The following is a 70,920-nucleotide window of genomic DNA, read 5'->3' as shown; positions in this document are numbered from 1 at the left end:
TACTCTCTCTCCCGTGAGCTGGCAGAATGTGGAGAATTCAGAAGGCCATAGAAGATGGTGCAGTCCCCAGTTGGAAGGAATTTGGGTCCCTGAAAAAATGCACAGAGCAACAACATTCTCACCCAGTTTACATTAGGCTGCAATGTGAGCAAGAAATAACCCTCTGGGGGCACCTGAGTGGCTTACTTAGTTAATTAAGTGTCTGCCTTCGGCTCTGGTCATGATCCCAGGGTTCTGGGATCAAGCCCCACATGGGACTCGTTCAGCGAGAAGCCTTCTTCTCCCTCTCTCTTCACCTGTTGCTCCTCCTGCTTGTGCTCTCTCTTTCTCTGTCAAATAAATAAATAAAATCTTAAAAAAAACCACAATACTTTTTTTTGTGTGTAGCTTCTCAAGGTTTAAGATGCTGTAAATTACAATAGTAAATCATCCTATAAATCCTAACAAACTGTCTATTAAATCTTATGATATTCTGAGTCAGAAATAAATAAAAACTTGTTCCTTGTTTCCCTTTAGCATATTAAAAATTAGTTCCATGTAATTATTTGTCCTAAACACAGAGCAAAATCCAAGATGGCCTCCAATTATTCTCCTCTCCTGGGATTCAAGTCTTTGTGTAGTCCCCTCTCACCCTGAATCACGGCTGCCTGGTGTTACCAACAGAATACTGCAGAAGAAATAGTGTGTGATCCCAAGACTGAGTCATTAAAGACATGGCAATATCTATCTTGGTCTTTCTTAGACCACTTGCTCGGTAGGCAGCCAGCTGCCATGTTGTGAGGACGTTAAAGCAGCCTGTGAAGAAACAGACTTTGCATCAACCATTAGCACCTACTTTCCAGCCATGAATGTGCCACCTACAAAGCATATTCTCTAGCCTTAGTCAAGTCTGGAGATGACTGCATCCCTGGCTGACAGCTTGAATGAAACCTAGTCAGAGACCCTGAGCCACAAACACTCTGATAAGAAGCCCCTGAATTCCTAATGAAGTTGACATAATAAATATTTATTGTCGTTTTAACCCACAAGGTATTGGAATAATTGGCGACAGGACAGTAATGACGCAATCCATGATACTACTGTTTGGTAAAATTTCTAGATTCTTCTTAGATTTCTTTTTTTCCCCTGCAGCATTATTGAGATATAGCTAACATATAACATTGTATAAGTTTAAGGGGTGCAAAATAACAGTTTGATATAATATATACTGCAAAATGATTACTACAATAAGGTGAATAAACACATTCATCACCTCACATAGTTACAATTGTGCGTGCGTGTGTGTGTGTGTGTGTGTGTGTTAAGAATGTTTAAAATCCACTCTCTTAGTAAACTTGAAGTATACAGTACAGCATTATTGGGGTGTCTGGGTGGCTCAGTCAGTTAAGCATCTGCCTTCAGGTCAGGTCATGATCCTGGAGTCCTGGGATGGAGTCCTGCATTGGGCTCCCTGCTCAGCAGGGGAGTCTGCTTCTCCCTCTCTTTTTACCACTGCTCATGTGTGCTCTCGCTCTCTCTCTCATTCTCTCTTTCAAATAAATGAATAAAACCTTAAGATAAAATACAATATTGTTAAATATAATCACCATGTGGTACATTACAATCCTAGAAGTTACACTTCTTAAAACTGGAAGTTCATAACCTTTGACTACCTTCATCCCTGCCCCTGGGCAACCACTAATTTTCTCTTTGTTTCTGTAAGTTTGGATTTTTTAGAATCTGCATTTAAGTGAGGTCATATAATATTTGTCTCTATTTCAAATAGCATAATGCTCTCAAGTTTCATCCATGTGGTCACAAATAACAGGATTTCCTCCTTTTCTATGGATATATAATATTCGTGTGTTTCTGTGTGTGTCTGTGTGTATAATATATATCACATCTTCTTTATTCATTCCTGTCAATGAACACAAAGGTTATTTACTTGTCTTAACTATTATAAAAAATGTTGCAATGAACATGGGGTACATATATCTTAAGATATTGATTTCATTTCCCTCAGATATATACCCAGAAAAAACATTGTTGAATCATATGTTGAATCATAGTCTTTTTTTTTTTTTTTTTTTTTTTAAAGTATGCTCCATGCCCAACATGGGGCTTGAACTCATGACCCTGAGATCAGGATTTTCAATGTTTAACCACCAACTGAGCCACTCAGGAGCCCTTCTGGTAATTTTATTTTTAATTTTTTAAATGTGCTAGAATCACTTTATTTATATTTTTGAAGTGTTTGTTTATTTATCTGAGAGAGAGAACATCCAAGAGAGCACAAGCAGAGGGGAGGTGCAGAAGGAGAAGAGGCAGACGCTCTCTCTCTCTTTTTTTTTTTTTTTAATATTTTATTTATCCACTTGACACAGAGAGAGAGGTCACAAGTAGGCAGAGAGAGAGAGAGAGGGGAAGGGAAGCAGACTCCCCTCCAAGCAGACAGCCCAATGCAGGACCCTGGGATCATGACCTGAGCAGAAGGCAGAAGCTTTAACTTTCTGAGCCACCTAGGCGCCCCAGCAGACTCTCTTTTGAGCAGGGAGTCCAATGTAAGGTTCGATCCCAGGACCTTGGGATCATGACCTGAGCCAAAAGCAGATTCCCACCAACAGTGTACAATTGTTCCCTTTCTCCACAACCTCTCCAATATTTGTTATCACTTATGTTTTTGATGATAGAAATTCTAAGATGTGTGAGGTGGTATCTCATTATAGTTTTGCATTTCCCTAATGATTAGTAATGTTAAACAACTTTTCATGTAGGTGTTGGCCATTTGAATATCTTCTTTGGAAATATGTCTATTCAGGTCCTTTGCCCATTTAAAAATTGGATTGCTTAGTTCTTTTGCTCTACACTTGTATAAGTTCATTATATAGTTTGGATATTTGTCCCTTATCAGATGTGTAGTTTGCAAATATTTTCTCCTATTCCATAGGTTGCCTTTTCATTTTGTTGGTTGTTTCTTTTGTTGTGCAGAAACTTTTTAATTTGATATAGTCCCATTTTTCTATTTTTGTTTCGGTTGCTTATGCTTTTAGTGTCATAACAATAAAATCATTACCAAGACTAATGTCAAGGAGATTTTTCTCTATGTTTCCTTCTAAGAATTTTATGGTTTCAGGTCTTGCATTTAAGTCTTTAACCCATTTTGAAATAATTTCTGTGAGGAGTATAAGATAGGGATCCCATTTCATTTTTTCTTTTTTAAAGATTTTAGCATTTCTTTTTTTTTTTTTTTCGTGCAAAATCAGTTTTCCCACCACCATTTATTGAAGAGACTATCTTTTCCTCATTGAATATTCTTTGCTTCCTTGACAAATATCAGATGACCATACATGCATAGGTTTACCTCTGGGCTCGGGATTCTGCTTTATTGATCTATAAGTCCATTTTTAATGCCAGTACCATACTGTTTTGATTACGAAGCTTTGGAATATAGTTTGAAATTACAAAGTATGATGCCTCCAACTTTGATCTTGTTCCTCAGAATTGTTTTGGGTTTTCAGGGTCTTTTGTGGTTTCATATGAAATTTAGAATTTTTTTATATTTCTGTAAAAAGTCATTAGAATCTTGATAGGGATTACATTGAATTTATGGATCACTTTGGGTAGTATGGACATTTTAACAATATTAATTCTATCAACCCATGAGCATGAGATATCTTTTCATTTATTTATGTTTTTTCCTTTGTCTTTTATCAGTAACCTAGGTTTCACAGTGTACAAACTTTTCACTTCCTTAGTCAAATTTATTCCTAAGTATTTTATTATTTTTGAAACAATTGCAAACGGGATTTTTAAAAATTTATTTTTTCAGATCATTTGTTGTTGGTGTATAAAAACACAAACTGAAATTTTCTACATTCTGGTGGCACTCACTCTTCCGTGGGTCTTCAGTGTCTGCTATAGAAACAGTGTACACAAGGAACCACTCTGTTCATCTCCAAATCACAGGAAGTTGGATCAACCCTGTATCTAAAAGGATATGGGGTGGAATAATTTGGTAATGGCAATTTTGAAGAGTAAGTCTAAACAATGTAAGCTGCTTTTGATTTCTTCTTGAAATCTTTAAACAGGGAGGGAGACTCTGGAAGAAAAAAAAGTTAGAATAATATTTTTCTTCATACTATTATTACCGGAAACATTTTATTTTATTTTAAGATTTATTTATTTATTTGAGAGAGAGAAGTGTGAGCGGGAAGGGGGGAGGGGCAGAGGGAGAAAGAATTCTCAAGCAGACTCCTTGCTGAGCATGGAGCCTGATGTGGGGCTTGATCCCAGGACCCCAAGATCATGACCTGAGCCCAAATCAAGAGCTGGCCACTTAACCCACTAAGCCACCCAGGTGCCCTTACCACAAGCATTTTAAAACATTAGTCGGAAGACTACTGAACAACTTTGAAGAGAATACAAATGGGACGCCTCCATTTCTTCAATAGGATGGCACACACCAACATGGGAAAGGAGAATATGTGAAATTCTGCAGAGCCCGTGAGTGGGGTGATAATAATGATAGTAATAATAATTTCAAGTTAACGTGGAATCTACATATATCTTAGATCAGTTTATCCACTCCCTTCTCCCACTTTCTTCCGACAGAGGGATTGTTTTGTTCTCACATTTTCTTCAGATGGATCAAGTAGCTAAATATAACATAAATGTCAAAAAGATGGTGAGGAAAGTACATGTCAATTCATCAGAAAAGGCGTTTGAAGAAGGATGCTTCTTTTCGCATGAGAATCTCTGCCCCTTAGAGTAACTTACTAGAATTATGCAGTAGAGTTCCAGCTCATACAGCTTCATCCACAGCTCAGGATATCTTGGCCAGTGATCTTCTTTCCCAGGTGGGTAGTTGACAAAATTCTTCCAGCAATGATCATACTCTGAGGAAACACAAATCTTGGTTCATTTCACAAATACAGCAGAAATTTACTTCAGGGAGCCCAACTTACATACTGTCTAGAAAACCCATTAGCTTTTTTAGCACTGGAGAAGGGCCACTTTCCCCCAGAATCCCTAAAAAAGAACAAAGATGAAGATGGCTGAGAGGTCATAGTGGCAGGAATGGAGAAAGGGGTCCTCTTTTAGATACTTCCTTTGTATGAAGTTCAGACCCTGTCCTTTCTTACATGATTTTGGACTTTCATTTCTGAGACTTTCAGATAATAATAATTAATAATAATAATAATAATAATGGGATAACCACTATCCTGGCCTTGAAACATACCAGCACCATGGTCTCTCATAAACCGTGAGATTCTTTGTTGTTTTTACCTGGGGATCTCATGATCCGGACAGTCACACCACTTTTGAGGAGGTCTCGGAGTCCTTGCCGGTTTTGTGGATCCATGTGCCAGAAGAGCCGTGTTACATAAATAACCAGAGTGACACTAGGGCATTGACTCAAAAATCCTCTAATAGCCTTGGAGCATTCCCAACACGGACTCCAGGACAGGAACCAGGTGATAGAACAGTGGGTGGATGGGCAATACCGTCTTTCTGAAGTAAATTTTTCTATAAAATTAAGTTCCACATGGTTGGCAGTGTTTTTGCCTGTGTTTCGCCACATCTTATGGCTTGTGCCCCACTGGATTTCATAGAGCAGGCAGGCCTCTTTACGGAGTTCTCTGGGATCAAAGAAGACTTCAAATTCCCAGGGTTCAATTCTCCTCCTGAAACACAAGCAGCACTCCCATGTTGTCACACTATCTTTGGAGGCACCTTGAAAATCACTTCCTGCTCCCCTCTTCTGTCAGGCAGATATATAACATGACATCTCAGGAAACCTTGTTTCCTATTCTATTTCTCCAAGTTATCTAGAAAGGTCCATTTGAATTATCAGAGTTTCTCTCACAAGCATAGTGAAGAGATTTTTCCCAACCCATCTTATTTGGTTACTATTCTCTCTATACTGTCATCAACTAATTTTGAATCAGATATTAATGTATCCTTGTTTCTCTTTTAAAGGCTTCTCTTTGGGGCACCTGGGTGACTCCGTTGCTAAGCATCTGCCTTTGGCTGGGGTCATGATCACGGTCCTGGGACTGAGCCCTGTATTGGGCTCACTGATCCTGCTCGGCAGGAAGCCCATTTCTCCCTCTCCCACTCCCTCTGGTTGTGTTCCCTCTCTTGCTGTCTCTCTATCAAATAAATAAAATACTTGTTAAAAAATGAAATAAAGGCTTCTGTTTATTTTCTAATCTTTCTATCTCATCATGGAGTTGCCAGGTCCTGATCGTTAACCTTCACCATGCCTCAATAGACTCTAACTAGATTTTAGGTGTAGAAGCCTCAAATTGCCAAAAAGAGTCTATTGCCAAGTCTGAGAAGAGAAAGAGTCAGCCTCAGGATTCTTCCACATTAAATTCTGTATACTAAATTCCTCACAAGAAAAAAATTCAAACTGGTCCCAATGACATCTTTATTCATTTATTTTTTTAAGATTTTATTTTTAAGTAATCTCTACACCCAACGTGGGGCTCAAACTTATGACACTGAGATCAAGAGTCACAGGCTCTACTGACTGAGCCAACCAGGCACCCCTCCCAATGACATCTTTAGATTTAATATTTTCCATGCGTCAAAGCTGGAACTCAGGGGAGACTCAGGATTGTGCTGAGGACTCTTCTTTGCAATACGGTTGAGTCATCAGCTTACTACACCCTAATATTTCCACTCATCCCTAAAGTATTACATTTATTTATTACATAGATCAGTCCTTCCACCCATCATGAGATAATATATTCCCCCTGCTATCATGCTAAATCTGAAAAATGGGCGTATAGTATAAAACAAAAGGATGAAATCAAAGTGACAAATGAATTCTCCAGACTTTTCACTAATGGCTATACAATCATGTGATTTAAACAGAGAAGAAACAGAGGCAAGGCAAAAGTGGAACAAAGCTGGAAGGTAATTTACTTGAACAAAAACCAAAAGACATACAAGCAAAGATACAGAAAGCAGTGATCGTAGAGAACGAAGTTAGAAAAGGTAAAAACAGTGGCACCTGGGTGACTCGGTGGGTTAAGCCTCTGCTTTTGGCTCGGGTCATGATCTCAGGTTCCTGGGATCGAGACCCACATTGGGCTCTCTGCTCAGCGGAAAGCCTGCTTCCCTATCTCTCTCTGTCTGACTCTCTGCCTACTTGTGATCATTCTCTCTGTCAAATAAATAAGTAGATAAATAAATCTTTTAAAAAAAGAAAAGGCAAAAAGAAAAGAGTAGGAGCATGATAAAAGAAGAAAGGAAAAATATGGAAAGCTATAGTCCTATAGCTCTTAAATCCACTTATTCTTGGTTGTATTAAATGCTCACTCTGATAGTTTTATTCTTACCTCAAGGTGGCATCTCCTGCTGAAGGACCTGTTGACCAAGAGATGATTATGTCAGATAACACCCACATACAAATTTAGCTAAGAAAAAAATACTCTGATCTTCCAAACCTGCAAACCATATCAGAAAATGGAGTGAAAAATTTTCTCCTGTATTAACTGGATTGTACCATTAAGAAAAGCAAGTTTCTAAGGGCTTTGCCAAAACCTGTTTGTCCAATCCCAAACCAAGTAATCCTCCTTAAGGCTCCTACAAGAATGATTAAGTGCAATGAGAAAGTCATTCCTCAGAGGCTCCTATGGTAATTTCTCTATGTTTCCATAGCATCTTGTACCTCCTTCATCATAGCAATCATGCTGTATTTTTTTTTATATTTTATTTATTTATTTGACAGAAATAAATAAAATCTAAGTAAATAGATTTGTTGATAGTGAGAAAGGGAATACGAGCGAGTGGAGGTGGAGAGGTGGGAGAGGGAGAAGCAGGCTTCCCACTGAACAGGGAGCCCGATGCAGGGCTTGATCCCAGGACCCTGGGATCATGACCCAAACCAAAGGCAGACACTTGAAGACTGAGCCACCCAGGTGCCCCAATCACGCTGTATTTTGATTGTTATTTATATGTCTATAATAACACTGAATTGTAGATTATGTGAGATATGGATTATGTATATCTTGTTCCAGACCCTATCACACTGCCTGAAACATGTTGGTTAGCAATAGATACTTGTTGAGAAAATATTTGAATGAATCTCACTACTATCCATTATAGGATAGCTATAGATAGATAGATAGATAACAACATTGTGCAGAGAAAGTAGATCTCTCATATATTGCTGGTGGGAATGTAAATTGGTACAGTCTCTCTTGTAAATAGTTTGGGTGTTTCTTAATTAAAAACAACAACACAGGGGCACCTGGGTGGCTCAGTGGGTTAAAGCCTCTGCCTTTGGCTCAGGTCATGATCCCAGGGTCCTGGAATCGAACCCCACATCGGGCTCTCTGCTCCGCAGGGAGCCTGCTTCCTCCCCTCTCTCTCTGCCTGCCTCTCTGCCTACTTGTGATCTCTGTCTGTCAAATAAATAAATAAAATCTTAAAAATTTTTTTTTAAATAAATAAAGCTACCTCTTAAAAAATAAATAAATAAAATTTTTAAAAATAAAAACAACAACACCGGGGTGTCTGGCTGGCTCAGCTGGTAGAGCTGTTAATGAGGGGCTTACTAAATGTTAAGCACTCTTTGAAATACAGGAACAGGGAACAAAAAAAAATCTCTATCTTTACGCTCATGGAGTTTATATACTAAGCCACGGATTTTATTTGAAGTGTCCTGGGAAGCCATTAGCACATGTGAGGACTATCCAAGTACAAATACTAGATTTTAGAGGCCCATACTTCTCAAGACTCAGAGCTTTGAAAATGAAATGGACACTGGCTTGACCTGAATTCAGAATATTCACAGAACAGAATTCTAAAGCTCTGAGGGCAGAAATGCGAGTCATTTGTTTTATTTGGAGAAATGTGGACATTTATTTTAGCAACAAGCATTCCTGTTAAGGGTTTGCTTCCTGGTTATTTGAAATCTAAAATTTGGGGAAGCAGTCATAAATCAAAAGGTGCAATTGTTTCCATTACCAGTCTCTCTTTTCCAAGAAAGAGAAGACACAGAGCAAAAGGCTATCCTAACATGATACCCTTTCTCAGGGGACCAGAGAGATGCACAAGTCATTGCCACCTCTGAGGGTGAAGTGGCTGTGTGGCGATGCGGGCAGGACGTTCAGCCTATCCTGCTGGCAAACCTTAACTCTGAGATGGTGTTTTTAAGCCAAAAAAGAGTCACAAGACTTGGAAGACAATTCCTCCAAAATGGGAGGAATTTTGCCCAAGGCTGTGGGGGGTGGTGGTTGTGTGTGTGTGGGGGGGGGGGTCCAGAGTATGCCACTGGCATAAAAATTATTTGGATCTGAAGACATTCAAAAATAGACTGTCTTCCCCTGAAATCTCTTATTTTCCTACAAACAGAGCCTTCCAAAAGAACTCAAAAGAAATCAGTTGTCGTAAGTCCCATCCCCTGGAACAAACCAGGAGAGACTGACTCTTACCACTCAAGATACACCCACACACATGGTCACAAAAGCATATGTCCATCCAGTCTCCCAAGGGCCCATCTAGATTTCCTAAAAGTTTATTTGTTTTTCTATAAGTGCTCTTGTGCATCTCTGCTTTTCCTCTTACGGTGGTATTTAAGCCCCAAACTCTAAACACCTCTTTGAATCACATTTTTGTGAACTCTTGTATGCATGTTTGTCTTTTCTTTCGCTAATCTGTCTTTTGTTAGTTTAAATCTGAAGGCACCCAAAAACAGAATCTATGAGGGTAGAGGAAAATTTTTTCCTCCCCAGCTCTGTGTATGTTTGTGCTGGCTGCAACTGTCTGTGCATTTGTACTAGATGGTAGAGGGATAGTCCAGAGAAGATCCATGGTGCAGTTTCCTAGAGATGGAAGATGATCCTAGTTGGAGGGTGGGACCTTTTTTTGAGAGAGAGAAAGCATGTGCAGGAGCAGTGGGGAGGGGCAGAGGGAAAGAGAGAATTTTAACAGGATTTAAGCCCAGCATGGAATGCTAGAGGGGTGGTGGTGGTGGTTGATACCCTGAGATCATGACCTAAGCCAAAATTAAGAGTTGGTCACTTAACCAACTGAGCCACCCAGGTACCCCTGGAGTATGGAACCTTTAAAAAAGAAATTAGCCAGATGTTTAAAAAAAAAGCAAAAACAAAAAACAGGACTGGGTGCCTCGGTGGCTCAATGGATTGAGTGTCTGCCTTTGGCTCAGGTCATGATCTTGGGGTCCTGGGATCGAGCCCAGCATCAGGCTCTGTGCTCAGCAGGGAGCCTGCTTCCCCTCTCTCTCTGCCTGCCTCTCTGCTTACTTGTGATCTCTCTCTCTCTGTGTCAAATAAATAAATAAAATCTTAAAAAAAAAAAAAAAAAAGACAGAGTCAGGAGTCAAGAAACACTATCCTAAGTGAGACCTGAAGAATAAACCTCTTATCCTTAAGAGGATATACAGGGAATTTAAACACTGAGCTGGTGGAGGAAGAGGGTGGCTAACACCTTGAAATGGGTGCTTCTCAGACAATCCAAATTGGGGCCTTTGAACCAGCAGGTCCACACAGAGGGAACCCTGTAGAAACAGAGGCCATACCTATAGAAGAAGGTCGAATTCGTGGTGGGTGAAGCAGCAGTGAGAACTACAGAGAGAGTGAGATATATTCTTAGTATCTACCCCTTTCATGCAAGGCAATGATGCACAATGAGCCACAGGAGTTGGGACAGTCTGAGGGGTAAAATGCCCCACCTTCAGAGGAAAGTCTAGGAAAATTATTCGGATATTTCAGCTAAATAATGCCTTTAGTCTTTCCCCCAACATGCCACTCAGAAGAGAATTTTTGTAGAGGAAAAGGATAATGGAGAAAAATATATATTGTTTCTTTCTTTTTTTTTTTTTTTAAGATTTTATTTATTTATTTGACAGAGAGAGATCACAAGCAGGCAGAGAGCCAGGCAGCGGGCGCGGAGGAAGCAGGCTCCCTGCTGAGCAGAGAGCCCGGGCACGGGCTCGATCCCAGGACCCCAAGATCATGACCTAAGCCGAAGGCAGTGGCTTAACCCCAGGACCCCAAGATCATGACCTAAGCCGAAGGCAGTGGCTTAACCACTGAGCCACCCAGGCGCCTCAATATATTGTTTCTTAAAACCCAAGACTGATTTGTGTATCCTCTCCTATCATCATGCCCACATTTATGCAAAGTCTCCTCACTGATCTCTTTGCTCCCAAGTCTTTTCTGCTACCAGTCACAAAGCCACCAAGTGCCAGCTAAGTATATCTAAAGCACTATTTTAGGCACACCTGGGTGGCTCAGTTGGTTAAGCATCTGACTCTTGATTTCAGCTTAGGTCACAATCTCAGGGTTGTGAGATCAAGCCCGGTGTCGAGCCACTCTGGGTGTGGAGCCTGCTTAAGATTCTCTTTCTTTCTCTGCCTCTCTCCTGCTCTAAAAAAATTAAAATAACAGGCATCTGGGTGGCTTAGTTGGTTAAGCATCTGACTCTTGGATTCAGCACAAACCCTGATCTCATGGCTTGTGAGATTAAGCCTCACATCAGGCTCCGTGCTCAGTGAGAGTCTGCTTGGATATTCTTTCCCTCTGCTTCTTCCCCTGCTCACTTGCTCTCTCTCTAATAAAATAAAATAAAATAAAATAAAATAAAATAAAAACACTATTTTAGTCATCACTATGAGATTCACAAATTCTCCAAAGATCTTCTCTGACCAAAATCTACTTCAATTTCCTTAGCCTAGTATTCAAAGCCCTCTGTAATATCACTCCAGGATCATTCCAGGTTTGCTTTCCTTTTTTTTTTTTTTTTTTAAAGTTTTATTTATTTATTTGAGAGAGAGAGAGAGTGGTGGGGAGGAGCAGAGAGAGAATTCTCAAGCAGACTCCTGGCTGAGCCAGAGCCCAACGTGGGGCTCCAATTCATGACCTTGAGATCCAGACCCTGAGATTGTGACCTGAGCAAAACCAAGCAAGAGTCGGTGCATGACCAACTGTGCCACCCCGGTGTCCCTCAGCTTTGCTTCCTAATCTCACTGCAGAGTATTTCACCAGACTCTCCTAGAGCCTAATAGGTTTACTCTTTGTATTTCCAAATGTATTTCCATATATATTTATACTCAGTTTACTCTCTATATAGTTCCAAATATATTTATATTTGTAAATTCTCTCAAACTTTTTGTGTCAACCAAGACTCTCTTTCTCTTTGCCCATCCAAATTCTACCCTTTCAAGATCCTGCTCAAATCCCATGTCAGCTGAAAATCATTTCCTTCCACATCCTGAAGTGTTTTCCCTCTCCCATGAATTTCTACAACGTTAAGTAACTGAATCTTAAATTATCAATTAACACGCCCTTGTGCTTTCACTTTTGTTGCTATTTTAAACTATTAACAGTTGCATTTTTTTTTACTTAAATTTTTATTATGGTGAAATAAGCATTGATTTGGTATCATTTGATCAAAATCATTTGTGGATGTGAATAGTTAGTATTAGTAACAATAATAAATCCTGTTTAAGAATAATATCAATATAGTAGTAAATAGGAAAATTGAAAAATGCCTAAGGACACAAGCACAGGCAGGACACACACACACACACACACACACACACACACACAGATTTTTGCCTTTTTCAAGAACAAGGAGTTTGCCAGGCCCCCAGGTCCGGTTTACCTTTGTTAGAAGCCATGGTGCTCTGTTACTGGACTTTTCCCCTGGAACTGTATATCGTGCTGATTGCTCTTACCAACAACATGCCTGAACATGGTAGGTGTGACCACCACTACCTGGCTTGGGCAGAGGATGACTCAGTCCTGAGTCTCAGCCAATTACTGGGTATCTAGATTGTATAAGATATAGGGATTTGCATCAATATGTTGATAAGAAAACTTATGCTTCAAATCATTAATCCTTTTTTTTTTTTTTAAGATTTTATTTATTTATTTGACAGACAGAGATCACAAGCAGGCAGAGAGGCAGGCAGAGAGAGAGAGAGAGAGAGAGAGGGAAGCAGGCTTCCTGCGGAGCAGAGAGCCCGATGCGGGGCTCGATTCCAGGACCCTGAGATCATGACCCGAGCCAAAGGCAGCAGCCTAAACCACTGAGCCACCCAGGTGCCCCTCATTAATCCTTTTTTAAAAAGATTTTATGTATTGGATTGGCCAGTTAGCTCAGCTGGTTAGAGGCATGGTGCTGATAAAGATTTTATTTATTTGAGAGAGAGACCCCAAACAGGGGGAGCAGCGGAGGGAGAGGGAGAAGCAAGCTTTCTCCAAGCAGGGAGCCCCACTTGGAGCTCAATCCCAGAATAATCAGAGCCAAAGGCAGACACTTAACCAACTGAGCCATCCAGGCACCCCTGAATTTCTAAGTTCTTCCCTGATAACATCTGAATTTAGTAATTTTTCCCTTTCCTTAAATTAAGTCTGACCCATCATTCTTTTATTAGAGAGCACAAAGGAAGAACAAAGGGGAGAGAGAATTAACCTGTTTGTATAACCTGAAGACTTTCAGTGGACTGCTTTTTAGCTATTATTTACTTATTTCCAACTTCCTCCTATTTTGCTCTTTGCCCCAATCCTGTTGGAATGGGGAAGGGCACTGTTAGATGCAAAATCAGAAGAACTTTGGCCTCTGAGTTGGGTAATTATTGTACAAGTCTTAGGTGATCCCTCTTCCTTTTTGAAGCAAAGGTTAAGTGTATGGCCAAGTCCACTTCTGCTTTTTCATCCTTCGAGAAAGTGAATATTGTGCTCCAGATTACCATTGTCCCCCTGTTGCCTGACCCCTGGCTCAGGCATCTCTATGTTTCAGCACAGAATCCCAGAATTGAGGTCACTTTCAAGATCTAAGCCTCCCTCCCTCTAGCATCTCAGATCTAGAGCTTCTGAATTTGAATCTCAAGAACCATAAACCCTGTACCTGAGCCCTAAATATAAGACAGTTCTTAATCATAAAAGTCAAACAAGAGTTTCTGTAGGCAAAGCAGTTGTCCAAGTGGCAGGTGAGAGTTTTGAAGAAGAGACAGAAGTGCCACATCATAAATGAAGGCCCTTCAGAAGCCAGGTCTTTCAAATTTGTATTTGTGGTAAGTAGAAGAACAGCCCCCTCCCCCCAACCATGTCTGCCTCCTATATCTGGAACCTGTAAGTGTGGTACTTCACAATGGCATATGGGACTTTGCAGGTGTGATTAAAGTTAAGGACCTTGGGGTAAGAAGATTATCCTATCATGAGTACCCTTATCCTATTACCCTATCAAAAGTACCTTGTAAGAATGATGCAAAAGAATCGGAGTCAGAGAAAGCCCTGTGACAATGAAAGCAGAGATATGGTTGGAAGGGGCCAGGATAGAGAATGAGGACAGCCTACATGGAAAGGCATGTAAATGAATTTTTCCCTAGAGCCTCCTTAAGAAATGTTGCCCTGATGACACCTTGATTTTAGCCAGTGAGATCCTATTGCATATTTCTGACCTCCAGGCCCATATGATAATTTATGTTGTTTAATACCACTAAGTTCATAGTATTTGTTACAGCAGCAAGAAGAAACTAATATGACCACACTCATGGAAGGCACATATGCAATAGTTAAGATGGAGTGTAATTTGACTTTGTTCCTATTAGATTTTTTATTGAGTGCTTGTCATCAAGGGTATTTCTGTACCCTTGAGTACCCTAAGTGTTGGAAAACTTAGAGCTGGGGCTCCTTAGGTAGCTCAGTATGTTGAGCCTCTGACTCTTAGTTTTGGCTTAGGTCATGATCTCAGGGTCATGGGATTGAGGTCCACAAGGGGCTCTGTGCTCAGCAGGGAGTCTGCTTCTCTCCCTCTCCCTCTGCCTCTCCTCTACTTGCTATCTCTGTCTCTCTATTTCTAAAATAAGTAAATATATTCCAAAAAAGAAAAAAGAAAAAAACCCTCATGGAATATCTAATTGGCTCAGTTGGTTAAGGGTCTGCTTTGGGCTTAGGGATTGAGCCCCATGTAGGGGTCTCTGCTTGGTAGGGAGCCTGCTTCTCCCTCTCTGTGCCACTCTGCCTACTTGCGCTCTCTGTGTCAAATAAATAAATAAAATCTTAAAACACACACACAAGGAAATACCACTTCATAACCTCTAGGATGGCTTTAATAAAAAAACACGACAGTAGCAAATATTGGTGAAGATATGGAAAAACTAGAACTCTTGTGAATTGCTGTTAGTAATGTTAAATGGTGTGTACAACCACTCTGGAAAATAGCTTGACAGTCCCTCAAAATATTAAACATAAAGTAACCAAATGATCTGACAATTCCAAAAGAATTAAAAATATATCTCCACACAAAAACTTGTACATGAACTTGAATTGCAGTATTAATCATAATAACCAGGGCCCTGGGCTGGCTCAGTTGATGGAGTGTGTGACTCTTGACTTCAGGGCTATGAGTTGGAGTCCCATCTTGGGTGTAGAAATTACTTAAAAATAAAATCTTTTAAGGGCATTGGGTGGCTTGGTCAGTTAAGCATCTGACTCTTGATTTCAGTTTAGATCATGATCTCAGTGTCATGAGATCAAGCCCAGCACAGAACCTGCTTAAGATTCTTTTTCTTGGGGCACCTGGGTGGCTCAGAGAATTAAGCCTCTGCTTTTGGCTCAGGTCATGGTCCCAGGGTCCTGGGATCAAGCCCCATGCCAGGCTCCCTGCTCAGTGGGGAGCTTGCTTCTCCCTCTCTCTCTGCCTGCCTCTCTGCCTACTTGAGATCTCTCTCTCTCTCTGTCAAATAAATAAATAAATAAAATCTTAAAAAAAAAAATCTCTTTCTCTCTTTAACCTCTACCCTTCCTCCAACCCTTACATATGTGCTCCCTCCCTCTCCCTCTCTCTAAAAAAAAAGTAAGTAAATAAAATTCAAATTAAACCTTAAAAAAAAAACTCATACTAGCTAAAAGGTAGAAACAATTCAAGTGTCCGTCAACTGATGAATGGATAAATAAGTTATGGGATAACCATACAGTGAAATATTATTCAGCTATAAAAAGGAAAGAAGTAGTGATACATGCTACAACACAGATAAAGCTTGAAAACATTATCCTCAGTGAAAGAACCCAGTCACAAAAGGTCATAAGTTGAATGAGTCTGTTTGAATGAGACTTCCAGAAGAGGCAAATCCATAGAGATAAAAAGTACATTAGTGGTTTCGAGAGGATGGAGGCAAGGGGTGAAAGGACTTGGGAACTATCTGCTAATGGGAATGGGGTTTATTTTAGGGGTTAATAAAAATGTTCTGGAGTTAGATGGTGGTAATGGTTTTACACTTGTGAATATAGTTATTAAAACCACTGAATTTACTTTAAAATGATGAATTTTTTTTAATTTTAATTTTTTTTATTTCTTTTCAGTGTTCCAGAATTCATTGTGTAGGCACCACACCCAGTGCTCCATGCAATACGTGCCCTCCATAATACCCGTCACCAGGCTTACCAAACCTCCCACCCCCATCCCCTCCAAAACCTTCAGTTTGTTTCTCAGAGCCCACAGTCTCTCATGGTTCATCTCCTCCTTCAATTTCCCCTAACTCCCTTCTCCTCTCAATCTCCCCATGTCCTCTGTTTTATTCCTTATGCTCCACAAATAAGCAGAACTGTATGATAATTGACTCTCTCTGCTTGACTTATTTCACTCAGCATAATCTCCTCCAGTCCCATCCATGTTGATACAAAAGTTGGGTATTCATCCTTTCTGATGGAGGTATAATATTCCATAGTATATATAGACCACATTTTCTTTATCAAAAATGATGATTTTTTAAAAGATTTTATTTATTTGTTTGAGAGAGAAAGAGAGCAGGAGGAGGGAGAGGGAGAAGTAGACTCCTTGCTGAGCAGAAAGCCCCATGTGGGGCTTAATCCTAAGACCTTGGGATCATGACCCAAGTTGACGGCAGATGCTTAAGTGATTGAGCCATCCAGGCATCCCATTTATTTATATTTTGAAATAAGAAGTCCTACTCTGCGCTATCCCACCCAAATCAGAGCACATAACTTTACTTACAGGGCACACACCTAGTTGTAGACCAGTTTATCAGACATTTAATGTTCTAGCTGAGAAAGAAGGTAATGTGTGTCCCATAGCCATGAAGTCAGAAATGGCATGCACTTCTCTAGCCCTGGGCATAATGGCCCCAGGAGAAAACTTCATTAACTCAGGAGTGAACCAACCTGCCAACAACAGAACTGAAGAAGAAAGAAATGGCTACCCTTTTATTAATTTTAAATAACTTTTAAAAAAATAATATAGGAGTGCCTGGGTGGCTCGGTCGAGTCAGGTACGATCTCAGGGTCATGGGATGGAGCTCCGTGTCAGGCTCTGCTTTCAGCAGAGAGTCTGAAATTCTGGCTTTCCCTATTCCCCTCCCGCTCCAAAATAAATAAATCTTTAAAATAAATAATATAATATAATATAATATAATATAATATAATATAATATAATATAAATGTATTAAGCACAGAACGTAAATCAAAATCCTTAGTGGACTCAGGAAATCTAGCAGCAACAACTCCATTCAATTCAGAAGTAAATTTAGCAATGCAGCCTCAGGAATCGTGGTGTAAGGCAGAAAGAACTCAAGGTGTGAGGTGAGAAAGGTCAGGAAAGGAAGACAGATCCTTCATAGGCTGGTGGCAGGAGAGAAGGAGCACTGAAGTCGGTGTTGTACTCTGTAAGCAGGAGCCAAGTCAGGTCCCGGAAAGTCTTTATTTAAAAAAATTTTTTTTTAAGATTTTAGTCACCTGTTATCACGCTTGTGAGCGGGGGAGGGGCAGGCAGAGGAAGAAGCAGGCTCCCTGGAATCCTGAGATCTTGACCTGGGTTGAAAGCAGACGCTTAACCAACTGAGCCACCCAGGCATCTCTGAACTCTGGTTTTCTATAGGCCATTCTCCTTTGCTCTTCCCAGAGGAGGACAATGGCACACTGAAGTCAGCGCTCACTCTTCCTACATATAAAGAAGGCCCAAGCAATGGAAAGACCCCAGAGAAATGGGGACTCCAGCAGTCCTGAAAGTGATTGAAATTTTCGCCTTAAATGCGGAGGACTGTCTGCTAGATAGAAGACTACTTAGGGGTGTCTGGGTGGCTCAGTGGGTTAAAGCCTCTGCCTTCAGCTCAGGTCATGATCCCGGGGTCCTGGGATCAAGCCCCACATCGGGCTCTCTGCTCGGCAGGGAGCCTACTTCCTCCTCTCTCTCTGCTTGTCTCTCTGCCTACTTGTGATCTGTCTGTCAAATAAATAAATAAAACCTTAAAAAAAAAAGAAGACACTATTAGTTATGTGCTCCATAACCATGAATTACTATAACATAGACCAACTCTTTCTTAATTTTCAATGAGTACTTTTTTATTCAAACCTCCATTTTTTCCCCCATTCTAGTCTGCAAGTATTATTTCTTTAATATTTTCACTACTCTAATACTTTGGTGAATACCACTAACCGTGGAATAATGGCATTTTATAATTACTATTATTTCTTTTATTATTTTTTATTTTTTTAAAGATTTACTTTTTAATTTATTAGAGAGAGAGAGAAAACGAGTGGTGAGGAAGGGCAGAGGGAGAGAGAGAAAGAGAGAAGCCAACTCCTTGTCAAGCAGCTAAGCCCCCATGCAGGGCTCAATCCCAGCACCAGAGATCATGACCTGAGCCAAAAACAGACACTTAACTGACTGAGCCACCCATTTACTGGCTCTACTATTTTACTAGACTGAGTGCCCCCTAATTACTACTATTTCTGTTCTAATATTTTAATGACAGATGATTTAAAGAATGTATTTTGATTTTGTGCAACTCTCTTCTAAAATCTCAAATTATCTCCTAAACACTTGGATCAGATTACCTTTTATACCAAAAAGTAGTCCTTATTGCAAATATCTATCTACATAGAACACAAGCAAGGAGAAGATTGAATAACCAGATTTCTCCCAAAATACTATAAAATAAATTATTGTTATGCTGAAATAAAAATTCAGTAAGTATATTTTTAAAAGCATATTTAAACATATATAAAGTATATTTTTAAAATGATAGTATATAAAAAATAAAGATCAGTTCAATGAAATAAAACTGTAAAGATAATTTAGTTCAGAAATAATCTGCACCACAGGATGATTTGTTTTTGTTTTTGTTTTTGTTTTTGGCAGCAAAGCAAGGTTTATTGAGTGATAGATAGTAAAAATGGTACAAAGCTCCAGAAGAGGGAGGGGATCCGAAAGGGTTGCCAGTACAAGATGATTTGTAATATTTGTCCAGCATGATTTGGGACCATTCCAATCAATATGAGCAGCTTATTTACTCAATAAAGCAAGCTTAGCATGTCATATTATAAATAAGAAAGCCATTATCCAAGCAAGCATGTTGTTGCCCAATTAAAGAATATTAATAGAAGGGTATGATCTGAAATGACTATAATTCCTCTAGTATCTGGACCTGGAGGTTAATCGATCTTGCCATTTGGATCATTTAACTAATTCCCTTCCTCTGATTTCCCAATACATGTTCTATGCTAACTTGTTTTCCATGTGCACTTTTCCATCACACACACTATGCTAGCTAACCCTCTTCCCTTGGCATCTTATGATAAGCCCATATATTAATGACTGATTTGCAGGTGAAATTTTATGAATTTTGTTTATGCTAATCAGACTCACTTGTTCAAGGCTGAATGCACTACCAGGAATGCTGGGACCGCATTAGCACCCCCACCAAAGTATTGCTATGTTTACCAAAACAACCACCTATCTTTGTTCTGTCACATTGATTGCTCAGCTCTTTCTTCAACAAATACAATTCGAAAGTCCTTCTGTAAACATATTGACGCAGGTGGTTATTGTTTGCAACATCGTGATTGTTTCACTGAATTGTTCTAAATGATAGATCTAAAGCCAATCTCCCCCTGCTATCAGTCAGAATAGTGTTTTCATTTCATTTATTTATTTGTAAGAGAGAGGGAGAGTGAGAAAGCGAGCACAGGCAGGCAGAGGCAGAGGGAGAAGCAGGCTCCCTGCTGAGCAAGGACCCCCCCCCCCCCATGTGGGACTCGATCCCAGGACACCGGGATCATGACCTGAGCCGAAGGCAGCTGCTTCACCAACTGAGCCACCCAGGTGTCCCAGTGTTTTCATTTCAAATGATGCATTTGACAAAGTGCTTTTTATACATTGTTTTGTTTGTGTTCAAGGATAGGCATTCAGAGTTGCTACAAGTTCTGTAGCCTCATCTCCATTGTCCTTATAAATTACCCGTTCACTGCTGTTCTACACTGAAGTCCTGGCTACAGGAGGAGATTGCAAAAAAAAAAAAAAAAAAAAAATTGTGTCCATTCTATTGAAATGATTGTTGCAGTTTGTTTGAATGCCTTCAGCGTTCAGTAACAGATTAATCTATTGTGAAATATACATGTCATGGATTACTGCTCAGCAGTTGGGGGTGCCTGGGTGGTGGTTGCGGGTGGGGGGGGGGATCAATTATATCCCTAACTATATTAACCTGTAAGAATCTCTGAAACAAAAGAGGAAAAACAAGTGGTAGAAGAATATACTCCAATACTGCTTCTATAAAGTTTACATATTTAAGCAGCAATGCTTTACATTATCTTTGGTTCTAAACCTATGTAGTAAAATTACAGAATGGGAATGGGAAAGACATCAACTTCAGGATGGTGGTTTCTTTTTTTTCCCTTAGGATTTAAAAAAATGTATTTATTTGAGAGAGAATGAGAAGTGGAAAGGGGCAGAGAGACAGAGAGGGAAGCAGACTCCTTACTGAGCAGGAAGCCTGATTCTGGGCTAGATCCCAGGACCCTGGCTGGGATCATGACCTGAGCCGAAGGCAGATACTTAACCAACTAGGCATTAAAGAAGGGAGTAAATAAAGCAGTGATTGACAAACTTGCGCTTTAGTTCTCCCAACAGGGAAATGAGTGAATTCATACTTCCTGGTGCAATCCAAAGTATCCAACCAAGTCTAGAGTTTTGTATTTGAAGTCTGTGAATTTTGCATTTTACCCCAGGAGTCAATTTAAACCTTTGAATGTAATTCCAGGTTTAAAATTTTTCTAAGTGGGGACAAAATATCGACAATGACATATGAACAAAAAGTCATAACACTATTTCACTCTGAAAACTGTAAACAATATAAATCCCAATGATAAACACTCCCTTAAGTAATATATGTATCTAAATAATCATATATAATATAGCCACTAAATGAACTATGTAGATATTGGTGATTTGAAAAAAAATTCCTATGGTCACATTGAGTACAGAGAGATACAAAATTATATAAACAATGTGATCTCAGCTATAAAAATCATATATGACAACAATAAAAGACTAGAAAGAAATTTAAGTATCAGGTACTATTTTAATATTATTATTCATATTATTTTATACTGTCTCAAAATAAGTTTTTAAAGATTTATTTACTTATTTATTTAAGAAAGTGTGTGTGAATGGGGAAGCATTTATTTGAGAGAGAGGGAGAGAGAATCCTCAAGTAGACTCCCCATTTAGCGTGGAGCCCGACCTGGGGCATGATCCCAGATACTGGGGATCATGATCTGAGCTGAAACCAAAAGTCTGCTACTTAGCCAACTGAACCACACAGGTGCCCATAACTTATTTATTTATTTTTTTAAAGATTTTATTTATTTATTTGACAGAGAGAGAGAGACAGTGAGAGAGGGAACAGAAGCAGGGGAGTGGGAGAGGGAGAAGCAGGTTTCCCACCGAGCAGGGAGCCTGATGTGGGGCTCAATCCCAGGACCCTGAGATCATGACCTGAGATGAAGGCAGACACTTAACAACCGAGCCACTCTGGCACTCCAAAATAATTTATTTTTAAGTACCATTGTTAGCCTGTGAGATCTGCCAAAGAAAATTGATGACTTTAGGGAAATTTGATATTCACCTTCTCTATGAAGTATAAAAAATAAGGTCTACCTCAAGAAACAACCTGACATGATGTTTCTAAGTAACACACAGAATAATACCTGCCCGTAAGAGACCACCAATAAATATCAGTCTCCTTCTATCTAGAGTCTAATAGACTGTCAAGTGCATCATGACTGTTAGATCATTAGGGCTGATGTGTGCGTATGTGTGTGTGAGATTAGGGAGATGATTAATCGTGATGGATTTTCCAGGAAGGTAAGTCATAAATACAAATATACTGGTATTTCAGACCCAAGAAGTCATACAGCACGTGACTAGTTTTATTGGAAGATTTACTCTAAGAATACCCCTTCTATTTCTCACAGCCTACCCACATCCACATTCGTCAACCACCATGTCTTCATAATGTCGTAAAATGACATTGTCATCATTGTCCTGATAGAGCATGGAAATGGGGGACAGCTTGGTGGGGATACAGACAGCCTGGGGGACTGCTGGGTCAACTGCATGCATCAGGGCTTGCATGAAAGCATAATTGGAACTGTTGAGGGAGGTGGTCAGGGAGAAAGGACAGTCTCCATGGCAATAGTTGGCCATGAACCCTTTGGGAGCAATAATCCACTTGTGCCAGCCTAAGTCCCGGAAGTTGATGAACAGCTGGTGACGATGGCAGAGGTTCTTGCAAGAAGCTTTAGGGGCAGGGATGGCTTCCCTCCTTCTTCGGGATGAAGGGTGGCACTGCTCTGGGTTGAGACTCACCAGCAGCAGGGAAGCCTGAAAGGACTGTCTCAGTCTGGCACAGGTGTCCTGAAGCTGAAAATTCACCCCTGGGTCTCTGGTCCTCTTGACCAGTATCTCTAGCAACAAACCTAAATTCTTCCGGGGGTTGTTATTCCAAACCTTCGCCACGTCCAGCAGGTTGAAGTGCACAACTCCTTGAGGCCATGGGACTGACTGTAACACGAGCCTTTTCCCTGGTTTGGGGATGGACTGGCCCCCCACGTGAGGCTCCTGAACCAGGGACAGAGCCAACTCCAGTTCCGGTCCCAGCTTATAGTAAGTGTTGGGCCCCAAATCTAGGCCCAGCTGGGCCATCGTTAGCTGCTCCGTATCTTGAACAGCAGACAGGTTAAAGTAGAGCAGCTTCTGCAGGCAAGGGGAGGCTTGAGGAAGTTTCTCTGAGTAAAGAAAGAGACCTAGATGGGAACAGAGATGGTGAGAGTCACCAAAACAGATTTCACTTCATATGCACCTATATGATATAAATGCCAAATGCTATATGATATCTACATATGCAAAATCAGGGCGGAAAATTATCGGTCATACTCAAACCCTCCCATAGGGAAGATTTGTTTCTCCCCCTCTTCATTCAAGACCAGAGGCTCTTATCTTCACATCTGCAGGTCCCCAGGGTGTCCTGGATAGAATTTAGAAAGTCCATGAACTTGGATGAGAAAAAGAATTACATCTTTATCTTCTCAGAACTCTAAATGAGGTTTAGCATTTCTTTTAGCTATGAATATAGGCAACAAATCCCAATAATATTATCAGGGCCTATGACACTGTTACCAATAAAAATCATGGGTATGTTCATAGATTAAGTTTTTGCGAATGTCTTAAAATCACATTAATGCTCACACTGCTTTGAATTTATCATAAATACAGTCCCCTCCCTGGATATTATTATGTATTGTTTTAATAAATGTATCAGTTTATGTTTCTGTACACACATTTGGTTTAAAATATTTTCATAAAAGTATTTGAAAATTTAATTGATTTTCTTGGAATTTTTTAAAAGATTATTTATTTAGTTGAGAGAGAAAGAGAACCTGAGCAGAGGGAGGGGTGAAGGGAGCAGCAGAGGGAGGGGCAAGGGAGAAGCAGACTCCCACTTGAGCAGGAGCCCAATGCAGCCCTTGATCTCAGGACCCTGGGATCATGACCTGAGTTGAAGGCAGACACTTAACCATCTGAGCCACCCAGGGACCTGATTTCCTTGGAAATCTTAAATATTTTATTTTAGGCAGGCTCCATCTCACCACTCTGAGATCATTACCTGAGAGGAAATCAAGAGTCAGATGCTCAACCGAACGAACAATCCAGGCGCCCCAACCCTAAGTAAGGATTTTCTAAGGCCATTCAGCTCTATGAAGAAATTACACCAGAAACCCAAACATTCCAGCAGTGCCTGGCTGGCTCAGTCAGTAACACGCACATTGGATCCATGGAGATTACATTAAAAAACACAAAAGAGGAAGAACCCCGCCCCCCTCAAGAAACCCTAATATTCTACCATTCCCCCTTCATTCTCAAGTCTCTTCATTCTCAAGTCTCATTTTTAAAAACAATAAAATAAAGAAGCATTTGAAATGACACAGTCCTCTTCAAGCCTACCTTATCATCTTTCTCTTTCTTTTCATTGACTATCTTTTGGAAAGGTAGGTCTATATTTGCTGTCTCTAGCTCTTCATATTCTTCTGTTATTTTCCAACTCTCTACCCCTCACTACTCCACAGAAACATCTTTCTTACAGGCTGGCTAGCTGTCAAGGGCAGAGATATCTTCACAGTAGTTACCGTCTCCACTTCCTGAAAAGCTGACCTCTCCTGTTCAAGGCTAGAATTCTAACCTATCAGTCTTCCTTCCTCCTCCTAGCACTAAATCAGATTCCTTAAGCATAAAAGAAAATCAAAAAGCCAGAATGGAAAGGATGGAAAGATTTGAGAGCATGAAGATAAAAGAACTTCTATATTCAAAATGATGTCATTAACAAAATTAAAACCACAAAGAACAATGAAGGAAACTGATAAGTTTCCTTCGATGCATGCGTTTAAATTCATAATTAGAACTTTTACCAAAAAAAATTTTTTACGAAAAAAAATTTTTTTACAAAAAAAAAGAAAAGAAAAAGAAAGAGCTTTTACAAATGACCAAGAGGACTGGTAAATCATTAAGGAAAAGAAGACTCCTCAATAGAAAATGGCCAGCGTTTATAAACAGGCAATTGTTTGGAAGGAAAAAAGAAAAGAAAAGAGGAGAGGAGAGGAGGGGAGAAGGGAGAGGAGAGGAGAGGGGAGGAGAGAGGAGAGGAGACGGGGAGGGGGGAAGGAGGATAGGAGAGGGGAGGAAAAGGAAGAGAGGAGAGGAGAGGGGCGAGGGGAGAGGAGAGGAAGAAAGAAAGAAGGAGGGAAGAAAGGAACAAGGTAGGAATGAAAGAAAGGTTCATTATCCATTTAAAAATGCATTCCAGGGGTGCCTGGGTGGCTCAGTTGTTAAGTGTCTGCCTTCAGTTCAGGTCATGATCCCAGAACCTGGGCTGGAGCCCCACCATGGACTCCCTGCTCTGCAGGAAGCCCTCCACTCCCCATGCTTCTATTCCCTCTCTTCCTATCTCTCTCCGTGTCGAATAAATAAAATCATTAAAATAAATAAATAGGGGCACCTGGGTGGCTCAGTGGGTTAAGCCGCTGCCTTCGGCTCAGGTCATGATCTCAGGGTCCTGGGAACCAGTCCCGCATCGGGCTCTCTGCTCAGCAGGGAGCCTGCTTCTCTCTCTCTCTCTCTCTCTGCCTGCCTCTGTCTACTTGTGGTTTCTCTCTGTCAAATAAATAAATAAAATCTTTAAAAATAAACAAACAAACAAATAAAAAAATACATTCCACCTTATTAAAGTAATAAAAAGCAAAACAATGAGATCATGCTTTGCTACCAGAATAACAAAATTTAAAAGCTAAAAGAGTATTGTTACTCAATGGCCTTCCAGTGTAGCAGGGATAAGTAAGTACCTTTGTAATACCTTCACGGAATGAATGAAATACTGTAAGCAGTGAGAATGAGCTACAGTCACACACACTATGGATAAATCTCACAAATACAATGTTGAGTGAAAGAAGCCAGACAGAAAAAAGGATACATTTCACATTTCCATTTATGTGAAGTTCAGAAACAGGCAAAACTGGTAAGTAATGTTACAGGATAAAAGTTATTCTTCCAGAGGAATAGCGATTAACCAGAAGGGGGCATGAAGGTTCCTCTGAGGGTTGTTGCTCTGTTTTGTTTCTGGTTCTAGGCGCTGATTATTCTGTGAAAATTCACTGAGCTCTTCTCTAGGATTTGTGCACTTTTCTGTACGTATGCTATCATTCCACACGTTTCTTTAATATTTCTATAAGGGCTGCTTTCAAACTGTGGGAAAGTGAGAAATCTTTTTTTTGTTGCTAAAGATTTTATTTATTTATTTGGCAGACAGAGATCACAAGTAGGCAGAGAGGCAGGCAGAGAGGGGAAAGCAGGCTCCCTGCTGAGCAGAGAGCCCTATGCGGGGCTCAATCCAGGACCCTGAAATCATGACGCCAGCGGAAAGCAGAGGCTTTAACCCACTGAGCTACCCAGGTGCCCCAGAAAGTGAGAATTCTTATACATTCATGGTGGGGTATAAATTTCGGAAGACACTTATATATAAGAAGTATAAATGTGCCTTCTCTGATCTAAAAATCTCCTTCTAAGAATTTATCCTAGGGAAATAGAAAAAGCCTAACACACACACACAAAACAAAACAAAAATGGATGTAAAGCTGTATTGTTTATATTATGTTCATACCCATCAACAGAGCATCAGTTACGTAAATTACAGCATGTTTATACAATGGCATATTGTACAGCCATTAAAATGAGATAGCTGTGACTTTTAGTTCTGATTTATATGAGATATTCATAATACCTGAGTAACATATAGTATGACCCATTTATTAAAAATATAAGTTTCTATTATAAATATATGCAAAGAAGAAAAGTCTGAAAAAACATGCATATAAACTATTAATGATGGTTTTCTCTAGAGGAAGGTTAGGTAGGGAGGGGTGATGGTGAGACTATACCCTTTTCCTGTATTATTTGATAGGATTATGGTCACCACAAAAATCAAAGTTTTTTCCATGGGGAAGGAAGGGAAGAATCCTTAGCTGTTTTCAGACAAGCTTCCCATACCTTTTAACCTTCCACCAGGAATTTTCCCTGAACCCCCACTCCCAAGTCTTGAGTCTTTAACATACTAATACTTAGCATAAAGTATGGAAGTCTTAATGTTTGTCTCTCTCCCTTCTATAAACCTTTTTTTTCTTTTACCTTTTATAAACTCTTCAAGGGCAGACTTTATCTTTAATTTCTATATTCCCATGGCCATACCCAGTTCCCAGCACATAGCAGGTATCCAAGAAATGCTTCCCAGACAAATAAGTATTCAAATTTTATCTCCAGATACTGTAAAACTAACCAATCAGGGCCCTCGATTCCTCTTGTAATCCCCAAGCCTCCACCCACCCACCCCACCCACCCCACCCCCGCTTCTGGGAAGCTATATAGAAATGCAGATTACATCACCCATCTCTGGCTTGGAATAAGAATTGGGTGATAAAGTGAGGGGCAGGAACTGGACAGGAGAACCTCCGGTCTGTCTATCTATCTATCTACCTATCTATTTGGAGAATCCACTTTTAACAACTGACCTACGTAATTTAGGTGGATGGTATCAGTTTGACAAACTATTGAATGGCATTTATTCAGATCATCATATAATGGGTATGACAATGGCGTATACCACTGTTCTGTACTCACAAATCAGGAGCCATTTCCACCCAACTAAAATAGTGACGAGGTGTGGAGATGGGAACCTGATGTCTGGGGCCAACTAGACTCAATGTTCCCTTCCCCACTTGCCATATCAAAGGCACCACAGTGCATAAACCAACCATGGGCTGAAGAATGAAGCCTGGGCCATAATTTCACCTTTGCTGCTTTCACCTTAACTGTAACACAAAAGTGTTGATTCAGAAAAAAACCTATTTTGAATCCTACCTTTACTCACACGCTGGCTATATGGTCTTGAACGGCTCTGGAATAGTTTACAGGTTAATTTGCCATCTAAGACTGACTTTCCTTATTGTTAAAAAGCTAATAAGAATCCCTGCCTTTGGAATCTCGGGATGTGGTTGGATTAATGAGATAAGATATGTAAAACACCAGCACTGGGCCTTCTACAAACCCCTCGGTAATTGTTACCTTCCTCTTCTTCTCTTTCTTCAAGCCATCAACTGCTAGACTTTTCTCTAGAATGCACGCTCATTTCCTTACCTTGATCCAGGAGATGTCGGAGTATGTTCCCACGCGTACTGAGATCCTTTAGGTAGCATAAATCTCGGGAGCCCCCACTGGTTGCTGCTGCCTCTCCATCCCAGAAAATTCTCTTCAAGATAGAAGGCACAGGTTGGAACTTTTGGGGTGAGGGCACTTTGTCTAAGCCCAGCAATTGGAGAAAGACATGTTCTTGGAATTGGAAAGTCTGGCCCAAAGACACAGTTACCAGGACGCGGAGAGCCAAGATGGTCAGGCAAGGAATCATGGCCTCGGAGCGGAGACGCTGCTGGCCAGTGGGGCTAGAGAGAGCTCGATGGTCTGACTGCCCGGCAATTTAGGTGCTGCTAATTTATCTGATGGAGGATAATCAAGTGTGAATTGCTCTCTTCCCAGCTCCTCAAAGGTAATTGGATGGGAAAGGACAGAGAATTTTTTTCTCTTCTCTTGCTCTACTCTTCCCCCATAAAAGTTCACAAAACAAAGTTTATCAATGCATAGACTTAGCCACAAAAATCTGAGGTTTGTCTGCAATAGACAGAGTGGAAAGGAGACAGGCATTATTCATGGAACAAATGCTTATTAAGCATCTATTATGTGCAAGGCTCTGAGAAAGGTTCTAGAACAGTCATGAAAAATGCCAAGTCTTGTCACTGACAGTCTATTTAGACAAATACATAGGTATATTTCTATTAGACTGTATCCACAGCAATGTGAGAAGCCGAGCCAGGAAGAGAAAACTCCACCTGAGGAATGCGATCAACACTGTTTTCAGCTCAAAGAGGGACTGAATGTTATTCTATCTAACTTTGCCCTTCCTTTATATTTAAAGATTTATTTATTTAAGTAATCTCTACACCCAACCTAGGGCTTGAACTCACGACCGCTAAGACCAAGAGTTGCATGTTCTGCAACTGAGCCAGCCTGGTGCCCTTAACTTTGCCCTTCCTGATTAAAGTAAAAAATCAGACTGACTGGGTTCATTCTGATTCTACTACGTTTTAGTCATACGAAAACAGGCATGTCACTTAACCTTCTGAAGTTTTTGCTTTCTCAACTGAAAAGAAAAACTGACCTTTTAATTTGTTATAGGGATCTGATAAGAGGATGTATTTAAAGTGTTCTGTACAATGCCTGCCAAATGGTAAGCACAAAGTGTTCCCAGAGGAGAAAGCTTCAACGTTGAAATAAGTAGACATTTTTCAGTGAGACAATCCCCATTCAAGGCTGAAGGAACTAATGTGAAAAAGCCTGGAGGTTATTGAGAACTTTTTGGCAGCATATATCAATTTCTTTTTTTCAATTTTTCAATTTATTTTTTAAAAGATTTAATTTATTTATTTGACATAGAGAGAGTGAATGAGTGAGAGGAGGGACAGAGGGAGAAGCAGAATCCCCGTTGAGCAAGGAGTCAGATGCGGAACTCTATCCCAGGACCCTGGGATCATAACTTAAGCAGACACTTAACTGACTGAGCCACCCAGGCATCCCAGTGTATATCAATTTCTGGTTTTGCATTTTTGTGGTTTTACCAGACTCCTAGAAGATTTCCAAATGCAATAGGAGAATTAGCTGATTTCTTGCCAAACTAATTTTCGTGCTGTTTGAGAACAAGGCCTTTTTCATTTTACATTTTTTTATACCACCTATTTTTTTTTTTTAAATATACCACCTATTCTAAGACCTTGTTTCCCCTAAAGGAACAACAAAAGGTTGTACCTAATATATAATAGTTTCCCATCATTTACAGGATAAAGTCAAGACTCTTTAGCTTGTTTTTTTATTTTTTTTTTGAAAGATTTTATTTATTTATTTGAGAGAGCGCATGAGCAGCAGGGAGGGACAGAAAGAGAAGCAGTCTCCTTAGCTTACTGGGAGTCCAACACAGGGCTTGATCCCAGGACCGTGGGATCATGACCTGAACCAAAGGTAGATGTTTAACCGATTGACCCACCCAGGCATCCTGTTTCTTTGGTGTCTGAAGACTGTATTGGTCTGGCACCCATATTGTTGCAGGATTGCAGGCATCTTGTCTCCCGTAGTTGAAGATCGAATGGAAGAATGAATCTTGCGGACACAAAAGGGTAAAGTGAAGTGAACGTTTATTAAATGAGGGCGAGAACAGAAAGGAAAGAAAAGCTCTCTAGGGGGAGAGGGGTCCCGAATGGGTTGCCACTGAGGGCTTTTAGTGACAGTCTTTTACTGAGAACTGACTGGGAAGCTTGTGGCGTTGAGATTCTTGTGCTGTCTTGGTTTATCGCCTGTTCTCTTGTTGCGCTCTGTCTCAGCGTCTCCATCTGCCAGGAGTAGTTTCAGGGCCCAGCAAGGAGAGTCAGAGTTTCCTCTCTCTCCTGCCTATACCTTAACCCTTCCCCTATTCACGGGACAGGACTGTGGGCAGAAGGAGCTACAGTGGGATTGGGAGGAGTGACTGTGTAATTTTTAATTAGTGACGGTTAGGTATAGCACAAATCTCCAAGGAATCTGGAAGCGAGGCTTTCTGGACCTTGAGGAGTGACGGCTGCCAAGGCAAGGTTACTTTTCAGCATTAAGGCACTTAGGCAGCCACGCGTTCCTTGAGGAAGGTCACGGTCTGCACATTTCAGGTACCTGTCACTGGGCTGCAAGCTGTAAGGAGATTTTAAGTCACATTTTTTTTTTTTTTAAAGATTTTATTTATTTATTTGACAGAGAGAAATTACAAGTACACTGAGAGGCAGGCAGAGAGAGAGAGAAGGAAGCAGGCTTCCCTGCCGAGCAGAGAGCCCGATGTGGGACTCGATCCCAGGACCCTGAGATCATGACCTGAGCCGAAGGCAGCGGCTTAACCCACTGAGCCACCCAGGCGCCCCAAGTCACATTTTTTTTTTGCCTTCCTTTCCCACATCAAGAACACCAGCCTGACTCCTTGCCTTCCACCCGCCATCAGCAATGCTAATACCGTAATGATACGGACCTACATGTCATCCCCTGTGAGCTCACTTCATCTGAGAGCCTTGACACAAAGTTCAAAGTTCACTTCCACGGCAAAAACTTCTTGGCTCACCAACCTAGCTTGAAAGGTTTCTTCTTTCTCCCACGGAGCCTCGCGTGGCACCCATAACAGCACTTGCTACACTGCATTTCACTGTGTCTTTGGTCTCTATTGCTCCCAGACGATAAACTTCTGCAGAATCGGGATCATGTGTTTCCATCTAAGTGTCTCCACTGTGTATTTTCCTCTTCAGTATCTCTCCGTGGCCCAAGAAAGTGTCTGGCAGGTAGTAGACATCCAGTAGACACCCGTACAACAAATTAATGAACAAAACGGACTGGTGCTATTTCCAGAGGTCTCATTCTTCTCGAGAGCCAAGTTTCCTCCATTCCCATTTCTCCTGTCTCCCTCCTCCTGCTTGCCTCCTAAAAAGCTAAAAGGTAACACTATTAAATTCATCTATAATCTTCCACTGTTTTCAACAGTAAGTGTGGGTTGCATTTTGTTTTTCTTTATTCAACTTTTCTGACTTAGTGTCAGAATCAGGGGCGCCTGGGTGGCTCATTCAGTTAAGCAACTGCCTTCGGCTCAAGTCATGATCTCAGGGTCCCAGGATCAAGCCCCACCTGGGGCTCCCTGCTCCGCGGGGAGCCTGCTGCTCCCTCTCCCTCTGCCCCTCCCCAAAGTTCTGCTCTCTCGCTCTCTCTCTCAAATAAATAAATAGATAAGTAAAATCTTTTTTTTTTTTTTTTTTAAAGAGTCGGACTCAGACAAACTGGTTTAAAATCAGGTTCCACGACTTACAAGTTGTGTGATCATGACCAAATCACTCAACTGTAAAATAAGAATAAAACATCCTTTGCTGCAGTGCTGAGGAAATCTGACGGGATGATGCCTGCCCAGTGTTCAGGACGACGTCAGCCATGGAAGCATTTGATGAAGCTCATTAGTATATTAGGACCCACAAAATGGAGGCCACCTGAGTGGCCCGGGGCCCATGTCACAAACCTAAACCTAAGTTAGCCTGCATTTATGGAAATACCTATGGGGAAATTTTCACATACATCAATCACAATCCTCCAATCCACCTTTATTTAGCTCACCTTTCCCTGGACAACAGGACTTGCGAGCCTTCTAAGGAAATCCCCAACCTAGCCAATCACTCTCTGTTCTCATGTTGCCTCTTCTAAAGCTCTATAAAATGTGCATCAGATCCCTTGGGAACAGTGTCCCTTTGCTGTGAAGCTCTGTACTCTCCCAATATGTGGTTGTTTTCTCTTAAATAAAGGACATTTTTAAAAAATATATATCAAACTTGTTATTAAATTGTTTTAGTTTTATCATTTGACATACTTGAAAAAAGTTAGCTCTTATTAACTACTGTTATCATTTTTGTTTATTAAAGGGAAGTTTAATTGGGGCACCTGGCTGGCTCAGTGGCTCAGGTCATGATCCCAGGGTCCTGGAATTGAGTCCCCGCATCTGGCTCTCTGTTCAGCGGGAAGCCTGCTTCCTCCTCTCTCTCTGCCTGCCTCTTTGCCTACTTGTGACCTCTGTCAAATAAATAAATAAATAAATAGATCTTTAGAAGATCTAAGGTAATCACAGCTCCTCCAATGGTCGTTTCACTCAGTGTCTGGTTTATGATACACACCCAAGCATGGAAATTTTTAAATAGGAAGATTTACATGGTCTGAGACGTCATGAAAGTTAACCTATCTGGGCCTCATTTCCTTTACCTATAAAATCACCAGATTGAACCCAGTTGTCTTTAAGGATTTTACAAAAACATGTGATTCTGGATTTTCAGCCCAAATCAGAAATTCAAAAGTGAGGCAATATGGCTAAATAGCATAGAATTGGTTCTGTAGTTAAGGACTTAGATTAAAACCCCGGCTCTATTATTCACTGTCTGGGGAGTCCTGGATAAATTGTTTCTCTGGGCTTTGGTTTTCTAATCAATAAAATACTAAAAGTATCAGTCCAACAGAAATATTGTGATCATAGGTGTAAAATATACTCAACCTCACAAAGAAAAACAAGCCGATTAAAGCAATGAAATGTCTCAATTGGCAAGAAGAGAAAAGACAATAGCAGAGTGCCAGGAGGGCTCTGGGAGGAGTGTGCGACTTGACCTTGGGGTCCTGAGTTCCAGCCTCCTGTGGAGTGTAGAGATAACTTAAATTTTAAGAAGTTGGGGACATCTGGGTGGCCCAGTCAATTTTGTCTGCCTTTGGCTCAGGTTATGGTCCCAAGATGCTGGGATGGAGCCCCTCATGGGACTCCCTGCTCAGCGAGGAGTGTGCGTCTCCCTCTCTCTGCTGCTCCTCCTACTTGTGCTCTCTCTCTTGCACTATCTCTCTCAACTAAGTAAGTAAAATCTTTTTTAAAAAGTAATAAATGGTGAAGTGTGTAAACCTGGCTATTCACAGACCTGTACCCCTGGGGATAAAAATACATGTTTATAAAAAATTTAAAAAAAATAAATTAAAAAAAAGAAAAAAAGTAATGAAACTATTTCATACAAATGACAAAAAAAGTAATAAATGAATAACATTTTTATTTTTTTTTTAAGATTTTATTTATTTGTTTGACAGAGATCACAAGTAGGCAGAGAGAGAGAGAGAGAGAGAAGCAGGCTCCCTGCTGAGCAGAGAGCCTGATGCGGGGCTTGATCCCAGGACCCTGGGATCATGACCTGAGCTGAAGGCAGAGGCTTTAACCCACTGAGCCACCCAGGCGCCCCTGAATAACATTTTTAAAAAGATTTTTATTTATTTGACAGAGAGAGACACAGCAAGAGCAGAAACACAAGCAGAAACAAAAGCAGGTCTCCTGCTGAGCAGGGAGCCCTAGGATGCAGGGCTGGATAGATCCCAGGACCCCAGGACCATGACCCGAAAGCAGACGCTAATGACTGAGCCACTCAGGTGCCCCAATAAATGAATAACTTAAAAAAAGATTGATAAAGATTATAAATTTTGTGTTATGTACATTTTACCACAATTTTAAAAAATACTCATGTCTTCTTATCAGCAATTTCAATTCTGGACTATCATTCTAAGCCACTAGAATAAAAGCTACACAAGGGTAGGGACAAATCATGGGCACTTAATGAATACTGGTTGAGTAAATTAACTAACAAGAGTGGACAAAAAATTACAAATTTATTGATTTTAGTATTTTTTATTATCAAGAAAATTTTTAAATAACCTAACTGTATAATAGTCAATATATTATAGAGCATCTATAAACTAGATATTATTCAACCGTAAATAATGTTGTAAAAAGTATTTAATGGCAGGGGCACCTGGGTGGCTCAGTGGGTTAAGCCTCTGCCCTCGGCTCAGGTCATGATCTCAGGATCCTGGGAGCCCCACATTGGGCTCTCTGCTCAGCAGGTAGCCTGCTACTCCCTCTCTCTCTGTTGCCTCTCTGCCTACTTGTGATCTGTCAAATAAATAAATAAAATCTTTAAAAAATTTTAATAGCATAGAAACTTAAACATGAATGCTATAGAAGCTTAAACATGAATGCTATTTTATTTAAAGATTTTATTTATTTATTTGACAGAGTGAGAAAACTCAAGTAGGTAGAGTGACCAGCAGATGCAGGCTTCCCGCTGATCAAGGAGGTGGACATGGGGCTCTGTCCCAGGACCCCAGGATCATGACCAGCGCCAAAGGCAAATAAATGCTTAAGTGACTGAATCACAAAGGTACCCAAATATTTATTAGTTTTACCACCAGAAGAACTACTTACAACAACATAGTTATAACCACCAAAGCACAAAGTGATTTGGATGCTTCTGTCATTTAGTGAACAAATATTGACTGATTGTCTCGAAAATTATTCTAACCCAGTTGGCTCATTTGGTTAAGTATCTGCTTTTCACTCGGGCCATGATCCCAGGGTGCTGGGATTGAGCCCTACCTTGGGTTCCTTGCTCAGCAGGGAGCCTGCTTCTCCCTCTACCTGTTATTTTGCCAGCTTGCGCTCTCTCTCTCTAATAAACAAACAAAAATTCCTTAAATATACTTATAAAGATTTTATTTTATTTTTTAAAACTTATTTTTTTAAGTACTTTCCACACACATATAAGGCTTAAACTCATGACCCCAGCTCAAAAGTCACATGCTCACCTACTAAGCCACCTAGGTGTCCTCTGACTTATTTCATTCTACAACATTGCTATTGTCAGGATCACCAATAACATAATTACCAAATCTAATACCGACTTAATGACTTTCATCTGACTTTACCCCTCAGCAGCTTTTGACCGAGTTGATCACTGCCTACCACTTCCTACCCTTACTTGGTTTCCAGAATAGTTCTCTCTCTCGGTTTACCACTTATCTCACCGGTCACTCATTCCCAAGTTCCTTTTTTATTTCCTCTTTCCAGTGATCTCTTAGAGCTGGGGTGTCCCAGACTTTGGGTCTCAGGTCTCTTTTCCTTTATAATTACATTCTTGGTGATCTCCTGTGTGTGGCTTCAAATATTGTATATATGCTGATGACTTTCTGTATGCTCAGAGCTTCTCTGTATTCTAGAACACTTTTACTAAGCTATCTACTTATCTTCTCTTAGGTGTCTGAAAATCATTGTTAAAGCTTATATTATTCACAGTGGAATTTCCAATCTCCATACCCTAGCCCTCTGCATCACCACCTGCAGGTTTTTCTACCTTAGCTAATGCCAACCCGTCCTTTCAGGTCTACAGGACAAGGCCTGGAATTTTCCTTGACTCTGTTCTCTTATACCCTATATTCGGTTCATCAGGAAATTTTACTGGCTCTATCTTCAAAATAATTCCAGAATCTGTACTCCACCGCAACCACTCTAATCGGAGACACTATTTCTTCTCTAAATTATACTGTAACCTCCTAATTGATCTCTGCCTTTATGTGAGAGAGAACACTCATACGTGGGGGGAGGGACAGAAGGAGAAGGAGAGAGAGAATCTCAAGCAGACTCCTTGCAGAGTGTAGGACCCGCCACAGGGCTGGATCCCACAACCCTGAGATCATGACCTGAACTGAAATTGAGAGTCAGACGCTCAACTGACTAAGCCTTCCAGATGCCCTACATCAGCCAATTTTTTTTTTTTTTTTTGCACAGCCTCCCTCACCCCCTTTTTATTATTTATTTATTTATTTATTTGCCACATTCTTTAAAAAGATCACTTAACTCATTCATTCATCTGCTCAGAAACGCTCCGCTGGCTCTCTGTTTTTCTCAGAAGAAAAGTCAGTGTCTACAGTTGCCTCATTTACTAATTTTGCCCCTTGCTCACTTGTCTCCAGCACAGTGGTATTGCTGCTATTCCAGTGTGTGTGTGTGTGTGTGTGTGAGAGAGAGAGAGAGAGAGAGATCGGCCCTGTCCTCCACTGATGCTACTCCAAATTATTTATGTACTTGCTGCTCCCTTTGCCAGCAAGACTCTGATGTCATCTCATAGATGTCCCCAAGTCTGACTTTCTCACCTCGCTCAAGTCTCTACACTACACTTACCAGACCCTCTCCGTAAAGTGTATTCTTACCATTTCACTTTCCCACTTGTGCTCTTCTCCCAATCTCTTTTACCCTCTTCACAGCATGTAGTTGTTGTTTTTTTTTTTTTTTAACATACTAATACTTTAATTCATTGGTTCAATGGATATTTGTGCCAGGCATTTTTTCACACATTTGGGATGCCAACAGGAAAGGGACACCTGGATGGCTCATTCGGTTAGGTGTCTATCTTTGGCTCAGGTCATGATCTCAGTATCTTGGGATGGAGTCTCCTTGCTTGGAGGGAACCTGATACTCCCTCTGTATGCCACTCCCCTGGCTTGTGCTCTCTCTCTCTCCCTCTCTCTGACAAATGGATAAATGAAATTTTTTTCCTTTTTTTTTGGAAACATAGCTTCTTTTTTATTTCTTAAGATTTTTTGTTTATATATTTGACAGGCAGAGATCACAAGTAGGCAGAGAGGCAGGCAGAGAGAAAGAGAGGGGGAAGCAGGCTCCCTGCTGAGCAGAGAACCTGATGTGGGGCTCAATCCCAGGACCCTGGGATCATGACCTGGGCTGAAGACAGAGGCTTTAACCCACTGAGCCACCCAGGTGCCCCTAAATGAAATCTTTAAAAAAAAAAAAAATGCAACAGGAAAAAATTGGATCAGGCACATTTACGTATATACAAATATATGCATACATTTATATGTAAGTATTTGTCATATGAGCACTAGCTGTCTTTTCTAGGTGTGGCCTGTAACTTAATCTGACAACATGTCTCTCTTTTATATTTTATAAAGTGATAGTGAGAATAAATGGTGGTATGTTTTTTTTCTTTCTTTTTTTTTTTTTTTTTTTAGATTTTATTTATTTGACAGACGGCGATCGGAGAAGCAGGTAGAGAGAGAGAGGAGGAAGCAGGCTCCCCGCTGAGCAGAGAGCCCGATGCAGGGCTTGATCCCAGGACCCTGGGATCATGACCTGAGCCGAAGGCAGCGGCTTAACTCACTGAGCCACCCAGGCGCCCCGGTATGTTTTTTTTCATTAATGGTCTTCCGGGGGGGGGGTGGTAAATATTTGAATTATTTTGTGTGTAGGTAAATGGGAAATGATACTGTTGTTGGTTTTTTTAAGATTTTTTTTTTTAAGATTTTATTTATTTATTTATTTATTTGACACACAGAGAGAGATATATCACAAGTAGGCTGAGAGGCAGGCAGAGAGGTGGGGAAGCAGGCTCCCCGAAGAGCAGAGAGCCCAATCTCAGGGCTCAGTCCCGGACCCTGAGAGATCATGACCTGAGCGGAAGGCAGAGGCTTAACCCACTGAGCCACCCAGGCGCCCCTAAAATTTTGTTTATTTATTTGACAGAGACAAAGACAATGAGAGAGGAAATACAAGCACGGGGAGTGGGAGAGGGAAAAGCAGACTTCCCGCTAAACAGGGAGCCCAGATTCGGGGCTGGATCCCAGGACACTGGGATCATGACCCCAGCCAAAGGAAGATGCCTAAGGACTGAACCACCCAGGTACCTTGATACTGTTTTTTTTTTTTAAGTCATAAGCTCTGAGAACCACTGACTTAGAATAATTGGTACTACCAGTCTTTCTCTTTCATAATTAAAATGGATTTTAAAGAGTTAAGACTATTTAATCTTATCAATGAAATGGTTATTGAAATTAAATCCATAAATTTACATACTCAGAAGATTCTCATAATTAGAATGACCTACCTCAAAGTATTAGGCAAATAAAAACTACTCTGGAGCAAAAATAAATATAAACACAAAGCAAGAGTCACTTATGTATTTTAGATAGGATAAATATAATTATAAAATAAATAAATATTTAACTCAGAACTGAATAACTTTGTAAATTAAAATTAGGTGAGAGATATATAATATTTCATTATAAAATGTTATATTTAATATTTTATTCATTATGATTAAGAAATTGCTTGAAGGGCAATTTAAAATTTAAATAACTGGTTGTGAACAATTTCTCTCCTGGATCTTCTTGGTTTCTTCAAGGCAAGAATAATAAAATATTAATGCTATGTCTAGGGTACCTGGGTGGCTCAGTAGGTTAAGCCTCTGCCTTCGGCTCTGGCCATGATCTCAGGATCCTGGGATGGAGTTCCGCATCCGGCTCTCTGCTTGGCAGGGAGCCTGCTTCCTCCTCTCTCTCTGCCTGCCTCTCTGCCTACTTGTGATCTCTCTCTGTCAAATAAATAAAATCTTTTTTAAAAATGCTATGTCTAAATTGTGTACTTATCTAAAACATTACCCTAAATGTCTGGGCTTAGAGCAAAGAAAACAAAAAATAGTCCTTCTTTCCTCCAGCGATATAAATTTGCAGCTGATAAGAGTTGGTAGGGTCATTCTTATTGCCTTGGATAACAATGTTTTGTAAGCCTCGCATTCTTAGATAACAAAATTTTTAAAGTATTCTTGTTTAAGAGGGTCAGAAGATAAAAGAAAAGATGTTGCTCTTGACCTTTACTCTTAGGATTAACCTCTTTAACCTGATGAGATTCAGGAGTTCAAAGATTATTTTGGTTATTTCAAAAGTAATGGCAGAATTTACAGATTTTAAGGGAGAGGAAGAAAGAACAAAAACCAAAAAAAGCTTGAAAACCAATGTACTCATTCTTCGACTACTTGTGACCTATTATATGTGAGTATGGAGTGTACATGGCCATTGATTTAACAATGAACAAACACACGACTAAACAGATACTATGATGTTCTAACTTTGTTCCAAGCAAGCACTAGATGGGTGTTTTTCAACCTTTGAGTCATTAATGAATAGGGAAATAAATTTTGTGTGTCAGCATTGAAAAGAAAAACTGTAGATAATATCAGAGCGCATTGTACAATGGCTAATGATTTTTTCTTGAAAGTTTTAGCTTCCAATATTTATCTGGATATGTTACTGGGTATATTTCTTTTCTCTTTGCTGGGGGAAGGGCTTTAAATATTTTATTTTTTTTTTATTTTACCTTAGGTATACTTCTTCTTCCTTTTTTGGGGGAAGATTTTGTTTTTAAGTAATCTCTACACCCAATGTGGGTCTCAAATTTACAACCCCAAAATCAACAGTCTCATGCTACACCAACTGAGCCAGCCAGGAACCCTTATATTGGGTTTATCTCTTAATGTGGGTCACTGGCAAGACACTGTGAATGCCGCCGGACTAATGACATTCTTGAACGACTCCTTTCTTTCCTGGAGTTTACATTCTCGTGAGTGAACTGATAAGGAACCAATGGTGAAGATGTGATAGAAAGAGCCCAGCAACCCAGGAAGCAATGTGAAAGGCGCCCTACCTAGAAGTGAGGGATTGGGGCTGCTTCCTTGAAGAAAGGACACTCCAGTAAAGCCTGGGGGAGTGACTAAGACCACCTACACGGAAAACAGACCGCCTGGATCCTTCCAGGGCACCATCATTATTTCCCATAAGACTTCGTGCAAGTTACTTAACCTCTATGCTTTAGTTGCCGTACCTGAAGAAGGAAAAAATAAACGTCCCTATCCTATAGGGATACGGCTAACCGACATAATAAAGTGTTCAACCTCAGCCTTAACAGGTATTTACTGTTAGCATCACGGGATCTGGGGGAATGGGCGGGGCAGGAGGGAGAAGTGCGCATGTGCGCATGTGTGGGGCCTGCAGGCAAAGAGGACTTGGGACGGGGTTGAGAATGCACAGAGTGTTAAGCCAAACCTTGGGAGAAGTGATAAGATGGTAACTTAAAAAAAAAAGAGGGTTTAGAGCATGAAAGGTCTTGTAAACCATAGGGAAGTGTGGACTTCAATCTGCAGACAATGGGGTCTTTGAAGAGTTAAAAGCAGGCCTGACATCATCACCCTGTTCTCCTGAGGCCAGAATCTGCGTGATGGCACACATTATATATATATATATTTAAGATTTTACTCATTTATTTGACAGACACAGCGAGAGAGGGAACACAAGCAGGAGGAGTGGGAGAGGGAAAAGCAGGCTTCCTGCCAAGCAGGGAGCCTGATGCAGGACTGGATCCCAGGACCCGGGGATCATAACCTGAGTGGAAGGGAGACACTTAAGGGCTGAGCCACCCAGGCGCCCCCTGTACGTACATTTATTTTTTTAAGAGTTTAATTAATTAATTAAATTTTTTGTTGTGAGTAAAGGGATAGAAGTTTATTAAGATACAGAAAAAGCTCTCAAGAGTGAGAGGGGTCTCTGACAGGATTGCCCACAAAGGTCTTTAGTGTTGGTCTTTCATAGAAAGCCAATCAGGGAACTTAAATCCTTCTAACATCTCTATTGATAATACCTTCAATGGCTTACTTCCTTTTTAGGAGCTGGTTATGCTTTGTTGGTCACAAGTGATTATCATAAAAACACCCACCCAGGACCCACCCCATACACCTAGGTAGGGTGGTCCTCCACCCCTCTTTTTAAGATTTTATTTGTTTGAAAGGAAGAGCACAAGGGAGGGGAAGGTCAGAGGGAGAGGGAGAAGCAAACTCTCCGATGAGCAGGCAGCCCAACTCTAGGCTCAATCCCAGGACCCCAGGATCAAGACCTGAGTGGAAGGCAGATGTTTAACTGACTGAGTCACCCAGGAACCCCAGTACATATTTCTTTTAAGGATTTCCTCCCTAGACCATGGTTTAGACATCCTTCTTCTGGACTAACAGCCTGGTAGTAGGGCACAGGCTGGATTTCCCCATCATCTTTCAGTAAACCATACCCTCAATGGGAAGAGAAATGGATTGCAGAGGACTAATTAATACAAGGAGGTTCACCAAGGGGCCAGCTCAGTGATTAGGACTGGAAATAATGGTGGCTGTAGCAGCGAGGATTGAAGAAAGAGACATGAATATATAGAAATAACCAGGCTGAAAAAAGGAAGGAATCCTATATGGTAAAGAGGCTTTGGACCTGGGCATCTGGATGGATGGGGATGTCGATCACTACAGTAGGTACAGAGGAAGTAGAGCAGGTTGAGGGGGTAAATCTAAGCTGCCTCCTTGATGTCTGAAGAGAGATCTTGCGTGGACACTTGCACATGCCAATAGGGAGCTGAGATAGGGGATCTGATCGCACATGTGGATTTAGGAGTCATTGGATTGCCCAGGAAGCTTACTCAGAGCACTGAATCATTATCTTTCATGAATCTTGGACACTTGGGAAAATGTAATGAAAGTGATCTATCTGTTTTCCAGAGAGAAGACATGCTCATAACTCTGCATTTTTAGGGAGTTCTTTAACTTCTTAGAGAATATCCACGAAATCTTTGAGGATGTCTGATGTAGCATGAGAAAAATAATGGGGGGTGCCTGGGTGGCTCAGTGGGTTAAGCCTCTGCCTTTGGCTCGGGTCATGACTTCAGGGTCCTGGGATCAAGCCCCGCATCGGGCTCCCTGCTCAGTGGGAAGCCTTCTCCGCGCCCCCCCTCTGTCTGTAGCTCTGCTTACTTGTGATCTCTCTCTCTCTCTGTCCAATAATAAAAAATCTTTAAAAAATAAATAAATAATTGACCCAGGGCAGAATCCATAGAAAGAACTATTCAGTTAATTAGACACGGAGGCCATTAGACTGATGTGGGTTTAAGGTTATGGAGCCTACCTAAGAACACCAAAATCCAAGCTTGGAAATGCCTCAAGGTTATAGAATCACCGTGCTAGGGACAGCCAGCATGGCCAAGTAGGCTTTGAGCAATTTCCAGTCAACCTAATCATTTTCTTTCTTCTCTTCTGAACTTCCTCTATATGTCTTTCTCTCTGGCTCCTGTCCTTGCAGTGCTCCTACCCACTTCCAGTTTGGTGCCGTCTGATTGAAATCTGTTTTTGCTCAAATAAACTCTTAAAAATTTCAGTATGCCTCAGTTTATCTTTCGTTTCTTAATTCTTTTTAAGTAGGCTCCCCACCCAATGTGAGGCTTGAACCCACAAACCTGAGATCAAGCGTTGCAGGTTCTACCAACTAAACCAGCCAGGTGCCCTTGCTTCCGTTTGTTTTTCCACAGAACACAATACAAGGGAAAACTGTCTTCCTTCTGGGTAAAAGGAAACCCTGAAGAATGTGGTGTTGTGTAAGTCAAGTGATGTCTTAAGAAGGACTTTTCAGGGTGTCTGGGTGGCTCAGTGGGTTAAGCCGCTGCCTTCGGCTCAGGTCGTGATCTCAGGGTCCTGGGATCGAGTCCCACGTCGGGTTCTCTGCTCCGGGGGAGCCTGCTTCCTCCTCTCTCTCTCTGCCTGCCTCTCTGCCTACTTGTGATCTCTCTGTGTCAAATGAATAAATACAATCTTTAAAAAAAAAAAAAAAAAGCAGAAGGACTTTTCAATGGGGTCAAACATTTCTGAGAGTAAGACCTGAACAGCGTCCTCTAGGTGTTTAGAGGACTTAGAGGAATGTGTACAGAGCAGCTAGAGAAAGTTGTTCAGGGGAGTGAGTGGGCCCCAGATTGAGGGATGAAGAACGGAGATGGAAAGGAATAGGCAGATACTGAGAAATCAGCACTGAATGGCAAATGAGAAAGGAAGTGGAAGAAGGAGAGAAGGAAATAAAAGAGGTATTTGGGAGGCAGGCACCTGGCTGGCTCGGTTGATGGAACGTGGCTTTTTATCTTGGGGTTGTGGTTTTGAGCCCCAGGTTGGGTGTAGAGATCACTTAAAAACAAAATCTTGAAGAAAAAAAAAAAAAAGAATGGAAGGAAGGGAGAGAGAGAAAGAATGAATGAAAGGAGGTCTTACACATGTTCAAACCTATTCAGGGTTGAAGACACAAGAGGGGGCACTTCCCTCAGGAAGAGAAAGGCTTATGTAACATAGCTTGTCTTCTTTCCTTAGTCACGGCTCCCTGATCACTTTGCTTTTTCTCCCTGTTACGGTTATCACACAGCTTTCTCTGTGTGATCCTCCAGCCTCCCTCTTGTAAAGACCTTTGTTACTCTCTTGGGCCCACCTGGGTTATCCAGAATCCTCTCCTGATGTCTGGAATCTTAATCACATCCCCAATGTCTCTTTTGCCAGGGAGGGTCACATATCCATAGGTTCCAGGGAATGGAATGAGGACATCTTTTGAGGGCCATTATTCAGCCTGCCACATGGGACTTCAGGAAAACCTCACCTCCTGCAAAATTATGCATGTGCATATGCACACAAACAGAAACACACAGTCATTGTGGAGAGAAAGGATAAAGGGACAAAAGCACTCAAAGTCTATGCAACTGCCCAAAACATTTGGAATTCTAATACAAAGAGGGGTCCTAGGCTGGCTCAGTCAGTAATAGATGTGAATCTTGATCTCAGGGTTGTGGGTTGGAGCCCCACCCCTAGTGTGGAAATTGCTTAAAAATAAAATCTTAAAAAAAAAAAAAAAAGAATTCTAATGCAGATAGACTATCACTGTTAGAAAGATTTATAAAATTCCTAATACAGGTGAAGGTCCACTAAGGAAAGCAAAGGTAGAGAAAGCTGAAGCTTCTGATTTTATATAAAGGATAAAAGGTCGAACCACCAAGAGCTGTGTCCTGAAGGGAACAGACTTCATTTTTTTTTTTTTTGGAATAGTTTTTAGATTTATAGGAAAGTTGCAAAGCAAATACAGAGTTCATGTCTTCCCCACACCTGGTGTCCCCTATGATGATCTTACTTTAAGATTTGTTAACATTAATAAACCAATACAAAGGGGTGCCTGGGTGGCTCAGTCAGTTAAGTTCCTGCCTTCTGCTCAAGTCATGTTCCCACGGTCCTGGGATCCAGCCTTGCATTGGGCTCCCAGCTTAGAGGGGAGCCCGCTTCTCTCTCTCCCTCTGCTACTTGCCCTACTTGTGCTCTATCACTCTCTCTCAAATAAGTAAATAAAATCCTTCAAAAAATAAACCACTATTAATGCATTATTATTAAATAAAGTCATAATTTATTTAGATTTCCTTTAGGTTTTACCTAATGTACTTTTTCTGTTCCGGGATCCCATGCAGGATATGACATTATATCTAGTTGTCCTGACTCCTTCAACATTCTCTTGTCTTTTTTTTTTTTTTTTTTTAAGATTTAAAAAAAATTTATTTGTCATAGAGAGAGAGAACACAAGCAGGCCGAGTGGCAGGCAGAGGCTAATGCAGGACTTGATCCCAGGACCCTGAGATCATGACCCAAGCCAAAGGCAGCCGCTTAACCACTTAACTGACTGAGCCACCCAGGCGTCCCCTTAATTGGGTCTTTATATGACTTAATATTCTTGAGTTGTATGCTTTGGGGGTTCTTTAAGGGTAAAAGAGCAGAGGGAAAATAATGTTTGGTCTCAGCATTTTCTTAAAAACCCGACACTAAGGCAGAACAGCATTTGGACAATTTGTGCAGGGGCATGTGGATGGCACCGCTCTGATCTCTGGCAGGTTTTTAAGCTGACTTAGAGTCCTCATTAATGTCCTTGGTTATTTTGCCATGCAATACCTCCAAGTTCTACTTTCACCTCCCTTTTCCAATCTTTTGTTTCATATTATTACTATTTCATCTCAATTTATTGACGTTATAATTCTACAACACTTGAGTCCCATGGGTCCTGATGTTTTTTCTTGGGGTGAATGAATAAAATGGAAGAAACCCGAATTGAAATCAGAAAGCTTTCCAACTGTACAGCAGGCTTATGAAATGAGGATAATGACACGGGAACGACAGAGCTGGAGGGGAAAAGACAACGGGATCATGGAAACTGTACTGTGGGGGAAGCTGAAAAGCACTGGTGTCCAATCTTCGTCCCCGTTGTCCCTCTGGAAGAGGGGAAGGGGCTTAGTTGCAGGGTTGAGGCTCCCTGCCAGCATATCTGAGCATGAGGCTGGCGAAATGAAGCAACCTAAATAAAATCTGTTAGGGTGAAGTGCCTCCTCCCAAGTCCATTGCCTGCCCGCCCCCTCCCGCCCCCCAGGCAGATACCCTCTTTAACAAGCCAACAATGGACTGCCCCTCTAGAGGGTCATCAAGGGTAGACCAACAAATAAAAGACAGCAAGCCTTTGTGTCTGGGTTCCTTTTCTCAAAAAGGAAGTCAAGGCAGAAAGTCCATGAAGCAACAGAACAAAGACACAAGGCATTCCTTTGATCTCAGGAAGGGGTTCCCAAAGCTGAAATATAAATTTCCACTTGGGCTATGCCTCTCCAGCATGACCTACTTGTCTGTCCTGGAATCTCCTCTTTAAGCAAACTTGGGAATGCTGGGAGTGTTTTGCTCCTCTCCTCTGATAGGCCTAGTTGACCAGTAACTTCATGGGTCCAGTAACTTCATTCAAACCACAAATATTGGGAAATTTACCGCCCCGCGCGCCCTGAGATCTACCCATCAGAACCCTGCCCAGCGGGCTGGTCTTTATTTAGCCTGCCCTCAGATTGGAAAAGTCATTAAATGTTTTCCACCAAGCTGTTCAATAATTGATTATAGACCCAGGATTCGGCTCCGGGAAGTACTGATTCTTCCTTGTGGGATTTCGAGAACTAAGGAGGATCCGCAGAGAGGAAAGCAACCGCAGTCGGTGCGCGGAGAGGGAGGCAAGGAGCCGATCGTCTGCGCGCGCGGCAAGCAGGTGCATGGGGCTGCAGAGACCTCTGTGCCCAAATGGGCGCAGGTGCCGGCCACTGAGCCACTTGTCCCCACTTGTCAGGCCTTAAGGTCGGACTCCAGGGTAGATGGCCTTGGACGCCATTGGAAACAGGCTTCTCAACTCTAGGTGCAAAGGGGACACATTGGCGGGGCAACGGGGTGGAGCCGCCGGGCAGAGGGACCGAGGCAGGGACAAGGGGCGTTAGGGGGAGCCCCGCCCCGCCAGACGCGAGCCCACAGCAGGACAGCGAGTCATTCATTAACTGTGTGTTTGGGAGATTTTCCAAAACAGCAGCTTTCCCCTCCTTCGCCAGGCTTTATTTACCTCTCTTTGGAATACGTCTCACTCCCCACGCCTTATTTTGGATCTATGGTCTGTTGTTTCGCTCCACCCGAGTGTTTGCGCCCTGAGGGCAAAACTTTTATTGTGCCCGTGGCTCTGTTGCATGACCTAAAATCATCCTCGCACAGTTGAAGGGAAAACATTTGGAAGCTAGAGAAGCTACCTGGAGGGACAAGGTGGGACCCATAGATAAGAGAGAAAGCACAGCCAAGATTCCGACTTCGTCAGTTTAACCCCCTGGGGCAGATTAGAATTTTAAATTCCATTCATCCGATTTTAAGGACTTCCCCCCTCCTCCCACCTCCAGTAAATGAAACTATTTCACTATGTATCATTACCCTTTCCACAAAAGAGTCTAGGGACTGGAGGGGTCTGTACTGTTTAAAAGGTAAGCTTAGGCAGGCAGTGTGGGGCGGCGGATGGGGACGCAGCTGTGGAGCTGGTTGGCAGAGGGTGCCGGACCCAGCTGGGGGGCTGCCGGCTGCCAGGTTTGTTGAAGGCGGGACCAAGCGCTCGGCCCCACCTGCCTGAGCCCAGGACTCGCGCGCGCGCCAGGCACTGCTGCAGGCGGTCGGGCTCGCCCTAGGAGGAGCGGTGGGTGTGGGGCTACTGCAGTCAGGAGCACATTATCGCTCTGGCCCTTTGACAGCAGTATGCTCGTTTCGCTTTCGAAGCTGGAAAATGCAAGAGTAGTTTGTGAGATTAAGGTTCCAACAGAAACGAGATAGGCAGAGTACCTTGTGATTGGTAGTGGAACGTCCATCCCTTAGGTGCCCCGGCCCAGAACATTTGTGAAATGGTCAAATGTCTGAAATATAAAAACGGACCTCATAGTAAGAGAAGGGAAGGACGCTGATGATGGGCACTGTGTGGACTTCGGCAGCATAGTGATTCATTTGATGCCTCCAGAAAACACAGAACCTGTGAATTAGAGAAATTGCGGATTCTACCTTCTTGTGATGACCAGTTAGCTCACAGAGCACCTGAGATGTTTCCTGAAGGCCTCATTCTTGGGATGAAAGATGACACCTCATCCCTGACTCCAGTGGAGGTCAAAGATGGATAAAATTATATGAGCTGATTTAGTAAAAGAAAGATAAATTTAGGAATATTAAAAACTGTAAGTTTATTTGAGCAAAGCTCAGTTCGAATGGGGAAGCATCCAATCTAGCAGACAGAAGCCCCAAGGAGCTGTACAAAATGAAAGATTTTTAAGGCAGAAGGGAGCAGAAACAGGACATTATATTTGGGCAAAAAGCAGATTGGTTATGACAAGTTTACTCACCTTTCGGGGATAGCAAGGGTCTATCAAATTACCTCACTAGGGCTGATCAGGTGATTCCTGGTTGGCTGGTTTGAGATTTTGTTTCTAGGGAGAGCCAAGATTGTAATTAATTCTTGGTTTGGTGAGGTAAGGCTTAGCGGGAGTGACTCCATTTTGGGCCCATTGTCTTGTTCTTAATACACAGTTAACATAGTTTAACAATTGAGTTCATCCTTAACAGATTTTCCCTTTGCGCTCCTACTTTGCTACAAGGACTTAACTCTCCTTCTTCTAACAGCTTGAGGAGCTGTACTTATACTCCTCCTTCAAGGACTGGAGATTAATACAAAGAATCAAATTTCTCATTGTCAAGAAGGGAGTTATCATGGGGCATCTGGGTGGCTCAGTTGGTTAAGGGTCTGCCTTTGGCTCAGGTCGTGATCCTGGGGTCAGGCTCCTTGCTTGTCACAGAGTCTGCTTCTCCCTCTTCCTCTCTCCCTGCTTGTGCTCTCCTCTCTCTTTCTTCAAATAAATAAATAAATAAACATCTTTTAAGGGGGGGATTTTCTGGCTTATCTATGTCTTCCCGTTAATTTTCTTCCCTGCCCATCTGTGAATACTCCAGTTCATGGTAACTTCTGTGGTGGGTTCATGGAGCTCTAGTCACAGCTTGAAGGTCCACATAGCTCTGAACACATCTAGGTCTGACCTCCTCCCAGAGGTCTGAACAGAAAGGTAACACTTTGCTCCAAGTGGAACTGAAAAGAACTTCAGCTCAATTAGCCCAGACTCCCAGTAAAATGGTAGGGGGGACTGGCCTAGAAATTCAATTCTTACCTCCTTTTAGCCTATCAAATAAACCCATCTGCCAGTCCATTGAAAAAAATAAATGAACCATTGAGTGAAAGAATTAGGTGGGTGGGTATTGAGATTGAATTAGAACTGATATGCTTCCCCTTCTATTCTCTCACAAAACAACGACAGCTTCTACAATTCTTTTGGACAATGTAAAGAGCCTATCTTTTCTAGCTGTATCTCTTAGAGATTGCCTAAAAAATCTGCCTGCTTGGCAAACTAGGCTTGGGTGTTACAGGACGAAGAGAAGAATAATGGCAATCATTCCCAATACATAGAAAAAAGATGAAGCCAACTGGGACTGTTTCCTTAAGGCTTTTCTCGCCAGATACTTTTCCGCCTCCTGTGCCTCTCCTACTTTGTATTCCACTGAGGGTAGTGGAGAGCAACCAGAAGAAACAAGTAGCAAAGCACTAAGACACTAGAGAAGTAAATCACATAAATAAGGTCTGGAGCTCTGATGCACAAAATAGTGATTATAGTCAACAACACTGTTAAAAACTTCAAGGTTGCTGAAGGACTCAATCTTAATTTCTCTCCTCACAAAATAAATAATTATGTGCTAGAGGTGCTGGTTAACCCCACGGCAGTAAATATATTGCACTATACCAATATATCAAATGAACACATTGTTTTATGTTAAGCTTACATGTTATATGTCAATTATATCTCAATACATTTTTTTCCAAAATATTATTACATCATTTACATCCCTCTCCCCAAAAGAGTAAATCATGTGAAGTTCAAGAAGTTGATATTAGACATATATTTTGTAATTGTGATGTTAATTTACTTTAATATATAAGTGGTTTTGTAACCTGTACGAGCAAATTGTTCCATAGACTGGTTTCCCCTTTTCTTCCATTTAATTAACTATTGCTTTTTTAAAAAAGTTTTATTTATTTTTTTTTTTTAAAGATTTATTTGTTTGACAGACAGAGATCACAAGTAGGCAGAGAGAGAGAGAGAGAGAGAGAGAAGCAGGCTCCCCGCTGAGCAAAGAGGCCGATGCGGGGCTCGATCCCAGGACTCTGGGATCATGACCTGAGCCAAAGGCAGAGGCTTTAACCCACTCAGCCACCCAGATGCCCCTAACTATTCCTATTAAACATCTCTCCCACTACCCCTGCTTGGGCTTCCACTCTCACTGTGTCTCTCTGATGAAGTTCCAGAACCTAAGTCAGGTTCGGTGGGGTGAGGTTCGGAGCTGACGACTAAAGAAAGAATTCTTAAGACATCTTTGGTGCAAAATGGTGGTTTATTAAAGCACGGGGACAGGACCCGTGGGCAGACGGAGATGCTGCTGCGCTGGGCATGTGAGGAGTGGCTGGTTATATACACAGGAGTTGGGTAGGTGAGGACAAAGTGGTGTCCAGAAGGGCTCTTGGGGTAAAGAAGACTGTCAGGATATTGAAGTCCTGGTTACTATCAAACCAAGGCCACTTTCCCTCTAATGAGGCACTAACATAAAGACAATTGGGAGTCTCCAGGTGGAATGTTACATTCCTGCTATTAAACGTCCTTGTTAGTGAGATTTAGGTCTTAAAAGAAATTTAACTTTATTTACTTTTCCTTCTACCTCCGTCTCCTTCGGTTTTTTATGGAGGGGAGGATGACGTTAGGGCTTGAGGAACTGTTATGTATCTTTGGAAATTGGGCTATTGATAAGGCAACTTCTTTGTTGTAAATCTCAAGGACATTTGTAAACCAAGAGAGACTCCTGCCTTGCAGGACTGTGATCTCTGTAAGATAACCATTTGCTCTTCTTTTAGGGCAGTCAGGGGTGCCTGTGAAATGTCACACATATTACCAAGGGGAGTGGGTGGAGAGGGGGTGCAAGGTGCCAGCCCCTGCTCCATTCTCAGCCAGCCTCCTGCTCCCTCATCATCTCTGTGACAAATAAATAAATAAAATCTGAAAAAAAAAATCAGGTTTTAAAATATTTATTTATTTATTTGACAGAGAGAGGGGTGAGGGGAAAGCGCCTGTGCACAAGCAGGGGGAGAGGCAGGCAGAGGGAAAGGGAAAAGCAGGCCTCCTGCTGAGCAGAGAGCCCGTGGGGCTCCATCCCAGGACTCTGGGATCATGACCTGAGCAGAAGACACTTAACCGACTGAGTCTCCCAGGCACCCCGAAATAGTTTTTGATGTCTGGAAAAGAGCCCCAGCATTTGAGGAAATTCAGACCCTTACAGGAATTGGGATAGCTTCCCGGCTGCTCTCCCTTACCATCTTTCCTTCCTCCTGTTACACCGTCCTTCCCCAGCTCTATTTTATAATCCTAGCTATTAGCCCTTACTAAGAAAAGATAATCATCCTTCTAACTTTCAAAAATGGAAAACGTAAATGGTCTACATTGGTTCACCATATGGTTATGTATCTGAGATTCCCTCAGACATCTGTGCACCTTTTGATACTGTTAAAACTGAGATAACAGGCCCAAAATGGAGCCACTTACGTTAAGCCACACTTCATCAAACTGAGATTTACAGTTTCAGCTCTCCTAGAGAGGACATCTTCAACCAGTCCATCAGGAATCGGCTGGTCAATACTAGTTAGATAGTTGGCCTGATCGAATCCATCCATCCCTTAAAGGAAGGTGACCTTGCCATAACCAACCAGCTTCTTCACCTGGTGTAATGCACTTGTTCCTGCTCCCTTCTCCTTACATTTTGTGCATCTCCTGGGAATTCCATTCTGTCCACTGGATGGGATGCTGTCCTTTTCGTGGATCATTGAATAAAGCCAATATAGGTCTTTAAAAATCTACTCAGTCGAATTTTGGGTTTTAACATTGGTCTGAGTAGAGATGCTGGTCTTATGTGTTGATTCATTCACCCAACAAGTGTTTCATGTCTATGGTTCTGCAGTGTGTTACACACCCTACATAACACGAGTTTAACAGTTTACCTGATCTCAAATCTCATGCTTTGTATGTATCTATTTTAAGTTTCTTTTTTTTTAAAGATTTTATTTATTTATTTGACAGAGATCACAAGTAGGCAGAGAGGCAGGCAGAGAGAGAGAGAGAGAGGAGGAAGCAGGCTCCCCACTGAGCAGAGAGAGCCCGATGTGGGACTCGATCCCAGGACCCTGAGATCATGACCTGAGCCGAAGGCAGCGGCTTAACCCACTGAGCCACCCAGGCGCCCACTTCTTGATTTTTAAATTCATTCCCTCCTCCTTTCTCCCTCCCTCCCTTCCTTTGTGTGTGTGTGTGTGTGTCTCTGTGTGTGTGTGTGTGTGTGTGTGTGTGTCTCTCTGTGTGTGTGTGTGTGTGTGTTGGGCATTATTACTGACTTCCAAAACAGATTTTTCTTCTTCTTTTCCCCTACCACACCCATCTGTATTTCTAATTTCCTCACTCTTCTAATGTGGTTATTTTCTATTTTAGTTAGATCAGCATTCCCGGTAAAAGGTGTAATGTGTGTTCGAACTGTTACTTCAGGATATTCAATTCTGCAAGAGAGGGGAAAAAGAAATGGGATGGAGGATACCCTTAAGGTTAAGCATAGACAGTGAACTGGTAGCTTAGAAGACAGAGGTGAAACTAATCGTTGAGTGTGAATACTTAGTAAATAACTAGCACATGAGATATAGGTATAATTCATTATGTGTGTTTAAATATATTGTAAATTTTAAAAATATTCAGTAAATAAAACATTAACCAAAACCAGTTATTACTTACAGAAAAGAAAAGGATGGAAAGAACAAGTCATGAGCATATCACCTGTGGACTAACTACCCATGTCATCCCTAAATCCGTCACCCATCAGTGGCAGCCGCTATTATCCCACGTAGGCCCACATATGCTCTCCCGTTGAAATGCAAACAAAATTCATGGTTGTTCACCAGGTTAATTGGCAAGCTGCAGCTACGTCTGGCCTGGTGGAATCAGCACTGGTGGAATCAGCGTATGTTATTGGTACCTGGTACCTTCTGTCTCGAGGCACTCTCCTCAACCCCTCAGCTCTGGTTGTCATGACAACCCGGTCAGCGGGGATGGGTGAAGCAATGGAGAGACAAAACATGGAAACAGTACATCGGGAAGGAAGCTTTCCTGACCTTTTTAAGGTTCCTGGCTGGACCTAAAAATTAAATCTAAATCTAAATCTAGGGGCGTCTGGGTGGCTCAGTGGGTTAAGCCTCTTCCTTCAGCTCAGGTCATGATCCCAGGGTCCTGGGATCAAGCCCCACATCGTGCTCTCTGCGCAGCAGGGAACCTGCCTCCTCCTCTCTCTGCCCTCCTCTCTGCCTCCTTGTGATCTCTGTCTGTTAAATAAATAAATAAAATCTTAAAAAATAATAATAATAAATCTAAATCTAAAAATTAAACTGACAGGGCACCTGGGTGGCTCAGATGGTTGAGCATCTGCCTTCCAATCGGATCATGATCCCGATCAAGTCCTACATCAGGCTCCCTGCTCAGTGGGGAGCCTACTTCTCCTTCTGCCTCCGTCTCCCTCTCTCTCTCTGTCTCTCAAGAATAAATAAATAAAATCTAAAAAAAATTAAATTGACAAAGACAGATTAGCAGGAGAAAAGCATACAAATTTACTTAATGTAAAATTGACTTGCAGGAGCCTTTATAAGGAAATGAAGACTTGGACAAATGGTTAAACCTAAGCCTTACTATGCTAGGTTTGATGAAGACCTGACAGTCATGGAAGAGTATCATTGGTTAAGGATATGAGGTAATTGTAGTGAAAGGGGAAACTTAGCAAGACCTGTTCATTTTTTTTTTTAATTATTTATTTGAGAGAGAGTGTGTGGAGGGGTTGGGGTGAGGAGACAGGGGGAGAGTGAGGACCCTGAGATCATAACCTGAGCCAAAACAAGAGTTGGACGCTTAACCGACTGTACCACCTAGGCACCCCTTCATTTGGGTTCTTATCAGCATTCCCTTGTCTTGGAGATGAAGATGTTCCTTTCTTACAGGTGTAGGAAGGGTACCTCTCAGCTTAAAATATTTAATAGGCCAAGAGGTCATATTTTAGGGTAGTGTGTAGTGAAGTTTATCAACTATAGATTCCTTAACTTGGGAATTGAGATCCATCTAGACTGTATCCTATTCCCAAAAAATAAAATTCAATGGTGTAAATTCTAAAGATCTTATTGGTTTTATTCAATGACTCATTGACTGGGCAGCATCCAGTCTAGCAGATAGAAAGGAATTCTAAAGAGCTCTACAAGAAAGGAGGTTTTATAGGCAGAAGTGAGCAGGAGTAAGGAAAGCTGTACTGGGCCAAAAGGCAGATTACTTATTCGTAAGGGTACTTCCTTTTAGGGAAGGGCAGTCTGCTGGCAGATTCCCCTCCTAGTGCTGGATCAGGAGGATCCTGATGGACTGGTTTCAGATTTCATTTCTGGGAGAGCCAAAAACTGTAATTACAAGGGCGCCTGGGTGGCTCAGTGGGTTAAAGCTTCTGCCTTCGGCTCGGGTCATGATCCCAGGGTCCTGGAATCGAGCCCCGCATCGGGCTCTCTGCTCCAAGGGGACCCTACTCCCCCCACCACCCCGCCTGCCTCTCAGCCTACTTGTGATCTCTGTCTGTCAAATAAATAAATAAATAAATAAATCTTTAAAAAAACCCACAAAACTGTAATTACATGAACTATCAGTGGAGTTGGGCGTGAGCAACTCCATGGGGGGCCTGTTGTCTTGTTGTTATTGTTTTTTAATTTGCTTTTATTTGTTGGCTGACATTTATTTTAGAGAGAAAGAAAGCAGGAGCAGGGGGAGATGCAGAGACAGAAGCAGGCTCCCCACCAGAGCAGGAAGCCCCACATGGGGCTCAATCCCAAGACTCCAGTATTATGACCTGAGCAAAAGGCAGACACTCAACTGACTACGCCACCCAGGTGGCACGTTTTCTTGTTTTTAACATTCTGAATCCATGTTTACCCCATCCCTTTTACTCTGCTTTTTTGCTGTGCACCTCAAATAGAATGAACAAAACTGAGAGATATGAGCTTTTTAATATGGTCTATGAGCAGCCTCTCCGTTTCATGACTTTAGAAGTATTTACCTGGTAGGGTTCTGCCATCAAGAATCTATCCTGGTGATGACATTTTTGAGAAACTGTGTGTCTGAGAATGTTCCACACTTGCTCAATGGTTTGACTAACTACAGAATCCTGGGTTGGAAAGCATTTTCCTTCAGAATTTGGAAGGTGTTTCTCCGCTATGCTCTAGCATTCAGTTATTGAGGAATCTGAGCCATTATGTTTCTGATTTTAAATTCTCATCTTATATTTTCTCTATTTTACATCTGTTTGTGATTCCATTTTACTTATTAAGGGAATATCTTTGGTTTTTAACTTCAAACCTTTTTTTTTGTTTTAATATCATGTCTAATTTCCAGGTACTCTTTTTGTTGTTTTTTTCCTTCTTATTTAGTTAGTTTTAAAGATTTTATTTATTTGACAGACAGAGATCACAAGTAGGCAGAGAGACAGAGAGAGAGAGAGAGGGAGGGAGAGGAAGCAGGCTCCCCACCAAGCAGAGAGCCCGATTCAGGGCTCCATTCAGGACCCTGGGGTCATGACCTGAGTGGAAGGCAGAGGTGCCTGTTTTCCTTCTTTAAAAGGGGTATCTTTTTGTTTAAAAAATATTAGGTATGATCTCTCATCTCTGGAGAAATTAAGTATCATATTCTTGATGTGTTCTTTTACAGTTTGGGTTGTTTTGGCTTTCTGTTTTCGAGTTGCTTCATTCTGTTTGACTTTTTACCTCATCTTTCATACTATAAAGAAAAAAACCACATTACTTAGAAAGATGTTATAACTTTTAAAGATTTTTAAAATCTGATCTTTTTAAGCCTTGGTGGTGAGGAGGGGGGTGTTTCCCAACTACCCTGGGTCTCCTATTTTTGGCATTCTGTTGGCTCGGCTTCTGTCCTGTTAATGCAAACCGCCTCTCCGCCATCCACATCCCACACCCTCCCATAGGAATGGCCCTCTCTAAACCTGGATTTTTTTTTTTTTTAAGATTTTATTTATTTGGGCAACTGGGTGGCTCAGTGGGTTAACGCCAAGGCCTTAGGCTCAGGTCATGATCCTGGAGTCCTGGGATCAGGCCCTGCATTGGGCTCTCTGCTTAGCAGGGAGCCTGCTTCCTCCACTCTCTGTGCCTGCCTCTGAAAGACCCGCAGATCCCCTTACCCAAGAATTCAACTCTGCCACAGGATGCAAACAGCAAGAGGTTCTTTATTGTATAGCAGGCGCCTGCGGGTGGTCAGCAGCTCCTGCTAGCTGAGCACCCCAGGCTGGGGTGGTGCAGGATTTTTATAGACAGGTACAAACAAGTTTTGGATGGGACGGAGCTGATTGGCTGACAATTTGAACATTTGAAAAAGGCATACTTGGTGTTAGCGGATTGGCTTTGGAGGACCTACATTCTGGCCAGTCACCGTTCAGATAGTGTACAGTAGAGGGTACCTGTTGAATTGCATGTTTCTAACCTTTATCTATATACGTGCTGAACCGCACGTCTCAGGCCTTGGTACGGGAGACAACCCTTATCAATTTTACTTAGGAGTAGGGGAAATTTTTAACAAGGGAAAGGTATAACTTTATTTGATTACACAGCGAGCGAGGTTTTAAGCAATTTTTCATTTCTTAGCAAAGCATTAGAAGCATTATTATACAGAAGCCAGAAACAGCTGGGTTAAACACAGATTTTTGCTATTCGTTATCCTGTTATGCTGCTTGCTGACTCCCTTATCTACGGTCAGCTGGCCGCAGTCTCTTAGTTAGCATAAGCTGGTTATAAAAAGAATGTTAAAACTTATAGGCTATACTATAGTTCTGACCTGGGGTCCTTCACCTCTCTGCCCACTTGGGATCTCTGTCTGTCAAATAAATAAAATCTTAAAAAAAAAAAAGATTTTATTTATTTGACAGACAGAGATCCCAAGTAGTCAGAGAGGCAGAAGCAAGCAGGCTCCCCACTGAACAGAGAGCGGGATTGGGGCTCATCCTAGGACCCTGAGATCATGACCCGAGCTGAAGGAGGAGGCTTTAACCCACTGAACCACCTAGGCGCCCCTAAACCTGCATTTTTTGAGCGAGAGTCTATGCCAGCACTTTTCACTGTCTTCTTCATCTTACACCTCCTGCCATCTGATGTTTGCCCTCACATCTCCCGCAGAATTCTGAAACTGTTGTTGGGCAGGCACTGGTGGCAAAGCAGGAACCGCTGAGAACAGAAGAGGAGTGGGGTTGAGATTGCCATCAATCAGTTCTTTTTAAGCTGTGGCTTGAGCAGAATCACCTGGGAGGCCTGCGAAACTGCTGGGAGAGTCTTTGATTCAGCGGATCTGGGTTGGAGCTCAGGGCTTTTTTAAAATCATATCCAACAAGTTACCAGGGGCCGGGGACACTGCCTGTCCACAGGCCATATTTTTAAAGAACCACTTGAATAAAGTATTGTACCTAATGTGTATTTATGGCTGCTTCTCATCTGCAAAATATTTCTTTATCAGAACTTTGACTTTTGCTTTTTAGTTAAAACAAGATGACGTTTGAGTAGTTTCTCCTGATTTCCAGCTAAAGCCGGTAGAGGGGAAGACGCACATTAACTACGTGATGGGAAAAACATGTATGGGGAAGGCGGCGGACTCATTCTCCACCTGCAGCAGAAAATCTGCACTTCATATTGGCGCTCGTTTCCAGAGTTCAGAACAAGTATTGGGGCGAGGGTGGGAATTTATAAATTTGGTTAATTTCAGCTGCTCACAAATGTTAAATGCAATTCAATGGTCTAGAAAACAATCTAAAATTACAGATCTAAAGCACACATCCATAACATAGCAAGCTCTTAAGGTGTTTATAGGGGACACTTTATTTCTCCTCTCCGTTCCCTTACTAGCATCCTCGGGTTTAAGAAGTCAGGCAAGGAAAACTTTTAAGGAAACTTTCTCAATTAATTTAACGGGGAGTTAATCAGCAGTTGGATGGGTGGGGAATCACCCTTTATCTCTCAGCACTAGAACCCCGGGGTGGGGCGGGGGGCGGGAAGCCCAGTTTACAAACCAAGAAGCATTTCCAGAAGTCTGGAATAAACCAACTTTCAAGGCAACCTTAAGGGAGATACAACCACAGAGCTTCTTTTAAAATTTTCTGCCTACGTGACAGAGAGTATGATTATCTTAATGCAGAGCAGATGAAGAATTACCCTATTAGTCCGCTAATAGGACTATGCCACTCACCTTATCCCTTTAACCATTAGCATTTACATTAAAATAGGCTGGTTGATTGGCTTATCTGTTGTTTTAAAAGGAAACCGGATGAAAACTTTGGGGTTTGATTTTTCTCTTGCTACTCTGCCTGTTGGTGAAGTTTGGGTTTTTTCTCCCTCTTTCTGGGCTGTTAAGTTTTTGGCAGGCTACTTTGTAGCAAGGTGGGACCTGAGCATCACCTCCCACCGGACCCCAAAGATCGAGGAGGAGCCTCGGTCTGTCACTAGGCTTCCAATGGATTCGCCAGAGCAGCTTTACCCAACCTGGGCTCCGGGATCATCTCAGACACCCAATGAAGAGGATTCCCAGGAAAGCTCAGGTAAGCCCAACGGTACCCTTTCTGACAACAGAGGGTTTGGGAGTGAAGAGGTTGCCTTCCTTCTTAAATTGACTTCAGTCTTTTAAAGAGAAATGCAGGAAGGGGAACCCCTTCCAGACAGGAGGGCCAAGGTTGGATAGGTCTCCCCAGTAAAGAAATCCAGGAGGAGGAGGGGAAGTTGGGGAGGGGGTGTTGAGAACTGCATGGTTTACTTAGTACGTTCAGGAACACTTGCAATGTTTTCAGCCCAGTTTCTAGGGAAGAGCTATGAATTCTCCTAGGTCGTGCCTCAGAATGTCTGCCTACCAGAAGTGGCAGAAAGGAAAAAACACTATAAACCAAAACTGATTTAACCTAAAATTTTTCTCACCTCAGCAACCTTTTTTGGGTTGGTTTACCAGCTAAATTTACCCTTTAGGAATGTTAAACAGGGAAATGGCTTTTCAGAGGAAATTGAAGGAAGGGGAATACTTAAAGCCAGGAATGTGCTCTATAATGTAAATTAGTAGGACACTTTAGAGGGCGTTCTTAGGAACAGTGCCCCAGAAATACTGTCAATTAGGTCCTCTCCTGGCTTCTTGCTGTAGCAGAACTCATTTCTGGGAGCGGTACCCAATCCCAGGCTTAGCCACGGAGAACCACCCAATGTCTTTGAAATCTTATTGAACCCTGATTAATGGGTAGGCCTGAGTCCGTCCTCACTGGGCAGCTAGAAAGCTGGGTGGGAAGCTTGCTGATACTTGGTAATTTGTCAGCATCCCATCCCCAGCCCAGACCTGCCTTCCCCCATCTTTGAGGAAAGAACCTGGGTGGATATGTACAAGGGGGAAATTAACGAAGAGCGGTTATCTGTATAATTCGATCTCTGTTTTTCCTCCAGTCTGCCTTAGTACATGATGGTTCCCAGCTAGGGATCATTATTTATATGCGCACAAGTCCCTAAAAGTCGAATGGATCCTGACTCTCTTACTGAGTGCTTTCACAGGGAAAATGAACGTTAACTGCTAGGAGAGTGAATGGGGTATGCCTAATGGTTTGGATCGAAGAGGTGAGTGGCTGATTTTGGAGTTGGAGTGAGAGAGGTTTTGTACGGTGATCAGGTTGGATGTGAGTGAAGAGGGTAACAATTTAGCTTCTTAGTTCCGGTTGTTGTTGTTTTTAAGGTTTTATTTGTCAGAGCACACGCAAGGGGAGTGGCAGCCTCCTGGCAAAGGAGGGAGCCTCATGACCTGAGCCAAAGGCAGATGCTTAACTAACTGAGCCACCCAGGGGTCCCATGGAGAGACTGTTGTATGTGGGGTTTGTCTGTTTCACAAGCCTGTACCTGCCTCCTGACCCCTCCTCTGTGAAACTTAAGATGTTTAGAATTGTTACCAAGTGCTGAAACTTGTTCACTGATTTTTTTATTTGCGTTAATGCTTTGTGTGTCTCTTCCCCTCTTCTGTTACAAATTAACAAAAGTGAAAATGGGAAAACTACAAATACCTGATTTCTCTCCCGTGTTTTTCCACTTGGAATCATGTATTTAGGTACGTGTTGATCCTGTGGGGAGAGGGAGTCTAACCTTTAGAACTACCAACAACAGGAGGAGCAGGAAAGTTTTTTAAAGAACTGTTTCCCATCAGTGGATTTTTTTTTTTTTAAGGTTATATTTATTTTTAGAGGGAGAGGGACAGACTCCAGTTCGAGCAAGCTGAGGGCTGAGCCTAACAGGGCTGATCTCATGACCCTAAGATCATGAGATTAAGACCTGAGGTGACATCCATTTGGCCACTAAACTAACTGAGCCACCCAGCTGTCCCCCGTCATCATGGATTCTTTTTAGGATTTTATTTACTTGACAAAGCACAAGCAGGGAGACCCAACAGGCAGAGGCAAAGGGAGAAGCAGGCTCCCCGATGAGCAGGGAGCCTAATGCGGGGCTTGATTCCAGGACCTTGGGATCATGACCTGAGCTGAAGGCAGATACTTTTATAATTTTTTTAAAAAAGGTTTTATTTATTTGAGAGAATGAGCGAGAGCATGAGAGAGCAGGTCAGAGGGAGAAGCAGACTCCCCCTTAAGGCAGATACTTAACCAATTGAGCCACCCAGGAGTCCTATCAATAGTGGCTTCTTCAGCATGTTCTCAGATGTACGGTCTCACCACGTTCAGCATCTTACACAGGCACCGTAGGTGATGGCACTAGATGTGATCTTCCATCTTGAAGAACGTCCCATTGTGGAACTTCGGAGGAGCAGACCTCCTTCGAGCATGAGACCAGTGACTTCTGAATGATACAGTGCACTCTATGATGGATTTTAACTTTCTCTTTTCTTATAGGTGCCTCTCAAACGATCTCCGAAGTATTAACCAAGAACCTTGGTAAATTGACCCTAGACTCTAGTATCCTCCTCCCTTCCCCTCTGCCAGAGTATCCGTCTCAGCAGCCAGGCAGAGAGAGGAAACCACAGGGGCTGGTGGAGCGTATCCTCAGCAGCAGTGGGAGGAGGACTGGAGTGAGGACCTTGTTAACAGCCCGGAAGGAAAGGATGGCAAGAATGATTCGAATGATTCAGTACCAGCGCTACCTAAACCCGGGGTCTCAGGTAGGCTTGTGGGATCTTAGCAGACAGTGCTGTCCCACCTGGTGCTCAGTGAGCCATTAAGAATGATGTCCGGGGGGGCTCAGTGGGTTAAAACCTCTGCCTTCGGCTCAGGTCATGGTCTCAGGGTCCTGGGATTGAGCCCCACATCGGGCTTTCTGCTCAGCAGGGAGCCTGTTTCCTCCTCTCTCTCTGCCTGCCTCTCTGACTACTTGTGATCTCTGTCTATCAAATAAATAAATAAAATCTTTAAAAAAAAAGCCGGGGTGGCTCAGTGGGTTAAAGCCTCTACCTTCAGCTCAGGTCATTGTCCCAGAGTCCTGAGATTGAGCCCCACATCGGGCTCTCTGCTTGTCAGGGAGCCTGCTTCCTCTTCTCTCTCTGCCTACTTAATGATCTTTGTCAAATAAAAAAATAAAATCTTAAAAAAAAAAAAAATGATGCCCTACGGGAAGCCTGGGGGGCTCAGTCTGTTAAGCCTCTGCCTTTGGCTCCGGTCATGGTCCCAGGGTCTTCAGACTGAGTCCCACATCAGGCTCCCTGATCAGTGGGAAGCTTGTTCTCCCTGCTGCTCCCCCTTCTTGTGCAGCCTCGTTCTCTTGTCTCTGACAAATCTTTTAAATTAATGATGGGCAGAATGATGGGCACAGGGTGTGAACAGCACTTGTGTTTTCAGGATTGTCCAACAATTGATGGTAGATGTATAATGTTAGTAATCCAGCCTTTTTGATGGTTTTTGAATAAATATCTATTTTTCCCCCCATAAAGCTTCAAAAAGATCTACAGCAGAAGGAAACGGAGGAGGTAAAATAAGATTTTCTCACGTTATACATGTGGGTGGCTATCTAGTTTCTGGTTTTTGTTTTGTTCTGGTTTTTTTTTTGTTGTTGTTATTGCTGTTTGTTTGTTGTTTTTTTGTTTGTTTTTTGAGAGGAGAAAAGGGGAATGGATTTGGACCTTCTAAATCTCTGAGAACTCTAGAGAAATCCCATTTATGTTTGTAATTCTTTAGTTCTATTTTTTTCCTTTTTTTCTTAGAGCAGTTTTAGATTAATGGCAAAGCAGAGCAGAAGGTTGAACCTTCCCGGGTAGCTCCTGAACAGTGCCCACCACTATGAACATTCCATGCCATGGTGAATTTGTACAGTTGGCGAACCTACAGAGACCCACGATCACCTCAAGTCTGTTATTTACATTAGTTTTAATCCTTGGTACATTTGTACTTTTACAAATGTCAAAAACATGGTCATGAAGATAATCTATAGTAAGAGCAGACAACCCCAAGTACTGGGTCCAGTTACTTTGAAGGGATTCAGAGAATGACATGGATACATTTTTTTTACTGGTTGACAATCAGGTGTTCCTATCACAAAATGACCCACAGTCTGGCATTCTTTGGTACCCATACATTTCAGTCTTGCCTCTTTGCCTCTAAAAACGTGTACTCCAAAGGCTAGCTTAGGGGTGCCTGAGTGGCTCAGTTGGTGAAGCATCCAACTCTTTTTAAATTTTTAAATGTTTTTAATAAACATATAATGTATTATTAGCCCCAGGGGTTCAGGTCTGTGAATTGCCAGGTTTACAGACTTCATAGCACTCACCATAGCACATAGCCACCCCACTGTCCATAACCCAACCCCCTTCCCCCAGCAACCCTGTTTGTTTTGTGACATTAAGAGTCTCTTATGGTTTGTCTGCCTCCCAATCCCATCTTTTTTCATTGATTCTCCCCCCCCCCAACCCCCCACATTGCCTTTCCACTTGATCATATCAGGGAGATCATATGATAGTTGTCTTTTTCCGATTGACTTATTTGAAGCATCCAACTCTTGATCTCAGCTCTAGTCTTGATCTGTGGGTGAGTTCAAGCCCTGAGTTCGTCTCCGTGCTCCACTGGAGTTAACTTAAAAGGTTATCATAATAACTAAGTCTGGATTTGAGGGTGGTTACATCTCATGGTGCAGTTAATCCATTTTATTTAAGTTGTTAATGCAGTTAAATTCGTTTCATTTCATTTCTTCTCAGGGTGAAACAAGAGTGGAAAGATTCAGATGTCGCTGTCATTATTGCCTGTATCACAAAGATCTTGCTGAGGAAACCAGCATGGAGAATAATTATGACGTGGAGCCAATGTAAACAGACTTTTATTCTTGAACTCTTTCTTTCTGCTAGTGATTTTAGGATCATTTTGCAGCAGCTTGGAAGGCTGCTCTATGTTAGGGCAAACTAATATTTTGATAATCTGTGATATTACAAGGGTTTTTTTTTTATATCTTTTTTTTTTTAACCGTGATGCCTGTAATTTGTGAGGAATCCTGTAGTTTGCATTTGGATGATTTTTCAGTATGCTTGCACCTTTTGATTTGACCTAAGGAAGCACTAATAGGTTTTGAATGTTGCCTGTGTGTTTGAGAGACCTGAAGTCATTAAGATAAGATCTAATATCAAAAATTAGAAGCCAAGTAACTTGTGCAGAAGGAATACAAGAAAACTCTGGGTGGTTTGGTAAGCAAAATTAGGGTGGGTACATATGCTAGATTTTCTGGTTTTCTGACATTGTAATAAAATTTTTTTGTTGTGCTCTTCAGTTTTCAGTAGGAAGTGTGTGTGTAGAGGATCTTAATAAAATTGAGTTATTTGAATATCTGTTACTGAGTCTTGTTTTTTTTTTTTTTAACTCATTTTTTCTGTATGTTTAATGAATAAGAATTCTTAGGACATTACTAGCATGTAAACTGGCATTCTAATCTGTGGTGATGTCCTACTGGAAAGGGAGCTGATATTCCTGGGTAAGGTTGGAAAGCAAGGAGACAGATACTGGGTGGCCTGGGTGGCTCAGTAGGTTAAAGTGTCATCTTTGGCTTAGGTCTTGATCTCGGAGTCCTGGGATCGACCCCCCACATCAGGCTCCCTGCTCAATGGGGAATCTTTTTCCTTCTACCCTCCCCTCTGCTCGTGATCTCTCTTGCTCTTTCAAATCTTTTAAAAGACAGATTCTTGTACATACCACCTTCTGGAAGAGCTCTTGAAAACTGGGAGGGAGATAGAGGTGAAATACGTGTTCAAAGTGTTCCATGTGGAGGAGAAGCAACTGGAGACCTGGGTGAAGAAATAAATCCCCTAGTACATAGGTATGGAACCATAATCTGTTGGTCCTCAGAATGGGGTGGAGGCAGAAACAGCATGAACTTGAAGACTGGTTGCAACAAATGGAAAGGGTAATGGGTTATGTTGTGGGGAGGACATTAAATATTGGCCTCTGCTCACTACCAAAGTAGGTCTTAAGAGGTTACTCTACTTAGGTCTAGTCTAGCTGTCCTAGTCTACTAACATGGATAAGTTGTGGGAAGGCTTAAAGTTTCATTTAGCTTGCAACAAAATTCGGTGGTGTATATTTTTCATGGAAAACCTATTCAAGACTGCACAAAAGTGGCTGAGAGATGAAAATTACTTTCTGCACTTTAAATACTGTTATATAGTTCTTTCAGCTTTCCTTTTGAGTTCCTTTCTCAGGTGTTCTGAGATGCAGGGCCCCTGACGTGGGGCTTGAAGGCAGGACTCTGGAATCCTGACTTTCAGGCACCCCTAAAAATATTCAAGAATTCAACATGGAGCTCACACTCAGACCCTGATATCAAGAGTTGCTTGTTCTACTGACTGAGCCAGTCTGGTGTCTACATTTTTATTTTTAACTTAGAAAAGTTCCCAGGATTAGGCTAGTAAGTCTATTTCACCTCGGTATTAGCAATGCTTAACACTTTTTACTGAGATACTTGGAAATAAATTTCTGATGTTAATCCCTCATTCTCAAATACTTAGTATTTTGAATAAGCGTGTTCTCTGACGGAATGACAAATTTAAGACAAATTTTTTTGTAAAGAAATTGTATAATTTTTGCCTCTTCAGCCTTCTGTATCACTCTTCTGTGACTCTTCAATGCAGCAGAGATTGAGATTTCTTTGTCTAATGCAACCTGAACATCAGTGGGTGATTTTTCTCTTCGTATCATACCGGCCACATTTGTAAATGTGTGTACTTCTTCAGGAACTTAGAATTCAGGTTTTCTTTCAGTGGTTATCCCTAAAACTTAAACCTCCTTAATATTTTTACTTTTCCTTAGTACCTATTTTTCTAATGTGAACAGTAATTACATTTTTCCCTTCCTACATCTTCCAGTCTTCTCCAGCTCTTTTTTTTTTTTTTTAAGATTTTTATTTATTTATTTGAAAGATACAAGTAGGCAGAGAAGCAGGCAAAGAGAAAAGGGGAAGCAGGCTCCCTGCTGAGCAGAGAGCCCAATGCAGGGCTGATCCCAGGATGCTGCGATCATGACCTGAGCAGAAGAGAGAGGCTTTAACCCACTGAGCCACCCAGGCGCCCCTCTTCTCCACCTCTTAATCTGAATCAGTTATCTTTTGGTGTTAAACCCCGCTCAACTCCAGTTTACAGAGAAACCAGCTATTATCATGTACCACCTTCCCCTCAATTTTTTTTTAAGAGTTTATTATGTATTTGACAGAGATCACAAACCCGTGGAGAGGCAGGCAGAGAGAGAGGGGGAAGCAGGCTTCCTGCCGAGCAGAGCGCGCGATGCGGGACTCGATCCCAGGACCCCTGAGATCATGACCTGAGCCGAAGGCAGCGGCTTAACCACTGAGCCACCCAGACGCCCCCCAACTTTTCTTTTTAAGATTTTATTTATTCATTTGACAGAGATCACAAGTGGGGGGGGGCGGAGCAGGCTCCCCGCTGAGCAGAGAGCCCCATGCGGGACTTGATCGGGAGACCCCAAGATCATGACCTGATCTGAAAGCAGAGGCTTAACTCACTGAGCCACCCAGGCGCCCCTCCCCTCAACTTTTCAACTGTCATTCCTCCTACATCATTAGATTTCCCACTGCTTGTTCTGCTACTTCTATCCGCTCGCTTTTTAAAGTCCCTTTTCCTTCAGTTACGTATGTGTAATGCCCTGTAATGCCCATTGTTAACTCTTCTGTTCTTTTTTTTTCTTGAGAGACTGCCTGTCTCTCCTTTTGCTCAAGGATATTAGGAGCATTGTTCTACTGGTAAATGCTGAGCGTCCTTCAGATCTGAGACCAGCTTGCTCCCCTGCTCCCATCCCCCTCGAGTATCTTGCCTGACTGTTCAATGCAAAAGGGTCTTTTATATTAACTCTAACTCTCTGGACCATTTCCTCTTGAGCACCGTGTGTTCTTTTGGTTTCATTTAGTATCTTGAGTACTTTCTTCAGAGTGGATCTGTTCCATTGCTTTTGTTTTATCTGGGGAGTCCAATTCTGTATGTTTGCGACTGCCTTTGCTTATCTTTATATTTTTTTCTAGAATTCTCTTAAAATTTCCACTCAATTTTCTTTATTTTTTTAAAAGATTTTATTCATTTGACAGAGATCACAAGTAGGCAGAGAGGCAGGTAGAGAGAGGGAGAAGCAGGTTCCCTGCTGAACAGGGAGCCCGATGTGGGGCTCAGTCCCAGGAACTTGGTATCATGACCTGAGCCGAAGGCAGAGATTTTAACCCACTGAGCCACTCAGGCAACCCTCCACTCAATTTTCGTTGTTATTCCTTTTATCTTCTGTTCACAGGCATACCTTAGAGTGATAGTGATTTTGCTTCCAGACCACTGCAGTAAAGCAGGTATTAAAACAAAGTGAGTCAAATGAATTTTTTGGTTTCCCAGTGCATAGAAAAGTTTGGTTTACACAATGCTGTAGTTCATTAAATGTGCAAAAGCATCATGTCTAAAAAATGTAGATGCCCTAATTAAATACTTTATTGCTAAAAATACTAACCACCATCTGAGCTTTCAGCTAGTGGTGGTCTTTTTCCTGGTGGGCTGTCTGGCTTCTGATGTTGATGGCTGCTGCCTGATGAGGGAGGTTCCTTGCTGAAGGCTGGGGTTACTGTGGCAGGTTCTTTAAACAACAAGGAAGTTTGTTTCATCTATTCCTTTCAGGAGCAATTTCTGGGTAGCGTGAATCTATGCGGTTCAATGGCATTTTACCCACAGAACATCTTTCAGAATTGGAGCCTCCTCTCCCGCCTGCTGGTGCTTTATAGACTAAGTTCATGTAATATTCTAAATCCGTTGTCATTTGAACAGTCTTCACAGCATCTTCTATAGGAGTAGATTCCATTTCCTGAAGCCACTTTCTTTGCTCTTCCATCAGAAGAAACTCATTCAGGTTTGGTCATGAGATTGCATCAACTCACGCACATCTTAGGCTCCATCTGATTCTAGTTCTCTTGCTGTTTGAACCACATCTGCAGTCACTTTCTCTACTGAAGTCTTAAAGCCTTCAGTCCTCCAGTGAGGACTGGAATTTGCTTCCTCCAAACTTGTAATTATTGCTACTTTGACCACTCACCTGGAATAACAGATGTTCTTTTTTTTTTTAAGATTTTGTTTATTTGACAGATATCACAAGTAGACAGAGAGGCAGGCAGAGAGAGAGAGAGGGAAGCAGACTCCCTGCTGAGCAGAGAGCCCGATGCGGGACTCGATTCCAGGACCCTGGGATCATGACCCGAGCCGAAGGCAGCAGCTTAACCCACTGAGCCACCCAGGCACCCAATAACAGATGTTCTTAATGGCATCAAGAATAGCAAATTCTTCCTGGAAGGTTCTCATTTTTCCAGATGTATCAGAGAATTCAATATCAATGGCAGTGATAGTCTTAATATAAGTTATTTTTTAAAGAATAAGACTTAAAAAGTCTTAAAATAAGACTTAAAAGTTGGGCACCTGGGTGGCTCAGTTGGTTTAAGCAACTGCCTTCGGCTCAGGTCATGGTCCCAGAGCCCTGGGGTCGAGTCCCACATCGGGCTCCCAGCTCCTTGGGGAGTCTGCTTCTCCCTCTGACCTCCCCTCTCATGCTCTCTCTCTCTCAAAATAAACAAATAAAAAATATTTAAAAAACATAAGACTTAAAAGTTGAAATTACTCCTTACGGGGTGCCTGGGTGGCTCAGTGGGTTAAAGCCTCTGCCTTCAGCTCAGGTCATGATCCCGGGGTTCTGGGATGGAGCCTCGCATCGGTCTCTGCTCTGCGGGGAGCCTGCTTCCTCCTCTCTCTCTGCCTGCCTCTCTGCCTACTTGTGATCTCTATATGTCAAACAAATAAATAAATAAATCTTTTAAAAAAAAAATTGAAATTACTCCTTGCTCTATGGGCTACGGAATGGATGTGTATTAGCAGTAATGAAACCAACGTGAATCGCATTGGCTATCTCCATCAGAGCTCCTGGGTGACCAGGTGCAGTGTCCATGAGCAGTCCTATTTGGACGGGAATCTTTTATTCTGGGCAGTAGTTTCCAACAGTGTGCTGAACATTCAATAAACCATGTCATAAATGTGCTGTTCTGCAGGCTTTGCTATTCCACTTACCCCAGGCAAAGCACATTTAATACAATTCTTTTTTTTTTTTTTTAAAGATTTTATTTATTTATTTATTTGACAGACAGAGATCACTAGTAGGCAGAGAGGCAGGCAGAGAGAGAGGAGGAAGCAGGCTTCTGCCAAGCAGAGAGCCTGATGCGGGGCTCGATCCCAGGACCCTGGGATCATGACCCGAGCCAAAGGCAGCAGCTTTAACCCACTGAGCCACTCAGGAGCCCCCATTTAATACAATTCTTAAGGGCCCTAGAATTTGTAGGATGGTGAAGATTTAAGTCACCAGCTGCCCTTGCCCCTAACATTACTTCATCCTTGGAAGCTCTGAAGCCAGGCCGGACTTCTCACTGGCTATGAAAGCCCCAATGGTATCTCCTAGTAGAGGCCTGTTTCACCTACTTTAAAAATATGTGGTTTGCAAATACTTTTCCCGACTCGTTTGTTTTTTCATCCTCTGTGAGGTTTTTCATGGAGCAATAGTTCTTAGTGAAATCCAATTTATGAATTTTTCCTTTTATGAATCCTGCTTTTAGTTTCAACTCTTAAGAGCTCTTTGCCTTGGGTTCTTGGGTGGCTCAGTCAGCTAGGTGTTTGCCTTCTGCTCAGGTCATGATCCTAGGGTTCTGGCCTCAAGTCCCGCATCGGGCTCCTTGCTTAGGAGTCTGCTGCTCCCCTGACTTGTGCTCTCTCCCTCTCTGTCAAATAAATAAAATCCTTATTTAAAAAAAAACAAAAAACAAAAAACCTCTGCCTAGTTCTAGATTCTGAGGACCTTTCTTATGTTGTTTTTGTTTTAAGATTTTCTTTATTTATTTGACAGAGAGGGACACAGCGAGAGAGGGAACAGAAGCAGGGGGAGTAGGAGAGGGAGAAGCAGGCTTCCCATGGAGCAGGGAGCCTGATGTGGAGCTTAATCCCAGGATCCTGAGATCATGACCCAAGCCAAAGGCACAAGCTTAATGACTGAGCCACCCAGATGCCCCCTCTATGTTGTTTTAAATTTAAGTCTGTGACTTTTATTAATGATATACGGCTCTTTCCACCATTTTGGAGGCTGTGAAGACCTGCGGCTGACAGGACTTATATAAAACAAATATGTCTGGCGGGCTGTGGGTGAAGCCCATTTTTTTTTCATTTATTTTCCATTTATTATTTATTATTATTATTACTTTTTTATAAACATATAATATATTTTTATCCCCAGGGGTACAGGTCTGTGAATCGCCAGGTTTACACAGGGTGAAGGCCATTTTTACTGGCTGTAAGTGGTTGTCTCTGAAACCAAAGGGACCAAACAGCTCTTCTTAAAATTGAAGGTTAAGGGGCACCTAAGTGGGTCAGTGGGTTAAAGCCTCTGCCTTTGGCTCAGGCCCTGATTTCAGGGCCCAGGGATTGAGCCCCACATCGGGCTCTCTGCTCGGCTGGGAGCCTGCTTCCCCTTTCTGTCTCAGCCTGCTTCTCTGGCTACTTGTGATCTCTGTCTGTCAAATAAATAAATAACATTTTAAAAAAATTGAAGGTATTTATGTTAGAGATGAAACTGACTTTTCTATCTAGGTGAGACATGCTTAGATATATGTATAAAGCAAAGAACACAGTGACTCCTGGTGGCCAATCGAAAACAAACCAGAGTAATTTGAGGAAAGGTAACTTAGACCCAAGGAAGCAGTGGCGAGGTTCATATCAGATTCCTGCTAAGGCCATTGGACACAGAATCCATGTGATGCTGGATCCTTCAAGGATTTAAACATTAAAAGATACATAATATAAGGGGCGCCTAGGTGGCTCATTCAATTAAAGGGCAGCCTTTAGCTCAGGTCATGACCTCAGGGTCCTGGGATGGAGTCTCTTGCCTGGACTACCTGCTCAGGGAGAGCCTGCTTCTCCCTCTGCTTGCCACCCTCCACCCACTCTCGTGCTTGCTCACTCTCTCAAAAGCAAATAAAATCCTAAAAACAAAAACAAAAAATACTTATTCTAGGCCTATCTCCAGACCAAATCGCCACCAAGTGCTTGCCAGTTCTCCCGAGCTTTCTGCCCAAATTGATGTTGATTTGGGCAGAAAGCTCCTGAGAATTAGCCAGCATTGTGTGGGGATTCAGGCCCCAATCGTGCCCCCTCCTTAGAGCACTTTCTCCCTAGGAGCAGGTTGTGACCATCTGGGAACTCGAGCAGGGGACACGGGGCTCCCGAGAGAGCCCCAGCTGAGAGGAGTTTTCCAGGGAGGAGTTGGGGGAGGCGTTCAGGCTCAGCATCAGGCTCTGTGTGGGTGGCCTGGGTAGGGGGCAGGTAGGTTTCTCCTGGTCTGAAGGCTCTGTGCAGCTCCAGAAGGCACGGTTTCCATCTTTTGGCAGGGGGACTCCTAGGGTGTGGCTCAGGGGTCTCCAATCTGGAGGGCTTGGGGGACAGGCCCCTGGGGACAGAGGCCTGAAAAGCCAACCTAGCATAAGGGTGAGGGCCTAGGGTAATGGCAGGCCGGATCTGCCAGTGCTGAAAACGAATCCCCAGGGGGCTGAATTGAGGGAGGGTTTGGCCACGTGTGCACCTGGCTTTTAGAGTGCTTTCTTGCAGGGTTCCGGCAGTGACAGTGACCACTCCGGAACTCGGGCCAGGCCTTGGTGGCTCCCCTGAAGGCCCACGCAGCCAGAAGGGAGTTCGCTGGGGGTTTCGGCCAATTCTCACGAGCTTTCTCCCCAAATAGATATCGATTTGGGGAGAAAGCTCGTGAGAATTGGCCAGTGTTGTGTGGTGGTTCGGGTCACACTCCCACCTGTTGAGAGAGCTTTGTGGTTAGGTCCCTGTTGTGATCATCTGGAAACTCCTAGGGGGGATATGCAGCTCTCATG

At 42.1% G+C, this 70,920-nt stretch overlaps 3 protein-coding genes across 6 annotated transcripts; 1 reads left to right on the top strand and 2 right to left on the bottom strand.

Annotated features, from left to right (window-relative positions):
• Window positions 1-3,795: 3,795 nt before the first annotated feature.
• Window positions 3,796-12,776, bottom strand: APOBEC1 (apolipoprotein B mRNA editing enzyme catalytic subunit 1). 2 transcript variants are annotated; one of them, XM_059404716.1, is made up of 5 exons: window positions 12,622-12,776; window positions 7,329-7,356; window positions 5,266-5,663; window positions 4,756-4,874; window positions 3,796-4,078 (listed from the first exon to the last, which is right to left on the bottom strand). In XM_059404716.1, the coding sequence occupies exons 1-5, from the start codon at window positions 12,635-12,637 to the stop codon at window positions 3,929-3,931; spliced, it is 711 nt and encodes a 236-aa protein (XP_059260699.1). In that variant the 5' UTR covers window positions 12,638-12,776; the 3' UTR covers window positions 3,796-3,928. The 2 variants fall into 2 exon arrangements, with proteins under 2 accessions (XP_059260699.1, XP_059260700.1); XM_059404717.1 differs by having other exon boundaries at window positions 3,796-3,966.
• Window positions 12,777-22,236: 9,460 nt separating this feature from the next.
• On the bottom strand, window positions 22,237-28,267 carry GDF3 (growth differentiation factor 3). Its single transcript, XM_059404464.1, has 2 exons — window positions 28,000-28,267; window positions 22,237-23,066 (listed from the first exon to the last, which is right to left on the bottom strand). The coding sequence occupies exons 1-2, from the start codon at window positions 28,265-28,267 to the stop codon at window positions 22,237-22,239; spliced, it is 1,098 nt and encodes a 365-aa protein (XP_059260447.1).
• A 17,551-nt stretch (window positions 28,268-45,818) lies between these two features.
• DPPA3 (developmental pluripotency associated 3) lies at window positions 45,819-63,276 on the top strand. Of its 3 annotated transcripts, XM_059404714.1 has the most exons (7): window positions 45,819-46,041; window positions 53,100-53,213; window positions 57,027-57,206; window positions 57,896-58,079; window positions 60,402-60,667; window positions 61,433-61,468; window positions 62,690-63,276. In XM_059404714.1, exons 3-7 carry the CDS (start codon window positions 57,108-57,110, stop codon window positions 62,798-62,800), a joined length of 696 nt encoding a protein of 231 aa, XP_059260697.1. In that variant the 5' UTR covers window positions 45,819-46,041; window positions 53,100-53,213; window positions 57,027-57,107; the 3' UTR covers window positions 62,801-63,276. The 3 variants fall into 3 exon arrangements, with proteins under 3 accessions (XP_059260697.1, XP_059260698.1, XP_059260696.1); XM_059404715.1 differs by lacking the exon at window positions 53,100-53,213 and having other exon boundaries at window positions 60,492-60,667; XM_059404713.1 differs by lacking the exon at window positions 53,100-53,213.
• Window positions 63,277-70,920: the final 7,644 nt, after the last annotated feature.

The sequence above is a fragment of the Mustela nigripes genome, chromosome 6 (genome assembly GCF_022355385.1).
Source record: "Mustela nigripes isolate SB6536 chromosome 6, MUSNIG.SB6536, whole genome shotgun sequence".
In the NCBI taxonomy this organism is placed as follows: Eukaryota; Metazoa; Chordata; class Mammalia; order Carnivora; family Mustelidae; genus Mustela; species Mustela nigripes.
Note: the sequence above shows the minus strand (reverse complement) of the source record. Positions and strands in the feature narration are given on the sequence as shown.

Coding starts and splice junctions, on each gene's coding strand:
- DPPA3 (XM_059404713.1), top strand. CDS start 57,108: ATGGGAAAAACATGTATGGGGAAGGCGGCGGACTCATTCTCCACCTGC. Junction 60,668..61,432: donor ACCTAAACCCGGGGTCTCAG/GTAGGCTTGTGG, acceptor CCCCCCATAAAG/CTTCAAAAAGATCTACAGCA. Junction 61,469..62,689: donor AGCAGAAGGAAACGGAGGAG/GTAAAATAAGAT, acceptor ATTTCTTCTCAG/GGTGAAACAAGAGTGGAAAG.
- GDF3 (XM_059404464.1), bottom strand. CDS start 28,267: ATGATTCCTTGCCTGACCATCTTGGCTCTCCGCGTCCTGGTAACTGTG. Junction 23,067..27,999: donor CCGACATCTCCTGGATCAAG/GTAAGGAAATGA, acceptor GTTCCCATCTAG/GTCTCTTTCTTTACTCAGAG.
- APOBEC1 (XM_059404716.1), bottom strand. Junction 5,664..7,328: donor GCAGGAGATGCCACCTTGAG/GTAAGAATAAAA, acceptor CTTGTGTTTCAG/GAGGAGAATTGAACCCTGGG. Junction 4,875..5,265: donor CCGGATCATGAGATCCCCAG/GTAAAAACAACA, acceptor GTGTTTCCTCAG/AGTATGATCATTGCTGGAAG.